This window comes from Salminus brasiliensis, chromosome 8 (genome assembly GCF_030463535.1).
Source record: "Salminus brasiliensis chromosome 8, fSalBra1.hap2, whole genome shotgun sequence".
Taxonomy (NCBI): domain Eukaryota; kingdom Metazoa; phylum Chordata; class Actinopteri; order Characiformes; family Bryconidae; genus Salminus; species Salminus brasiliensis.
The window spans coordinates 6,826,525-6,889,578 of NC_132885.1; the positions used below are offsets into that span (position 1 = coordinate 6,826,525).

The 63,054-nt window shown below is 42.0% G+C and overlaps 1 protein-coding gene across 4 annotated transcripts; it reads left to right on the plus strand.

Annotated features, from left to right (window-relative positions):
- The first annotated feature begins 689 nt into the window (after positions 1–689).
- Positions 690–60,293, plus strand: vwc2l (von Willebrand factor C domain containing 2 like). Of its 4 annotated transcripts, XM_072685451.1 has the most exons (6): positions 690–1,198; positions 1,295–1,628; positions 4,103–4,500; positions 15,250–15,351; positions 29,560–29,689; positions 52,891–60,293. In XM_072685451.1, the coding sequence occupies exons 3-6, from the start codon at positions 4,120–4,122 to the stop codon at positions 53,040–53,042; spliced, it is 765 nt and encodes a 254-aa protein (XP_072541552.1). In that variant the 5' UTR covers positions 690–1,198; positions 1,295–1,628; positions 4,103–4,119; the 3' UTR covers positions 53,043–60,293. The 4 variants fall into 4 exon arrangements, with proteins under 4 accessions (XP_072541552.1, XP_072541554.1, XP_072541555.1 ...); XM_072685453.1 differs by having other exon boundaries at positions 690–1,628; positions 15,265–15,351; XM_072685452.1 differs by lacking the exons at positions 690–1,198; positions 1,295–1,628 and adding an exon at positions 2,409–2,455.
- Positions 60,294–63,054: the final 2,761 nt, after the last annotated feature.

A 63,054-nucleotide genomic window follows, 5' to 3' on the forward strand; every position in this document is an offset into this window, starting at 1 on the left:
GTCTTCAGTGCAGCATCTATATACTAACTTGTGGTGCTGATATTTGAATTTGTACACCAAATATTTCATATACAATTTAGTTTAGACTGACAAATGGACAGCTGGGGTATTTACAACGCCCCTGTCCATAGTACTGAAAAAACAGACCTACAATGTTGGTGGGGCTGAATCTATCCACATAATATTTAATATACGTTGAGTATTTACGCTTTTACATGCAAAAATGACTGCATTATCAGACCAATCACCTAACAGCTATAATTCTGTGTTGCTGAATTTAGACACGGAACATTTAGTTAGTGTATCAGACACTACACAACCAGACAACTGCAGTGTTGAAAAGGCTTTGATGTTGAAAGCATCCTTCTCTGTGATGCTGAATTTCTAAACAAAAACTGAGGCTACATTGTGTCTGAGATTAGACTGTCCGCTGACCAGCTACAGCTACAACGCTGCATATTGTTATACATGACATTAAAGATGTCAATGCTAGTACAATGCTGAAAGTGCTCCTGTCCATGGTGCTACATTCACACACACCCAACATGTGCAGTCATTACAGCTCCAGCTGTTGATGTTGATGGTTTCTGAACTAAAAGCATTAAACGTTAAAACGCCACTGCCTCGGTGCTGGAGCAGCCCTGTAGTCAACGCTGTAGTTTCCATCACAGCTGCTGCGTCTGCCGCTGTCCGCGGTGCTGAATCAACACGCCGCGTCGTTGGGTCTGCCTGGCGGACAGCTCCGGTTCTGAACCCGCCGCTGTTCGCGGTGCTGAATTCACGCCCTGCTGCTTCCCCCCCTCTTCCTCCTCCTCCTCCTCCTCCCTTCTCTCCACTTATCAGCTCCGTCTCTGACGCTGCTCTTTTCTTCTCCACCAAGTGAATGTGAGTGTGTGTGTATGTGTGTGTGTGTGTATGTCTGTATGTGTGTGCGAGTGAGTGAGTGTGTGTGTGTGCGCGTGCACGCGTGTGTGGGGCGCCGAGCATCTCCGGCTCCGTAGCTCAACTTCTCTTCGCATTACAAGCTGGAAAACGTAATGACTTTGGCTCGAGCGTCGTGCGCTTTTGCAGCTCGTGCGTTGGGGATCTTTAATCTCGCTTCTCAGATGGTTGGATATAAGACCTAATGGCGTTTCCTCGCGCACCTTGCAGCATTTGGAAGTTGATTGAAATTCCACTCATCGCCGCGGATGACTAGGTAATCAGCCAGCACCAGAGGGGGAAGTATAATCATTTCTCTCTTCTTTTTCTTGGATCTTTTTATGCTTTTATTTTTTTGTCCCTTTTTGCACAGCTGCACGAGCGGTCACTTAACTCAGATGACCGGGAAAGGATAAATATGTTTACGTCCAACACATTTCTGGATATTTCATCGCCCAAGTCGTTTTCAGAACACCGAGGCAGGGGCATGACGAGAGATCCTTTTCTAAACATCTAAAAATTGAATCCAGACGCTGGGATTATTGCTGCTGCTGGAGTAAGCTGGTCCTTTTTTCTCCTTTAAACCTGCTGTTAGAATTGGAGTTGTGATTATTTTTATTTTCCCTTCATTCATCACACCAAGGTGCTCTGAGCTCGTTTTTTTGTGCCTCTCCTTGCAACAAAGTGGAAGCAGACGTTTCATCACGGTGAGTTAAATGCTCTGTATTCAGTTTTACATCAAAAACAAAAAGTTAGCACCTCACCCTCTACTCTAACTAGTAAAGCTCAGCTCGAAAACCCATGCATGGGTAAATCCATGTCTGCTGTAGGCTTCTAGACCTCATTTATAACCCCTATTTCATGTTTGGCCATCTCGTGCCTAATTCCTCGCAGCCTCACGAGCGAAGGAGCATTTGGAGCAGATCCCACAGCGCTCCCTTCAATGACTCAGAAAAAAAAAAAAACGTGGCCTTTTCCCACGTCTTATTTCACTCCAAGCTGTCAGGAGTTTGCTGGAGTTGATGGCTCGACCATTGCAGACCTGCTCTCGCTGCTCTCCGGGATTGGAGACGAACTACAGAGCGACGTGTTGCGCACTGGAGTCCAATCGCCCCCAGACGTGAGGCGCCTTCCTTTAGTGTGCTATCTGTGCTGTTCCAGCTGTTGCCGCTGTTTTTGGAGGGCCGTTTGGGTTCTGCGTTTGTTTAGAGTCTCGCCCTCCATGAATAGGGGGATTAAAACAGACTGGATAAGGCATACACACGCGCATGCACGCACGCACGCACCCCCCTCTACCTTTCTTCAAAAACAGCACACGCCTTCTCTACAGGCACGCGCTTTATTCTGCCCATATCTAGCAGTATCATAACGATGCATACTGACGCTATAACACTCTATAACTGAGGACACACGGAACTGATGCAGGGTGTTCAGATAGGAAGAGCTGATATGCGTTTTTGGAAAGAACAGAAGCTCTGACAGCCCACCCTCAGCACTCAGCACCCACACGAAGCTCAATCACTTCTGATCAGAGGTGGGTAGAAGAGTCAGAATGCCTCCTCCAGTGAAAGTCAGAGTTCAAGGAGATGATTTGGTTTGATTTGAGTGGAAGAAGAAAAGTAGCTGCCAAAAACCAACCCTGAATGCTTCATGACCAAAAACTCTAACACTAAATCGCTGCAGTGGAAGTTCTGAAGTACTGAGAATATCCAGCACCTATTGATAAAAACACAGGTGCTTTAAATGCCATAGAAGAACCGCTTTTGGATGATTTGAAGGTTCTCCACACACTGAAGCGTCTGAAGCACCTTTATTTTTAAGAGTGTAAAGGAACCAACATTTTTAGACTTTATATTTTAGTAGAATTAATGATTCCATACAGAACCATGACAACTACATTAAAGCTTCTCATGAACCTAATAATGAGAATATGATTCTGCTTGTATGTGGTTCTTTAAAAAACCTTGAATTAATGAAATTGTTATAAATTGTAAATATTGTTAAAAGTCAGAGACCCGTTTTTGGTACCATATTCGAAGAGGTGTATAAGTGTTGTCATGCAAAAGCCTTGTATTTTCATTTTTTCCTCTCCTTTTTTTGACATACTGGAAATCAGGCAGTTGTTATTTACATTGTATCACGATTCCATGATGAATAGACCAATTAAAATGCTTCATAATGACCTGGAATCAAATATTTTTACATTGCCTTCCATTGACTGTAAGAAGGATTGTTCTCTCTCCCCTGAAGTTGCTTTGGAGATACAATGTTTTTTTTCATGGCAGTGATTATAATAGAGGGTACTTGTACACATGGAACCATTGGTGTTGAACCTGTTGCTGCTAACCTCTGAGCACTTCTGCGTTTATGGTTATTTGGAATTGGTCCAATGATCTCAGCCATTCACGTCACGTTCACCATCTGGAGGTAAAACCACCCCTGTGCTCTCAGCTGCACAGCAGAACCAAACCTCTGAACTGATGCTTTGGAGTCTCCATAATCAACAAATTAACATTTCCATATTTACAAACTGTTGAATTTTTTCAAGTTCTTTTCCCAAGCTTAACGTACCTAGAACTCTGAAATTTAGGACATTGGTACTATTAGTGTAGTGTGTTCTGCACTCTTAATAATAAAGGCTTCTAAATGGTTCTTGGTTTGGACATTCAGTACAGTTCTAGGAAACACATTGAATTCCAAGCTTTACAATACAATCTTTAAAATAAAGGTTCTACAAAGGCTTTCTTGTGCAATGCAATAGAAGAATCATTTTTGATTCCACAAAGAACAATGTTTAAATTGGTAAAGAACCATTACATGGGCGTATGTAATATGTGAAAGGTTCTTCACAGATATACTTCACTTGAAAATGGTTCTTAATGGAACCCAAAATGGTTCTTCTAATGCATCGTTTGAAGTACCCTTGGAAAAGAAAGTATATGAAGGTTCTGTAAACTTTAAATGTTCTTCTCACTCATCTCTCAGATAAAAAAATATATTTAATAAAGATTCCTTCACTGGAATATTCTTGAAGTAACCAAACTAGGTTGTACTTTGGCATCATTCCAAAGAAACCTTTTTTAGACCCATTACTCAAGCAGTGTTCTTGATTACTGTCCATCCATCATTAATGCCTTGTTTGTTTTGTAATTGATTTCTGAAAAATAACACTAATAAACAGGACAGCCACGGCGAAGGATGGGCCCTCTCTTCCCTGCTGCCTGTATCGTGCTGCTGGCCGTGAATGCCGCTGTGTTGCAGGCCGAGGACTACCCTGCGGACGAGGCCGAGGCTGAGCGGGGGGCCAGCAACGACGTGCTCTTCGACGATTACAGGGGGAAGGGCTGCGTGGACGACAGTGGCTTTGTCTACAAGCTCGGCGAACGTTTCTTCCCGGGACACTCGAACTGCCCGTGCGTGTGCACGGAGGACGGGCCAGTGTGCGAGCAGCCTGAGTGCCCCAAAATACACCCCAAGTGCACCAAGGTGGAGCACAATGGCTGCTGCCCGGAGTGCAAGGAGGTCAAGAACTTTTGTGAATACAGAGGGAAGACGTACAAAATCCTGGAGGAGTTCAAGGTAAGACACTCTCTGTGCATTAATGACTCCCCAGTGATGAATGAACTCCAAGCCAATGTGATTCATTAAACATGATACAGTGAAACTGGTTACAGAGCATTTTTTGAGTTAACTCAGGTTAGTCAAATGTCCTCCTAACTCACATTTTTTACTTCTGCATCTCAGTTTGATCAACAATACACACTGAGTCGAGCTTCAAAAGCATTAGTAAATGAGCTGCAGCTGAAACTGATTAAATACTGTGTGAGATGTTTAGTCTGTGGCTCCTCCCCTTCAATCTGTTTACTGTTTATTCCTGCCGGCAGGTAAGAACTCTTTCCTATCACATGACATCCCCAGACTGGGAGGCTTTTGACAGTGGCGCGTTAAACCCTTGCTGGGATTTGAACTTATGACTTAAGTACTTCATACTTAGCAGCAGTTAGACTGTAGGGCCGGTCTAGAGCTGTGAAATTACACTACATACAGACAGAAGTCTGAAGTCTGAGAATAAGAAGATTTCCCTTACACAGTATTTAATGAGTTTCAGCTGCAGAGCATTTACTAATGTTTTTGAGGCTCAACTTGCATTGTTGACCAAACTGAGATGCAGACATAAAAATATGATTTCTGAGAATTAATACTTCTCATATTCTGAGAAGCTCAGCTAAGTTCAGTTAAGTCAAAAAACGCTCTTCAATCAGTTACTGCATGTTAAATTGATCTGACTGTAGTTTTTTATAGTGTATGGGGCATTTATTACTGTATATCATGTTAAATAAGTCATTAATGCAGCATCTGGGATTATGGCATTGATTTAATTAATGACACCAGATTGACAAAATATTTAAGTGCTATTATTGGAAGACTCTCAATGTCTTCAATGAAAATTGCTTTACTGATTGATTGATGGCAGAGTTAAGGTTTTACTATTTACTCTATATATGACCCTTCTTTGCAATTAGCTTAGGGATTAAAAAAAAACAGTTCACCTGCACTGAGTTCCATCAGCTAATGATGAAGCCCTTTTGGAGCTGAATTAGGTGTATTAGAGTAGTATACACAAAATGTGTGCTGTACAGGTGGGATGCAGAATGACAGGTAGCTGATTTAATATCTCTAAAGCTGGTTATATCTAGGCAAAAAGTATGATTTCAGCATTGCAAGTTGATGTTGTTCTACATCAGACAGATAGAAAACAGAGATAGAGATCAGGACATGTGCCCTAGCTGCACTCTACAATATCATCATTTACTGCCTCAAAAAATTCTATCTAACCATGCAAGCACAACGAAAATAAAAATAATCATCAACCTCATCAAATACAATAAAGTATTTATGCATGCTTTCAATAGAATTTCAAGTTGTTATGTGCAGTAAAGCCAATAAGCCCTTTTGTAAATGAAAAACCCAATTACTATTGAAGGTTAGCCCATAATTAGGCTCAATATGGGTTGCAAAAACCGCTTAAAGGGTCCAGCCCACCAGATTAAACTGGTACGAGTAGGACAGCATGGAGTCTGTAGCATGGGGTTTGGGCAACGACCACATAGTAAAAACGTAGCAGGGATAAAAGAGCTCCTACAGAGTTCGCTCAAGCATAGTGTGCTTATATGGATTGGTAGGAGTGTATGTACCACAGATGGAGCTCTTTTAATGCTGCCGGGGTTCCTGTGCTGCTTCCATGCCAAGAACAGAATTGTTTTGGCGAAGCCAAAGAAGAATAATTATTAGGTCCATATAAGGAGTAAAAGAGTGGTAAGGAACCTTTAGATCCACTTCTTTAAACCTTTAAACCTTAAGGTTCTTCCCACAAACATCTATTTGGCTAAACTAGAAAAATAGTTCCTTCCATGGTGTTGTAGCACCTTTATTTTTTAAGAGTGTATACTGGGAAGTCATGGCAGTACCACAATTACGACAAGATGTTACACTAGCACTGAAATGCGTGTAATATTTGATACACAAGCACAAACGTCTCTATTTCTTTAGAGCTATCTGTCAAAACAAACAGCAGCTCAGCAGCTCTATCTATGTCCATGTCACATGAAACAATTCACCTGACAATGCAATCCGTTTGATTCCTGAGTGCATCAGTGAGCATTCTTCTCCTTGCTTTAAATTTAGGTTATTTATATTGATCTCAGAGAGATGGCAAGCCAATCAATCATACCGGCAGAGTGCAAAGAAAAAAACAACAACTCAGCTATCTAAAGAGACTTGTCAAGCTCAAACAGACACATCAGTATTCAGCATGTCTGCTTTAAGAGCTGTTTTCCTACCTGCTACAAACTCTTCAGAGGCCCGAGTTCATTCATTAACGCCTCGTGCAAGGATTGACAAACCAGCCGCACAGCCGATGGCACTATTTTTCTTAGATTTTTAGTTTGATGAATACCAGCTAGAGTTATCCAACTCTAAGCCAATCAGAATATTGGAATTGGCAGAATTACATACATATGTACATACATATATGTGTGTGTGTTCACAGACAGCTTCTTTAAGTTGCACCCATTGCTGACACAGATCTATACACAGCTAGTCCCTGCAAAGAAATATTGCCAACAAAATAGGACTCTCTGTCCTATTGGCACCGTGCCTAATGCCAGACATGGGCTACAGAGGTGTATAAAACCCCCAAGCATTGAGCTGTGCAGCAGTGGAGCTGTATTCTCTGGAAGGATGGTTGATGCTCTTAAAAATAAAGGTTCTACAAAGGGTTCTTTAAGTGATGTCTTTGAAGAAACCACACAGTAGCAGCTGTGGCCTAAAAGCAGTTGATGCCAAATTCACAGCCATAACATTAAAACCACCTGCCAAATATTGTGAAGGTCCCCATTGTGCCACCAAAACAGCTCTTACTCGTCGAGGCATGAACTCAACAAGAACCTTTCCAGTGGGGTCTGGCATCAAGACATTAGCAGTAGATCTTTTAAGTCCTGTAAGTTGTTAGACTGTGCTTTCATGAATTGCATCAATACAACTTGTGTATCCATGAGCCTGCACTGGTTTACTGGTTGTCCTTCCTTGTACCACTTTTGGAAGTTACTGACCACTGCATACCAGAAAACCCCACAAGACCTGCTGGATTTTTGGAGATGCTCTGACCCAGACATCTAGCCATCATAATATGACTCCTGTTAAAGTGACTCTTATTCTTATGCCTGCATATTGTTTCTGCTCTTAACACACTACCTTCACAAACAGACTGTTCAACTGCTGTGTAATATAGCCAACCTTTGTCATGAGCCATTGGAACCAGATCATTACTGTTATTCACTTCACCTGCCAGTGGTTTTAATATTATGGCTTATTAGTGTACTTTACTGACCTACCTCACTGATATATATGCATTGCAGACCTATCTATCAGCTGCCCTCATCATTGGTCATTGTTGTCCAGATTTTATCTGGATGGGAGAGTGAGGTGCATCATTGTTGCTGGAATGTTTACATATGCCAGCATCACTACTAGGTTGAAAGTGGACCATTACCCCATAATATCCAGCCAAGAGCAGATATGTGATCAGAAATTGACCAACAAGTAATGGCTAGATGATGGATTGCACAAACTCTAACCCATCAAGATGAAGCTACAATCTATTCGTCCTAATAAACTGAGTGTAGAGCATTTTCGTAAATAGAAATTTGTGCCTCTGAATATATTTCAGTACAGCTATGAAAACAATATCCTCTGAGGGAAGCTAAAGAGAAGCCCAGACTTGTGCTATCGACAATTACTACCCACCTACCTTTACTCGATCAGGTAAATGACCACTTTAAGGCCTTGAATGTGACTCTTTGGCCCTGAAGCACAGATTTGTTCTCTGGGGCAGATCACCAGAGTTCCATTTCCCCTCAATGACCAGTCAGTGATGTAACTGTGCCTGAGTAAAAAATAATTTATTGTTTAGTTTCTAGGAGAACTAAATGGTAGCTCTTGTTATAAAATGGATGCATGTAAGCTAGTGGTCTAACAATACACCATCATGTTGTATTGTATCATTATTTCATGACTGGTGTGTTAGTTTATGGCTAGCACATTAGCTTGGGGCTAATTTATTACCTCTTGGATAGTGTGTTAGTTCAGGGCACTATTAAGCACAGCTTTTGTTTTACCACTGCCAATGAATCAAGTAAAACCCCAACACTGTTCAGAAATATTGTACATATATAGTAGAATGCTTTACTAAACTGAAGCATTAGTGCCATAGAAAGCACCGATTGAATATTTTAAATGTTTGATGTGTAAATAATAAGTAAGAGAAAAATGCTCACATACAATTTTACAAGCCATGTTATTTTGCTTCTGACACACTGATTTTCCTTTTATGGTGGGCTCCTGAATAATTTGATGAGCTTTATGCTCTGCTGGCTGGTTTACAACACTGTGACATTTAACAAGAGCCTCATAGCATAGCATACAACATACGTCTGAATGTTTGTGGTCACCCCTTCTAACTAATGCATTCAGCTACTTTGAGTTGCACTCATTGCTGACGAAGATGTGCAAATGCACCCAGACACACAGATTGTCTAGTTCCTGTAGAGAAGTACTGCCAATAGTATAGGACTCTCTAGAGCAGATAAACATGAACCTGTTGGCACCATGCTTAATGCCTGGCATTGGCTGGAGATGGTGCTTTTTCCAAAACTTTTAGGAAGAGTTAGGAATTGATGAGGTGAGGTGTTCTTGATGCGGTGGGATGGTGGTCATTCAAGATCCTGATTTCACTAATGCTATTGTCCCTGAATGCAATCAAATACTCATAGCAATGCTCCAAAATCTGATGGAAGGTCTTTCCTAGACAGTAAAGTCAGTTACTCCAGTAAAGGAGGCTCAACCCTTTATTTAATACTCGTAATGTTAGAAGAAACAATGAATGAGCAGGTGTCCCAATACTTTTGTCCATGTAGTGTAGAACGAGTCGAGACTGTTATGTAACAGTTTTAGAATTGGCCTGTTTTGGTTCTGCTGGATTGTCTTTTGAAGGAAGTACAACAGTTTTTGAGGTTCAGGGTTTGTCATTTCTATGTACTGATCTCTCATTATTCATCTATACTCATCATTGTACTACTTAGTGCATTAAGCCATAATTTAGGGTGGCCATATTTCATTTTTTTTAAAGAGGACTCTAGGGACACACAATTATCTTAATTATCTCTAGAATCATGCAACTATGTTAATGAACATTAATACATAAACATTTACTCATTTACCAAAACTAATAAATAGCACTAATGGTTTACATAATAAATAACAAATAACCTCCTTTTACATCAACTTCAGTGTACTTGTCACTTTAAGAGTCTATAAGCTCCAATTTGAACTACTGTTTATACTTGCACTGACCATACCCAGATTTATAATCTGCTGCATATGCCACTTTATGTTTTTATGGCATTTCAAGGACTTCCATACATATACTGTATTTATACACTTCATAAATACATTGCTGCATATGACACTTTACTTCTGATGTCAATGTCAGGGACCTCAATCTATTTATTTATACAGACACTTATATACCTACATTCCTACAAATGAGTATAATATAATTTCTTGCTTCATGTAATTTAATGTTTAATGTTTATTTAAATGTTTGATGTTTATTGTTGCACCATGGGTCTGAGAATAACAGATTTTCAATCCTGTCTATGTCCTATACATATGGCAGTTTTGACAATAAAGCTGAGTTTGACTTTGACTTGAAAAAAAAAGGAAAAATTAAATATGGTCACCCTAAATTATGGCGTAATGACACTAAGCAGTACAATGATAACACTGTCATATTGATATGTGTGATTGGATCAATAGTTGCAGGACAGCAGTGGTGACCAATGGTTTATGTAGATGCAAGTACCTGTAGGCCAATAGTGGTGGTGAGAAGGCAGAATTTAAACAGTTTGACCAATGGTTTATGTAGATGCAAGTACATGTAGACCAATAGTGGTGGTGAAAAGGCAGGATTTAACCAGTTTGACCAATGGTAGATGGCTGATATACCCACATCTACATCAATAAAACAAACAAAAGACAGCAGAACTGCTTTTGGTCATAACACATATAATACAGAAGTAATACAATCAATTCCTCCCAGTAAACAATCGTCTTCAAACAACCACCTGAAACTGTCCTGAAAATACAGCATGATTAGGATATTATCTTACAGTAGATTCCTGGGCAGCTGTGTTAAAGTGAGTCTGTTAAATGACCTTGCTACTACAGAACAGCATTTCCGCATATGAAGATAAACTAGCCCACTCTCACAGGCTTTAGATTATCAAAGTTCTATAGAGTTAAGATTGCTTTAGCCTTTTCAAAGCTGTTACACTTCATTGTGAAGGCAGCTGATGCTACACTTTTCTGATGGCCTTGTCATCTCCACGTTTTATCCACACAGCTATAATTGGACAATCATATGCCTTTTCATCAAACCTAACCTTCACTATATACAGTTTCTGATATCTGCAAGGACAGCTAAAGTAAATAAGCCATGAATATACATTTGGACTATACTGCTCTTTACTGGCACTTGTGTACCGCTCAGATTGCTTTTGGTATCGTTGGATTTAGCCTTCAGCGAATCTTACAAATATAAATAACCTTGAATCTGCAAATAAACAGAATTCTGGGCTTTCTACATCCAGTAATATAAATACATTAGATCAGCAAATCTATGGAACAACTTGATAAGGAACTGGAGCTAGGGATGCATGATGATATCAGAATTGTACTGATATCTGCAGGTAATGCTTTAGAAACGTATTCGCATTGGATGGATGTTGAGATTTGATGTATTTATTGAACTACAGAAGAGCTGAATGCTTAAACGATGCTAATGTCCAGTGTCCTCTTGCTGCGGTGTGCTGAAAAGCTGAAATGACAAGCAAGTTGACTGGGTTAGCTTTTAGCCTAGCATCTGCTTGATTCATCGGCTCCCCCAAGGCATGAGATGGTCCTTGGCCTTTCTCTGGTCACTGCTTCTTCCTTCCCTGGTTGGCTTAGCATTAGCTTTTATCCTTTTTACCTGCACCCCCAGCTTCCCCATGCTAATACCCACATAGTTGACTAGCGACAACTCTTCGCCTTTTTAGTCTCCCGTCCATATTTGTGCCTGACAGCTGTTTCTTTTAGCCTCAAAAGGCTTTAGCTAGTAGGCTGGGTGTATGTAAAAATATATAATGAGTCAAGACTATGATGTAACAGTTTTGGGGGTTTGGAATAGACCCAATTTACAGCTCTGTTTTGGTTCTGCTGGATTAATGTACCAGTACCAACAGATGCGTGTGCATGAAAAATATCAGACTTTGCCACTGGTGCATAATTTCAATGTCAATGCATCCCTAATTGGAACACAGGCATTTGGCATGAAATTGACATGACATTATAAAGGCTACAACCTAATAAGTCTAGTTGCATTAGTTTTACAGGCCTCAGAAATGCCAAGCTCATATATCACATTGCACAGGCTATGCTGTACTACTAACTGATTTTATTTCTGTAGCTTTAGGAGGTTAAACAACATGGAATCTGAACCTACATTATATCTGTCTAAAACCAAAAAAGCTGTCATTCGCATATTTCCCAGATTCTACAATATTCATTGTATCTATAGCAAGTTTAAAAACTGCACAGAGGCTGGTAGCACATAAAAACTGCTAGTGTCCTGCCTGTTATGTATTCAGGATCCAGACAGTTGGATACTACAGTGAAGCAAAGCCTGGGGAAAGATAGAAATGGAGTTTTATTAGAGAAGCCATTTGGGCCACACACAACTACACAGTACACAGTCCCTGCACCATCCAAAGGAAGGTGTGACGCCTGCCAGATTACTGCTTATCAGTCTTAAACTCAACTAATTCAACGAGGCATGAGCCTGTCCCAGCTCAGCTAATCAGCAACTTGGCAAACCCGCACATTCTTTTAAGTGCCTTTTCCACCAATTACCTCCCAGCAACCCTTGTTTCTTTTAAAGTGGCTCTGGCTTACCTCCGTTGAGCACTGCTAATTTGGCAGATGTTGATTTCATTGAGACTGTGATAGAAATTAGGGACTGAAGGGTAAAGTTGGCAACCATTACTTCTTCACCACATTACCGGCCTGTGTAGTTCCCAGCAATGTTTAATCAACACGTGTGCCCAGCTAAGTAGATGCTATCCACTCTGCGATTGGGGTTTATGCCCCCCTGTAATAGTCTCAAATCAAAACCAAGCTTACGGATAGCAGACGCCATGCCAGGCATATACAAAGGACTGATCAGGTGCTGCATTTAGCTTGATATTTGACAAGGCTTTTAGCTGCCAAACAAGACGTCTACATTAGGTAATTAGTATTGAGGGAGAGTGGCAAAGTAAAGCACTGTATTGTTAATTAGGGGCCCTGGGATCAACTTCTTAAGTCTAATACTTAATCCATCCCAGGTAGAGAGTGGCTGATGGGGAAGTGCAAGGCTGATTATCTTTGTCTTCTGATGCACGCCCATGTTTTCCAGCAGGCTGTATTTGCTCACATAAGCCTTATGGTTTTCATGAGGAAGATCGGACATAATCAATAGCTTCCCATCCTTGCATGCCTGATGGTCTTCAGCAATGTCTACTGACCAGGACAGGACATCTCCCATCAGTCTTCAACTGTGTTTATCTGGCCTAATTGATTTCTTGCCCCAAAAGTGAGCGGGAAGAGCCCAGTGGATTCTTAGAGCATTTTCACTAATGCACTTTTTAGTCTGATTAAATCTGACTCTGGTTATTTTCACCCTTGGTGTGATTCATTTGGACAGGTGCGAATACAGTATTCACACTCAGTTGTAGACCAAAATAAGTGCAATGGAGCAAGACCCTTGAGAAGAGGTGGTCTCTGTCCGGTTCCAAACTAACTCTGGAGCCAGAACGTGATCCAAACTCAAACCATTCCAACTATCAGGTGTACTCAGTAAGTTTGAGCTAAACAGCTCCAGTAGCATATGAACAGATGCTGTGTCTGCTGTTGCTCCATGTTAAACTACACTGAAATCTGCACTAGTCTGGAACACAGGGCCTTCTTTCTGTATTTACTTTCTTGCTCCCACCCCAGACAGGTCCAATATGATGAGAGAACATTCTCATCTGGTTTGTTGTGAGCTTGAATTTTTCCCTGTGTGTAAACAGACCAAACCAAGCACTCTCCAAGTTCACAAACCGTTTACTAATTTGGGTGAGAGCAAACCAACTATAAGTCTGAAATTCCCCTAGAAATTCCCTTAAAGGTGCTTCTGATGGTTCTTTGAGTGGTGCCACTGAAAAGCAACTTTTAATTCCAGAAAGAAGCTTGTTTGTAATAGAGATTTGTGAGTGTGAGGACCTTAGACCTTTAGATCTTTGGACCTTTGAAAGGATCTTCACACGCATGTTTCTCGATTACAAATAAATAATTATCATTTTTCTATAGCATTTCTCAAAGAACCATCTGAATCACCCTGATTATTAAGAGTATGGAGCAAAGTGGAGATATGCAATTAATGAACACGTGGACAAACATATGCATATTTCAGATCAGGTCGTGGAGGTCAGCTTGCTGCAGGTGTTTAGGTAGGAGAGGGATATCATCTTCCTGTTTTGGTCCAGCGAGAATTCCAGTCCATCTCTTTGAATTACACAGAGAACGCTGAAGCCCAGCTGAGAACGGCAAGCAAAAGGGTGTTACAGCTCCTAATAGCAGCTCCAATTAAGAGAAGCCGACAGGGTAACCTTTGGTGTGGGCCACGCTGGCATTTCCTTAGGCTTCGGCATGGCGCTCCATCTGCAGAAGCCTGCATTTACTTGGCACGGCGGACAGACCAGAGCCCCGCAGAGATGTGACTCTTCCAAGCCCACGGAGGGCTCTCCGCTGAGGACAGGAGACGACTGCAGGCTTCTGATGTGTTAGTAATTACTGCACATTACCGTGGCGGAGAGAAAACTCCACATAAAAACTCAAAGTGCAACATCAGCGCGTCACTTCCCAGCAAACGCATCTCTCTGATAGCTGTATTTGTATCCATGGGATTCAAATATAACTGAATATACAATATCAATTTACACCATGACAGTAGTTTGTCCAATGTAGAGCATAATAAATCTGCCATGCCACAGAAAATGGAGCAACGCAACAGCAGAAGCACTTTCACTGTCACTTTTGATTCTCTTTTCAATGAGAACTTTTCAATGAAGGGTTCTTTGAAAGGAATACTGCAGCATCTTTCCACCAATGTGCTTTATATTTAAGCTTACATCAGTATTTTTGTTTTGTACATGGTCACCTTGTGTTTTTTCTAATAACATAGGATTACATATAATAAACTGAAAGAACCGCCATCCCGCCCAGCACTACATATTACTGAAATTGGATTGAATGGATTTAAAATAACGTGTTTAGATGCCTGAAACGTCTGCATAGCAGTGTATATTTTTAATCAACAGGCTTTCTATTATTTTCTATGGGCAACATATCTATTGCCAACGGTAGGTGTCGATTTGACAAAAAAATACTGGATTTTTCTTTAATGAAACATCCCCAGATAGACTCTTATGGAACCAGTAGTGGCTATTCAATGGTTCTGCTCCAAAGAGTCTTTTGGCACCTTTAAGAGTGTATACTTAGAATAGTACTATCTATCTATCTACTAACTATGCTGTTGTAGGGAATGAATGCAGTGTTGGGGCTGGTAGGCATGGGGACTCTGGGGGTTGGTGGTTCCTTTTCTGCTGTTGTGTTGTGTTCTTTAAGCGCTGTGCCACTCACCCTCGGTAGGTGTTTCACCTACAGGGTTCCCCAGCAGCCGAGGAAGGGAGCCACTCAACCACCGCGGTCCTAGCCCCTGCCCAGCTGCAAGCAAGCGCCCGGAGCTATAGGGTGAGTTCAGATCCCAGGCAGCCAGGCTAGGGCTGGGATGTGAGCTCCGAACGATCCCGTCCGCGCTCCTGGGATCAGGAAGGGAGAATACCAGAGGGAGAGGGCGAGAGGAGAAAGGAGAGGCCATGCTTTAAAAAGTATGAGTAAATGCATCTCTCATAGTCATCTCATAGATGGACTGTCACCATTACTCAATTAAACTTAATTAAACAATAATGACAGAAAGTCAGCGATTACATTGTACCTTCTTGATGAATGGGCTATGCCTGGAAGGTAATTTGCATGGTGATAATGCATATCCTGATGGACACACACATTTATAGACACTTTAAACTGTAGGCCAAACTATACAGGCTGAGTGTACTGGAAAATGCCTTACTTAGCATAAATTAGCATATTACTAATTAACTTTAACTCCTTAAACCTGCAATTAAGCCAACTCTTTAGTTCTTCACCCTCATAACTGCATTACTCTCATAATTTTCAATTTCATTGACTCTATAATTAAACCCTGTGGGACTCAAAATATGCTGAACTGTTACCAAGTAACCCATGGTAGTTTCTGCATTAAGAAGAATAGCAACATAATAGTAAATAGGGCTCATAGGGTTCAAAAGGTTAAGTAAGCTATAATTCTTACATTAATAAATACATCAATTCTGAAATCTAGGATCAAATTAATTTACAAATTCACACATTTTGCGAGTTCTTTTCCATTTCTGAAAACTAACTTTACAATTTGTAATAAAGTATGCTGTTTTCAGCTTAGGGCTGGTTTGTGTCAAAAATTAAGCCTAAAAAGTGGATCAGATTAAGTAATAAATGTACACATTTTGCAGGTTAGGTCTTTTTCTTTTAAATAATTGGCTTAACAATGTGTAGGAAGGTGTGTTCTTTTTATTAACAGTATAAGGCTGGTTTCTCACATAGAGTTTAGAAGCCTAAGCCTAAACAACAAGGCTTTTAAATTAACTGGCTTGGCAATTAGCCTACAAACAGTGCTCAATCCATGCCTGGCCAACCAACTCATGATGTATTTACCCAGATATCAAATCCTTTTACTCTAATTACTTAATTAATCATCAAAATCAGTAGATGATGTATACTAATTTGGTCAATACTAACAAAACAGAATCAAAACAGACAGATCTTCTCACATAGGACCATAACTAAGGGACCTGCCGAGGCTTTAAGTGTGTGCAGAAAACAATTCTTTGAGAATAAATCAGATAACTCCTGCCATTCTCAAGGCGTTGAATTGCCTTGTCAGGAATATTGGCCAATTTTCTGACTAAAAAGCTGCGCACGGCTGCAGTTCAGTCTCCCAGCACAGAGAGCTCTGTTTTGCTAGGATGATTTTTCAATCAAGCGACGTCTGCGTAAACACAGCCAGGACAGCACGGCTCTCGTCATTGTTAGAAGACTGCAACTCTGTGAGACAGAACAATAGAAAATCCAATTTAGGTCAGAAAACTGCAGGAATTATGCTTAAATGACGTGACAGACAAATTATATCCAAGCGAAGTGATAGATCGCTCCATGCTTTGTCTAAATGCCAATGGGGTACACACAGTTCACATAGACATGGCATGTGCATCGTCATAAACTCTTAAAAAAAGGTGGGTGCTTCAAATGCTCCTTTAAGCGATTCCATAGAAGAGCCATTTTTGGCTCCATAAGGATTCACATTTGTTATAGAGTGTAAGGATCCTTTCAGGTCTAGACAGGTCTAAAGAACCTTCTGTATTTCAAACATGATTATGTATTAAATGAAAAGTGGTTCTTCTATGGCATCGCTCATATAGCCACTTAAAGAACCTTTATTTTTTTAATAGAGTGTACAGAAGCGCATACATACAGTCCTCCACTTTCTACATCTCACTTGTACATGCACACACTCTCCAACATCCTCCCTCAATCTCTCCTGCTTGTACACACACCGACACACACAGGCTTCTCACCCCCACACGTCACGTTGTGTTGGAGAGTTTGAGAGTCACTAATTACTGCTCAGACACCTACAAATGAAATGACTATAAAAAGTACCTGAAATTAATCGCTCCAAATGATGTTCCAATCCACTTGCCTGGAGAAACACACCGTTTTAATTTAGTAGGCTCCACTGATGGAGAAAAAAACAAGTAGGCCAGTGAACTGGAGCTATGAACTGGTTCCAGCAAGTTAAATCCCCCAAACTAAATAAGCATCAGAGACTAAATGAGATGGCTTGTCTCTCTTTAATCTCCCATCACCCTCTCTTCAGGTTGTATTTCTCTGTTTTTGTTTCTGGTTGACTGAATGCTGACTTGCTAATTTGCTGCCCCCTCCCCAGCTAACATGTCAATGTGGGGATTGTATGGGTAGCCCAACTGGGAACCAGAACGTTTTGTCCTTGGCTTCCATGTTGACCCCATATATGGATGCTCATCTGGGTCCCAATCAGGGTTGTACACTGCATACAGGGGCCTAGATGGGACCTATGTGAGATTATGGTGGGCTGTAACAAGGGGGCTCATTTGAAAAGCCTAACTGGGTTCGAGTAAAAATGCATGTACAAACCCACTCAGAGCCCATGCTCACCTGGAACCCACCAAAACAGGTTCTACCCATGTGAACCCCACATGAACATGTTGGCTGGGAAATTTCCTTCTCCCTCTTCCCCTTCCCACCTTTACCATGACCCCCTCTAATCACCCACATGTCTAAAAGCACATTTGCCCTAAAATACTCCGTGTTTGTTTGCTCATCATGTGCCCAGTAAGTATAACGTATCGTTGCTGTAACATAAAAACCTTGCATTTTGTAACATTCAATGGTGGTCAATCAAAAAATATCTTATTCCAAGTCATTTTGGAGGATTCCTATTGGTCCGTTCATCATGAAATTTTGGCAAAATGTAAAGAGCATCCACCAGATTAAAAAAATGGAGATACAGGGCTTTGTGTAACAGCGACAATATGCATTTCAACTTCAGCACTGATTGCGCAATCAGTCAAATAACATTTGACTAAACCAACCCGAAACATACAAACACATCCTCATTTTATGGCAGAGCTTGTAAATGTAAACCGCACTTCAGCTTTTACTGCTGGAGTGGCAGCACGCCATCTCACTGCTCTGCTGCGGAGGCCCGCATTGACAACATCTGGCAGCACGGAGCACTTTGATGAACGCGTTCAAGTGTCCACTGCAGCATTTCAGCAATTGTCAGCTTTGATACTCCATCTCCAACCAAGAATCCCACCCCCTTACATTTCTTGCCGACACAGCGGCTCAAAGAGCAGATCAATTAGAGCAGAGTCCCTCAGCCGTGCCACCCTGTTGTTCTGTCATTTGCTCGAGATGAAAAAAGGGGGAAGAAGTGGATGGAGATGCAAAGTGATTGTAAATTAACCCACTCTGACAGAATACATCACGAGCTGAGTGTGTAGCTAGAAGGGCTGGAAAGAGCACTGCTGCTGTATGGATAAATCACTGGAATAGTAAGTAAAAGTACTAAACTGCATGCTGCTGGTGTATTAAAGCCACCATTAAATTTGAATAACCCTCTATAGGTTATCTACAGTGTTTAACCCCCTAAGCCTATGTCACGTCGACGGGCCAAAGGTGTTATTACAAACCTCTATTACCAGAGAAGAGCCCCACTAGTTTGTACAGAAGTCCCTGTAGTTACTGAGTAATACACCTTAATGTGTAATAAGCTCTGGAGTGATTCTGAAACTCTCAACAGCATTAAGGTTAAGTTTAGTTAAACTAACAGGGATAGGTTCAGGACCAGGACCAGAATCAGGATGCTTATATCTACATTTTGGGTTAAAGTTTGTCCCCAGATTGCATCACCACCAGTCTTTTAATGCTGGGTATCAACCAATACCGATCCGATCTTTGTGTGTGTATGAATAATGCAGCCCCAGAGTTTAGATCAGATGAGCTGCTGATTAATCAGTTCAGTAAAATCCCTTTATTTTTAATATCAGTTTCTATAATGAGAGATTATGGAATGATTAGTTTACAGACTGGAGCCTAGAGTTGTTCCCACCCAAATCATTGTTTGTGAAGAGCTTGACATGTTCTCTAGGTACTATGGTTGCCCTTAGGTAAACTAGCCATGGTAAATTGCCCCTAGGTAAACTGGCCATGCTAAATTGCCCTTAGGTAAACTGACCATGCTAAATTGGCCCTAGGTAAACTAGCCATGGTATATTGCCCCTAGGTAAACTAGCCATGGTATATTGCCCCTAGGTGAACTAGCCATGCTAAATTGCCCCTAGGTAAACTAGCCATGCTAAATTGTCCCTAGGTAAACTAGCCATGCTAAATTGCCCCTAGGTAAACTAGCCATGCTAAATTGCCCCTAGGTAAACTAGCCATGGTAAATTGCCCCTAGGTAAACTAGCCATGGTATATTGCCCCTAGGTGAACTAGCCATGCTAAATTGCCCCTAGGTAAACTAGCCATGCTAAATTGTCCCTAGGTAAACTAGCCATGCTAAATTGCCCCTAGGTAAACTAGCCATGCTAAATTGTCCCTAGGTAAACTAGCCATGCTAAATTGCCCCTAGGTAAACTAGCCATGGTAAATTGCCCCTAGGTAAACTAGCCACGGTAAATTGCCCCTAGGTTAACTAGCCATGTTATATTGCTCCTATGTAAACTAGCCATGGTATATTGCCCCTAGGTAAACTAGCCATGGTATATTGCCCCTAGGTAAACTAGCCATGCTAAATTGCCCCTAGGTAAACTGACCATGCTAAATTGCCCCTAGGTAAACTAGCCATGGTATATTGCTCCTATGTAAACTAGCCATGGTATATTGCCCCTAGGTAAACTAGCCATGGTATATTGCCCCTAGGTAAACTAGCCATGCTAAATTGCCCCTAGGTAAACTAGCCATGCTAAATTGCCCCTAGGTAAACTAGCCATGCTAAATTGCCCCTAGGTAAACTAGCCATGGTATATTGCCCCTAGGTGAACTTGCCATGCTAAATTGCCCCTAGGTAAACTAGCCATGGTATATTGCCCCTAGGTAAACTAGCCATGGTATATTGCCCCTAGGTAAACTAGCCATGCTAAATTGCTCCTATGTAAACTAGCCATGGTATATTGCCCCTAGGTAAACTAGCCATGCTAAATTGCCCCTAGGTAAACTAGCCATGGTATATTGCCTCTAGGTAAACTAGCCATGGTATATTGGCCCTAGGTAAACTAGCCATGGTATATTGGCCCTAGGTAAACTAGCCATGCTAAATTGCTCCTATGTAAACTAGCCATGGTATATTGCCCCTAGGTGAACTTGCCATGCTAAATTGCCCCTAGGTAAACTAGCCATGGTATATTGCCCCTAGGTAAACTAGCCATGGTATATTGCCCCTAGGTAAACTAGCCATGCTAAATTGCTCCTATGTAAACTAGCCATGGTATATTGCCCCTAGGTAAACTAACCATGCTAAATTGCTCCTATGTAAACTAGCCATGGTATATTGCCTCTAGGTAAACTAGCCATGGTATATTGGCCCTAGGTAAACTAGCCATGGTATATTGGCCCTAGGTAAACTAGCCATGCTAAATTGCTCCTATGTAAACTAACCATGCTAAATTGCCCCTATGTAAACTAGCCAAGGTAAATCCCCCCTAGGTAAACTGGCCATGGTAAATTTCCCCTGAGAAAATATGTTCTACCTATAGGGTTTTCCAGTTGTCCATGATAAGGGCCCATATCATTGAAAACTTTTGGATTTTTCCTTTATTTTTTGGTATGTAGTATGTAAACATTTCCTAAGTTTCAACACATAATGTTCCCAGTCCATACATGGAAACCATGCTGCAAAAACAGCCCATTTTGAACACTTGTAGATGAACATGTGCCTGTACAGTCTACAGCAGTTTATCCCCGCCCTCCAACACTGAATTTTGAATTAAGCATAATACCAGACAGACGATTTGAATAGAGGTTAAATTATTGATGTTAAATTCTTTACATTTAGTCAAAATTATAAAAATTATTAAAAGCCTCAACAAAAAACAGCCTGTTTAATTCTGAGGGATAAAGAGCGGTATGGTCATGTGGAGATGGATTAGGACTGCTTTTGGTACATAAAACCACACCAGTGTTATAAGTGAACCTCATGGATACAAATAAAATACAAGACAAGCACAGGGTCTGGGCCCTTTAAATAAACAACAGCACAGTTCCACACAATGGCAGAAAATAAGCCAAGCAAATAAGTTTGCATTTGTTTTCAATTAAAGTCCTTTTTGATGTAGTTATCCTCAAAAATACTTTTTTGTAATGCATTACTTCCCACCTCTTATTGCTGGTTACCTTCGCCTGCTTGTGAGTGTCTTCCCAGCATTTACCTGCCAAACACAGAAGCCCCCTGGTTTATGGAATTAGTTTCCACATAAGGGATTAGAGCAGGGCAACCCGTTGCCCCTCCATGTCCTAGCTGAATCTGAGCCATTCTGCATTATTGAGTCCATTCTGCTTACAGCACATCTGAGCCAAGTAATCAAGGGCTTGATGATTACTTGACAAATTGAATCGGGAGTGGCCCGAAATGAAAAATGAAATATGAGGGACTCCTGGAAGCTGTTTTCCTCTGGATTTTAAATGGGGCCAGAATGACTTATTGCATGCAGGCATATTATGGGCTACTGTAATTCTAGGTCTGCCATTTACCAGCAACAGCATTTACTGATTCTTTATGATTTTATATTTACTGTAAATACGACTACAACATTCGTCTGAGCTATAGGCCGACATTTTGCGTGATCGGGTGATCAGGGAACCATTTTTCACAAACGCAAGCACCAATGACAGAAATACAGTTATTGCCTGGCTTCCTAAAGCGGTGGGTCTGTAAATGTAAATGCGAATCTTTCATCTGTGAGAAGGCGTCTGTCGCTATCAAGGTTTCGCTGATGCTTTGTGATAAACATAGTTACTCTCTTACTGTACAAAACTCCAACCCTGTCGGTGCTAAGCAACTGCCTGACTAGATCACTGTTCATCATGCGGATGAAATGACATAAGCTGCAGTACTGCCTGAGGTCTGACACTGAATCAATGTAAGATAAGCTATGGTGCGTTGCAGGTGTTTATTGAGCCTAAGGGTAAGATGAGAGGACAGCAGGCTTGTCTAGAAATATGTTCATAAAGGATCCATGTCCTACTTTTCCCCAGTATTTTTATTACCCTGAGGTCCATGTACAGTGTTTTTTGTGGGTTTCACATTTACATGATCATTTCCAACCTCTTCCCCAATTAAAATTAAACAGGCTGTTTCTATAACTGTCTTTTAGGCTCAAAAAAATTGGGACACCTGCCCATTCATTGTTTCTTCTGAAATCAAGAGTATTGAAAAATGATTCTGCAAAATGATCCCCAAAAGTATTGGATGGAGAACCAACCATCATTCCAGACTACACAGTTCCACTGCTCCACAGCTCAATAAGGAAGAGTTTATACCCCTCTAGACCACACCTGACATTAGGCAGCATGGTGCCAATAGTTTGAGTCCTAATCTATTGCCAGTACTTCTCTACAATGACTAGACAAGCTGGGTGCACCTTAAAGTAGCTGAATGCATTGCATTAGAAGAGGTTTGGACATATAGTGTAATGTAAATGATCTCTTTTCTGACTGATGGTCCTGTATCATGCCTCATTTAGCAAGCAGTTGAGGGCTTCTGAATGAGGTACAATCTTATATAATCTCTATAACTTCAGCATTAGCATGCATAGCTAAACTGCTGTAAGCTAAATAAATGTGCGACATAAAGCCATGGATTCAGAATGGGCTATTTGTGTGACCTAATATTTAGATATACGTAGACTGTCTGGTATATTTGACATTGGCATGCAGGTCGCATTTCAGGTCACAATTTCTGTTACTGTGAATAGCTAAGTGAGTAGAGGATGCGTCTTGGGGCTCTGGCTTGTTTATAATCATTGTTAAAAACAGGCCAAGTGATGCAAAATCTAAAGTATTATTATAAATAACTATGACTCCTCAAACCTTGTCCCAATAATTAGCAGCCATGGGGTCTTCTAAGCAGCTGTATAGCACTCTGAAAATTTAAAACAGCCCATTAAAAAAACACATAAAGCAGGAGAAGGCTATAAGAAGGTAGCAAAGCTTTTTCAGCTAGTCCTTTCATCGGTTCAAAATATCATTCAGAAATGGCATTTAACAGAGATGGTGGAAGGTCAAGTTGAGGTCTGGAAAAGCAAGGAATTTTCAGAGAACTGCTCATATTATTTCCATAAAGGCAAAGCAACCCCCTTTCTTAAGTGTAAAAGACCTGCAGGAAGACTTAGCAGACTCTGGAGTACCAGAGAACTTGTAGAGAGGAGAATTACTACTCGAGAATGCCTTCCGGGTTTGTCAGACACTAGAGGGCGCTCTCAAACGAGTCCAGAATGCATGATTTTTTTAAACATTAAAAAATGCCCTCATTTCCTCAACAGAATCACATTTCAGCACCGCAGACATATTTTTAAAGCTCATTTGTAATGATGATGTCAGCGAGTGCAAATCGCTTTCATGGCAGCCACTATGAGCAGACAGGGGAGTAACAGTGAATAATAAATCTGTACTCTTTATTGTAATAATGTCCATGTTTAACATTGCAAGGGTAGTCATATGAAACAGTGTAGCATTAGCTGACATACAAATTTCCAAAATTAAAGGAAGATCCTGGACAAGTGGTTAGATACTATTTTAACCTTTTTAAAAGTTGTTAGCCGATATCTCCAATCACCCCTATTCATTTACATTTACAGTTAAGGCATGTAGCAGGCACTCTTATCCAGAGCGACTTGTGCGAAAAGTGCTTTACTGTTTACTCAGAAAATGCCCTTAGCTAGTTTGTATAGACTAGGATCCAGAAGATCCCTCTGAGCTTAGATGGAGACCACAGTACACAGTACGACCCTACACTTTGCCCAAGTACTCTTGGAAGAGATGGGTCTTCAGTTGGCATTTAAAGACATCTCCCTCATGCATTTTTTCATTTTTTAATAAGTCAAGGAAAATAGGAAGTAGCCAGGCTCTCCATAAATTGACTCTAGCGGTACACTCTTCTACTGTACAGCAAGACCTGCATGATTACAATTTAAAAGCATTAAGAAGAAAGCCTTTTCTGGTTCATCACCGCAAAATTCAGCATTAGACGTTTTCGAAAGAACATCTAAACAAGCCTGATCCACTTTGAAAACAAGTTATGCAGACTGATAAAGTTCAAATCTAACATTTCGTCTGCAATGATCAAAGGTATGTTTGGAAAAAAGGGTGCAAAATTTCATGAAAAGAACACTCTCCAACTGTGAAGCACAAGAGTGATTGATCATGTTGTGGGTTTGTGTTGCAGCCAGTGGCACAGGGAACATTCCACTGTTAGAGGGAAGAATAGATTCAGTTAAATACTGGTAGATTAGAGCTAGAGGCCTTTTGCAAGGAAAAACATGTGAAAGTATCCCAAACAAAAACTTGAACAACAAAAGCTGGCTACAAGCTGTGATATTTGCTAATGAGGATACTGATCATGCAGGGTGTTGCTTCAGGCATTGCTTCAGGCATTTTTCCTTTTTTTGGTATTTTGAGAGGTGGATTTAAAATAAATTACATTTAATTTAATACACCTTTATTGTCAGGATACTAATACAGAGTTATACAGTGCAACGAAACACTGCCAGGCTAAGCCTCTGATGCAGAATAAGTAAGGATGTGGTACAATGGGGCAAGGACAATAGACAAAACACAAGACAAGGTGCATAGACAACAATTACAAAGACAATACATACATGTGTGCATGATGGCTGGGTGATTAATGTGTAAGCTAAGTTACTATACTAATAAATAGAGAAATAACGTAGTATGTAGTCCAGCTCTGTTCGTTCAAGTGTTGTAAACAGCACTGCATATGTAACAAAGTGTGCAGTGCAGTAAGCTTAAAAAAGTACAAAGTAATCTTGCTTAAAATATTAAAAGTTAAATTAAAAATGTAACCTTTAGTCCCTTTTGTAAATTTGATCATTGTCCACTTGCCTATACCTGTATATCACTGCTGTCCAATGATAAACTGTATCTCCAGTGGCGTTTTCAGTTTTGTCCATGGTTTGACCCTGTTGCTGCGCTGAACACTGTGTAAATAATTCTGGATGAATGGACCAATAGAAATGCTCTAAATTACATACAATTAACTCTTTTCACTGACTTCCATTCAAAGTTAAGACTTAAGTTAAGACATTTTTGCCTTCACCATTCTGAACAAGTTTTTCATTGGACAGCGACAATTTACTATATTAGACTTTTCAATAATATATAATATTATTATAATATATATATAATATATATATATATAGTAGCCAGGCTCTTCAAAAATTGACTGTGGTGGTACACTCTTCTACTGTACAGCAAGACCTGCATGATTACAAATTAAAAGCATTAAGAAGAAAGCCTTTCCTGGCTTGTCATGGCAAAATTCAGCATTAGACGTTTTCGAAGGAACAAGCCTGATGCACTTTGAAAACAAGTTATGCAGACTGATAAGGTTAAAATCTAACATTTCAGCTGCAATGATCAAAGGTATGTTTGGAAAAAGGGGTGCATAATTTGTGAGAAATGCATAACAGTGAGAAATGTGGTTATATCTTCGATGTAGGCCACTTAATATTATGTCAAATGACACATCAGTCATGACAATGCAGTACAAGTTACAGCATCTAACATAATCGTCATTAATGGTAAAGTAATCCCAGCAGCGCTGCTCTCACTCCTCCTAAATGACTAACAGGACTAATGAATGCAGGTTTAACAGTGTGCTCTTAGTAATGTCAGAGCTCGAACGTTGGCTCTCAAAAGATCTGGCAGCAGATCAAGTACAGTCACTCATACAATTCACACATTAATAACATTTTTGGAATTCACACTGAATCAAAGCATGACAACCATGACAAATGCTTGATTACACGGGTGCCATGAGAGCACAAAGACAGAGGGAAACATCTCTTCACTACACAATTAAACTAATTGCCAGCCGTCTGGAAAACAAGATATAATTACACTGCATGGAGTTGTGACACCGACACTCTTTCTTTTACAAATCGCTCACTGGACCGAGACATCTGAGTGTGCGGGACCATACTTAAGTCTAGCGTCAGTCTAGTGATACTGAGCTGAAAGCAGCTGGAGAGAAAGTCTGAGTGTTAAAAAGCAGCATATTACACAATCTCTCTGTCCTTGGTTTTTGGCTCAGTTCTTCAATAGCCTTAAAAAAAAGCCTGCCATCTGATTTGCTTAAGTCTTTGGCGGAGGGAGGGGGAAGAAACGCCCCCGGGGAGAAGTAAAGCTTATGAGAATGATCCAGGTTCTGTTTGAGAGACTTCCCGGTAGCAGATAATGTTCACCTCTTGGCCCAGCTGAATGAAGACCCTGCCTACTGAGGGAACACTTATAATGATTGATTATCAGAATTTCTGTACCTACTGTCTGCCTCTTTATTCCTTTCATTTCTCTGATAGCACTGCCCTTCCGTGACTATTTTACTTCAGCGACCTTTCCCAAAGTGGAAGGTTTAAGCATTTCTTCCATCCTTTGGCAGGCAGGCTTCCCATCATAACCGTTCGTGTTGAAAGTAAAAACAGCCATCCTGTTCTCTGCCACAAACCGGCGTGGCTCTCTTTAGCCTTGCTTTGCCTTTGCGAGGAGCCTGGTACAATTAAAGCCGATTTCCATGGGCGAGTTCACAAGCCCCCGTCCCGCTGGACTGCGTGCCCTTATCGACGGTGAACAGAGGATTATTAGTGCCCAGGCTTCGCACTGTGCCAATTACACAGTGTGGGGAGATTAAAGGCCATGACCACTGGTGGACCGGCGGCCCAAGCTTTCAGATCCGCCAACCTGGCCCCATAGGCCCCGTATCCCCTTCAGTCCAGTCCTGTGACCTTCAGACCCACTCCCTCGTTTTCCTGCAGATGGAAAACTGCCAAGGCCACTGAGCATAAACACAGGGCCACAGTGAGTGCCACTCGCAATAATTGGCACGCCGCAGATACTCACAGATGCGCAGCTGAAGCTGGAAAGGTCATCAGATAGTGGCCGCGTTTAACCTTACCGAATCAGCAGAGATGCTTAATTACTTCTGTGCTACTTTGCATGGCTTTGAGTATGTACAGATCTATAACTAAGCACTGTAGTTTTTCATGCAATAATTCAACAGCATGCGCAAGTCTTTTCTGCCTGTTGAACGCCGTCGTTCCTTGGGACAGCAGGCCTGGATCTGAATGAGCAATTACTGCGTATACGCAGCCGACTGGCAAGAATGAGCACGGCTGAGGGCTTCTGAATCTCGGTGTGAAAATAAAAATGCATTTTACATCATAATGTAATCAATACGCTACATGACCAGCAAACAGCACAATTTGCAAATTTTACATTGTCACAGCCTCTGCAATAGAGGACTGGTTGTATCAGGAGGCAGATAAGGGAAGATATTATCGCAGCAATAAGTAAACAGGCTCTGAAACCCAATGAGGATCATGTTTGTCCAAGATTTTAATAGCATCCTGGCCAAACACAATTTCTCTTTTTGGGCAGATTAGATGGCTCTGATTTTTCAGTCCCAACACAAGCTCAACATAGAGTAGTAGAGTAATACTGTATAGAGTATACTAGTGGTTTGACATTTACATGTAATAATGGTAAAGACTGCAATGCAGAAGGTTGTACACAAGTATTCACATCATGTCAGACACCATGACCTCATTTTATTTGTTAGAACAAGGGAGTCCAATCTTAATCTGCATGTTTTCATTCCAAATAAATTGGGGCACACCTGATTCCACTTGTTTAATCAAATGGTCTCAGTCCAAACAACTGATCATGCTAGCTCCTCAGTTTAGTCAATATTCTCTTTTTTACATTTGCATCTCAATTTGGCCAACAAAACATGTTGATCTGAGCCTCAAAAACATTAGTAAATGAGGTGGAACTGAAACTGATTAAATACTGTGTAAAATGCTTAGACTCTGGCTCCGCCCCCCTCAATTTGTTTACTGTTTATTCCCATCTGCAGGCTCGAACTCTCCCTATCACATGTGGGGAGGCCTTCCTATTCTCATATTCCTGACCATGGAGGACTGTGAAGTTGATGGAATTCAAACTTATGATCTCCTCAGTCTCTTAAAAAGCAGACAGTTAGACAGTTGCTCCACTCTAGAGCTGTGGAAACATGCATTTAGTGTATTTTCACAGCTCTAGACCAACCCTACGGTCTAACTGCTGTTCATTTAGTGTGAGGAGATCATAAGATCAAATCCCAGAGAGGACTCAGCACTCCACTGTCAAAAGTTTCCCAGTCTGAGGACATTATGCGATAGGGGACGTTCCAACCTACAGATGGGAATAAAAAGAAAACAAATTAATTGGAGGAATACAGACTAAATATCTTTAAGTTGTCTTTAATCTATTTTAAGTTGGCCTGTCCCTTTATGGATGGAATATTAGACACCCAGGCATTTGAATAAAATGAAAAAAAAAAAAATTTATATATATAAAATATTTTCAAATCAGTTTTTTTTTTTTTTTTTTTGAGCCAAAGTACATTAAGCTGCAGTGTTACTACCCTACTTTTGGTGTAGTGAGCTCTGGGATCAATAACATGTGGCATAAAAAGTTGGAGCTAATGAAGGCAGGGGAAAGATCTGAAAAACAGGCATAAAAAAGGTTTTATTCATTTTCAGTTTATTAAAACTACACATCATACATACAGTAGAACTGCTGAGTTAGCTAGTACCACACTCAGAGACTCTAACCGCGAACAACACCAGAACAGAACAACCACACGTTCCTACTGTGAGAGCTTTAGCTCCCAAAATCTTTATCTCCTTCCACAATTCACCAGCTAGGCTCTGACGGCTCAGACGGCTCCGATGGCTAGTATGAGAGTAACAAACCATATGCAAACCTACACAGCAGACAAACCCTAGCTAAGCAACCCTTTGACATTCAGCTATATCACTACACTTTAAACATCACTCTTCATGGGCTACACTCCTCCTCTTCAATCAAAGCATGTAAACATGAGTGTGCTGCAGCTGCTAAATGTGGTTCTGCCATTCTGAACCTGTATACTCAACAGCCTCCAACTTCCTCACACTGTATTTTCTTTGTGTGTGTGTGTGTGTGTGTGTGTGTGTTTGTTTCCAGCCTTCGCCCTGTGAGTGGTGTCGCTGTGAGCCCAACAGTGAGGTGCACTGTGTGGTGGCCGACTGTGCAGTCCCGGAGTGCGTCAACCCCGTGTATGAGCCAGAACAGTGCTGTCCCATATGTAAAAACGGTAAGACCAGCTTCATTTTACACAATCTCCCAGAAATGATTTGTTTCACACAGTCCAAGAGCAAAGATGCAAAAATGTGTGGCTCGGATTCCAACTGCTTCATCCTCACAGGGCCCCACGAAATAATGTGCATTCACACTTGGTTAAATCCAATTTGAACAAATATGTGACCAAACAGTTTTGGAAATCCCCAAAGCCAGAGCATCCCAGCTGAGATGATAAAGTATGGGCCAGTCACACAGCCTCGCATCCCGTCTCCACTGCGCATCATCTGGCTCCACTGTACCTGTACTGTGCAAGCAGCTTCTGTTTCAGCCATCTTTTGGCTTGAAAACGGCAAAACGGGAGTGAATGGGGACCTCCTGTCCACTCTTATATACAGTCTATGGTTGGGAGCTGTAACTGAGAACTATACTGTGGTATGCTTTACCAAGCGGGGAATAAAACCACAATCTGGCATGAGGAGGGCAGCAGCATAACCCAATAGAACATCTTTGGTCAAAAGGGTGTATACTGAACAGCCACACAGCTGTATGCCACCCAGGGTGAATACCACACAGCAGACACGGCAGGGTTTGAATTCCAACCCAGACACGTTTTGTACACAATGTGCTGATAACTGTTGACCCAGAACACCAATCAGCCATAACTTTGAACCCACCTGCCTCATGTTGCCACCAAAACAGCTCTGACCCGTCCAGACATGGACTCCACAAGACCTCTGAATGCATCCTGTGGTATCTGGTACCAAGATTTTAGCACTCAAGTCAAGTCAATTTTTTTTGTATAGCTTTTTACAACTGTTGTCATCACAAAGCAGCTTTACATAATTAGTAATTAATAAAAGACAGAGACAAAAAAAATGAAATAACATAAGACATGAAGGATCAAAGACCCCCAGTGAGCAGCCAGTGACGACAGTGGCAAGGAGAACCTCCCTCAGAGCTGAAGGAAGAAACCTTAGGAGGAACCAAGACTCACAAGGGGGACCAGACCCATCCTCCTCTGATCAGAACTATTTAAACATTATTAATAAAAATGACCAAACCAGATACAGCAGATAGTTAATAGTGATGATATTAATAGTAGCAGATAGTTACCATTTAGGTTCTAACATGGTCACTAAACAGGTAGCAGTGGTAGGCGGGTGAGCCGCTGGTCTGGTATGGGTGGTGGTGGGTGGGGGGCCTGATGGTCGGACTAGTAGGTGGCAGCTGGTCTGACACAGGTAGAGGGGACCTCAGCGGGCAATCTTCCAGCAGGTCGGGCTGGGTGGCTCTGAGAAGGTAAAAAGAGAGAGTTAGTACTGAGAGGATTTCATGGAGAGCTGAGAATGTTGTTGCGTCTGCCGACTCCGGCAGGTCTGACTATTACAGCCTAATTAAAAGGAGAGAGCCAGAAGGTAACACAGACATGGGGGCACCCTGAAATGCTAGCGTCCATCTGCTCCACCGTCCACAAACCTGAGTGATCGCGTGCTTGAGGCGAGACGACAGCTCCAGCATCTCAGTGTCCTACAATTCCCTGGGTCTGCGAACCCCTGGACCTGCAACCTTTATCTAAGAAACATTAATTACCAAAAGCTAAACTAAACAGATGAGTTTTCAGCTTAGATTTAAAGATTGAGACTGTGCCTGAGTCCCGAACATTATCTGGAAGGTTATTCCAGAGTTGGGGGGTTTTATAAGAACAGGCTCTTCCCCCCGCTGAGGTTTTCTGAATTTTGGGAACTACTAAGAAGCAGCTCCCTGAGATCTAAGTAATCAGATCCTCCAAGTCCTGTAAGTTGTGAGGTGGGGCCTTTACGGCTTGCAGTGAGCCATGGGTGATCATGTTCCTGTTCCCAGGTCACCAAAAAAATCTTTTCTTGAAGCACTTTAGGTTGGCTCAGATAAGTGGCTCAGATACTAATACTAGCATTTTTTTCCTTCCAACATGTCGACTCTAAGAACTGACTGTTCACTGGCTGCCTAATATATCCTCCACTTTGACAGGTGCTGTTATAATAAGATAATATATGTTATTTACTTTACCTGTCAGTGGTTTTAGTGTTATGGCTGTCAAGTGTGGTTTTTGTTAGAAGTCAACCCTTTTTGCTTAGCTTGTACCAATGCTGTATGCTATACTATGCTATATACACAACATAATAAATAAACCATGGCTGGATCTCAGGAGACTTGTGTAATGATGTTGTCATTAAGGCAATGGGACACAAGCAAGTATTAGAAAAGAAATGATGCTTACAACAATTTTTCTTGCCTGGTAAGGCAGTTATTTAACATTGTTCTGTGGGTCTGTGTCAGTCAGGAGCAGTAAAAATCCCAATTGGTACCCAAGGTTCAAATATGGGTTGTATAATGTTACAATAAAATAAATGAACATGTTTAAAAGTCTTATACTTTGTCGCTGGAATGCTGTAATGAGTTTTGATAAAGCTCTTGCAAAGTCAGAAAATATCCCTTGCTAGTGTGAATATAGTACAGTCCCAAGTTTACCTTCAAGCTTAAATACAACCCAAAACAAAAGTCAGTGAAGATACCTGGATACAAAATATGCATAATAATCAACAGCTACATACACTTAATACATAATGTGCATAAACACTGACTGTGAAATTGTGTGGCCAATATTCAATGTCAGGACAATGTCTACTGTCAACTGTCAACTGGAAACAGGATAGTGACCACAGCTGAAGTTGATATTTTGTTGGTTGTGGTGTTTAGTAACCAAATTTCAACCTCTTTCAAATGTTACATGCAAATGTCATATTGACATAAAATACCAGCATTGTGAGGTATGATGAGCAAAATAATAAGATGTTGATTTAAAAAAAAATAAGATGTTGATTTTAAGTCATGGTGTTAAGTAACCAAAATGTAACGTCTGTATAACTCACTGTATTGAACCCACTGTTGGTTTTGGAATTTAGGTCCTCTTGAAAGAGATGGCTCTTCAGTCAGTGTTTAAACACAGCGAGCGATTCTGCTGTTCGGACACCCAGGGGAAGTTCATTCCCCCACCTTGGTGCCAGAATAGAGAAAGGTCTATATGCTCATCTTCCAAACATTCTAAGGGTTAATGGGTCAAACCGAGGCGTACTTACTTAGCTTGAGGGTCTTCTGTTATGGACTGGGTTTTGGCCATTGACATAAGGTAGGGAGGGGCTGGTCCACTTGTGACTTTGTACACCAGAGTCAGGGTTGACAACTGAAGACAAGTTATGCTGCTGCTTCCTGGATCAGTTGCAAGGACCTGATAGTATATGTGGATAGACCAGCCAGGAGGAAGTGGCTATAGTCAAGTCTTTAAATGGCAAGGGACCGAAAAGGCACCTGGGTGGCCTCTCTAGAGAGAAAGGGCTGAATTCTCTGGGTGTTGTAGAGGACAAATCTGCATGACTGAGTCAGAAATGTAGCCCACATCCTTCTGGTGCTCACATTTGTCTTTTCACTACTAGTAAGGAAAAAAGGGGTGAGTAGGGTTGTCAGTGCACTCAGCTGTCAGAGCACTCTGGCATGTCAATGTGATAAAAAGAATGACTGAAGATCGCACTTTTCCTCATGATCTTGTCACACCTGTCATCACTGGCACTTACCAATGTTTAATGATGGATCTTAATTCTAAGTGTAAATTGTAAATGTGGGAGAAAAATGGCTATAGATGCCTGTTAACAACCCTGTTATTCCGACTCCGAATGAACACTACCTGGTAAGATTCAGGAATATCTGAATATTTACAAATACACACACACATATATATATACAGTCATGCCCGAAAGTATTCATACCCCTGTCAAAGTTTGACTTAAATTTACTTTTATTTAACCAGAAATTATATTTTTGCCTGGAAATGACACAGGCATCTCCCAGGAGATAACACGATGATGTACAAGAGGCATCATTGTGGGAAAAAGTATTTCTCAGCTTTTATACACATTTGAACAAAAAGTGGCATGTCCAAAATTATTCATACCCTTCTCAATAATTAATAGAAAAGCCTTTATTGGCTATTACAGCAATCAAACGCTTCCTGTAATTGCTGACCAGTTTTTTGCATGTCTCCACTGGTATTTTTGCCCATTCATCTTTAGTGATGAGCTCCAACTCTTTGAGGTTCGAGGGTCTCCTTGCCATCACCCTGATCTTTAGCTCCCTCCACAGATTCTCAATTGGATTCAAGTCAGGACTCTGGCTGGGCCACTGCAAAACATTAATGTTTTTGTCTGCTAACCATTTCTTCACCACTTTGGCTGTGTGTTTTGGGTCGTTGTCGTGCTGAAATGTCCACCGGTTCCCAAGGCCAAGTTTCTCTGCAGACTGCCTGATGTTGTTGTTGAGAATCTTGATGTATTGCTCTTTTTTCATGGTGCCATTTACTGCGATCAAGTTCCCTGGTCCATTGGCTGAAAAACACCCCCAAATCATTAGGTTCCCACCACCATGTTTGACAGTGGGGATGGTGTTCTTAGGGTTGAAGGCTTCTCCTTTTTTACGCCAAATGGTGCACACATCATTGTGGCCAAACAATTAAATTTTTGTTTCATCTGACCATAAAACAGAACACCAGAAGTCTTCTTCTTTGTCCAGATGAGCATTTGCAAAGGTCAAGCGGGCTTTTGTGTGCCTTTTCTGGAGAAGTGGTGTCCTCCTTGGCCTGCGTCCGTGGAACCCAGCAGTGTGCAGTGTCCGTTGAACTGTCTGCCTTGAGATGTCGCCACCAGCAGAGTCCAGATTCACCAGGATGGCCTTGGTGGTGATCCTTGGATTTTTCTTCACCTCTCTCACTATTCTCCTGGCCAGCACAGGTGTCACTTTTGGCTTCCGACCACATCTTCTGAGATTTTCCACAGTGCGGAACTTCTTGTATTTTTTAATAATACTTTGCACTGTAGCCACTGGAACTTGAAAACATTTTGATATGGCTTTATAGCCCTTTCCTGACTTGTGAGCGGCCACAGTGCACAGCCGCAGGTCCTTAGTGAGCTCCTTTGTCTTAGCCATGACTGTCCACAAACCAACTGCAGAGAGCTGCTGTTTTTCTCCTGTTGAGTTGATTAAAACAGCTGTTCCCAATGAATCAGGGTAATTAGGATGCTTTAAAACAGCTTGGACTATTTGGAATGGTATAAAACTTTGGATTTTCCCATATACTGTGATAGTTTTCAAAGGGTATGAATAATTTTGGACATGCCACTTTTTGTTCAAATGTGTATAAAAGCTGAGAAATACTTTTTCCCACAATGATGCCTCTTGTACATCATCGTGTTATCTCCTGGGAGATGCCTGTGTCCTTCCAAGGCAAAAATATGACTTCTGGTTAAATAAAAGTAAAGTCAAACTTTGCCAGGGGTATGAATACTTTCGGGCATGACTGTATATATATATATACATACATACATACATACATACATACACACACACACACACACACACACACACACACAGAGCAGTGGGCAGCCAACTCCAGCACCCAGGGAGCAGAGAGGGTAAAGGGCCTTGCTCAAGGGCCCAACAGTGGCAGCTTGCCAAGCCCGGGAATCGAACCCACAACCTTGTTATCAATAGTCCAGTGCTTTAACCGCTGAGCCACCACCGATGCTAGCTAGCACCCTGTCAGTCTACCTCTATGTTAGCTTGTAGGAGCATCCAAAAGTACTGAGATCAGGACAAAATAGTGCATCAGCCATGCAGTAGAAATGCAAGTGTTCAGCACTAATAAAACTGAGCACTGACAAAACAAACAAAATGTGACCTTCTAGTATTTCATGCATTCATCTCACATCATTGGCAATTACAAAACTAGAAGTCCTCTCAGCACTGTGTGGTTAGCTGGTTGAGGAAGTTGTAGCTGGTTAGCATTAGCCTAGTACCCTACTTTCCTAGCACCCAGTCAGTCTGACGTTTTGATAGCTTTTAGCTAATCCCAAAAGTGGTGGGATTAAATCTTGAACTAAAGCATGTGATGAAAAAAGTTTTATGTGGTTTTACAGGCCTTTTTACAACCCTGTTATTTTGCCTCAATGAAACACTGATTAAACACACTGCTTTTTCATTTATGGTGGGCTCACAGAAAATAATGATAATCTCTGCATTTACTGGCTGGATTATGGCACCAAGACAGCTCAAGGTAGCCATGTAGCATAGCCTAGCTTAGCACTGTAACAAGAACAAATGATTTATTGTAATTATTTCCAAGTTGCTGTCTAATCGGCAGGGTGTGCACCTAGATGGCCAAAAAAGTTGTAGCAGACTATTATTGCTGTCCTCTTGGCGCGATGTGAGGTTAGCTACCTGAAGATGTTGTAGCCAATTGACTGAGTTTGTTTTTTGGCCTAGCATTTACCTATCATTCTTACGTTAGCTGCTAGCCGTTCTCCTGGCTCTTCCACTAGGAGGGTAAGGACTTAACACACGTCTCCACACGTCCCCAGCTTCACCACATCAGCGAACAGACGCCTGTCACAGCCAACACTGCTTTAAGGCATCGGCCCAACTGGAAAGAGCACAGGCAATTGTGCTCTCTCTGACTCTGGCTGCTGATGGCAAAACAGCATGGTTGGGATTCGGGATTGCGACCCCTAAGCTATAGGGGTAGTGCATTAGACCACTGAGCCATTCAGAGCCTATAACCCACTCACTTTGAAGGATTACTATATAATAATAGGATGTATAATGCTGTAGACTGATATTATAAAAATAGAATCATGACAACTAATTTTAAAGTGATCAATTCTCATCAATCATGCATTTAAATATAAAGCAATTAAGCAAAACATTTTCACATTAAATTAAATTAAATTAAATCCTACATTTTAACCATAATGGGTGTCCCAGTGAGCGATGAAGGGCTCTTTGGTCCTGGCAAACTTTTAAAGAAAATAAAAAAAGTTGTAGCAGTCTGGAATCCAATCGGTCAGTCAAGCAAAACAAATGATGTAATGTGACCTTCTAGCATTTTATGCATTCATGACTTCCCAAACATCTTGCATCACTGGCACTACTACTAGTCCTTTTAGGATAGTGTGCGGTTATACATTGTAGCTCATTGGCATCAGCCTAGCACCCGCTCTCCTAACACTGTGTTGATCTGGCATTACGCTAGCTTTTAGCTAATCCCAAATGTGATGGGAAGAAGTATTTATTGTAGTGAAGTAACCATGCAGAAAGCAGGTGTTCAGCACTGATGAAACAACAAGTTGTGTGACCTCCTAGCATTTCACGCATTGATGACTTCCCAAACATCACGCATCATTGGCATTTACAGAGGTAATTTTCCAGTGTTGGATCTTAATAAGTATAAATAGTAAGTATGTAACAAAAACTGATTCTCACAAAAACATAGAAATGTGGGTCATGGACAATGATGATTATCTCTGCCTTCACTGGCTTACTCAAGGTAGCCATGGAGCATAGGACAGGCTATAATAGCTTAGCATAGCACCAAGAACAAAACGTTTTTTGTAATTATAACAGAGTCTTCCCGAATAATGTTGCTCTCCTCTCGGCATGGTGGCATCCACCTGAGACTCGCTCTCCTAGCACCCTCTTGGTTTGTCATTCGCACTTACAGATCTAGTTGGAATATTAGATCGTAATATGTGTCCCATGCTGACAAGCTGCAAGATCTGGTGGGCAAAGAATTATCAAGATGAGCTTGAACAGACAGGTTATATTCCCAAAGTGTGTGCTGCTAACCGCAAGCCACTGGAAAGAACAGATGGCAAGTTCAGTCTGAACTTAATATATGTTGAATTATGGCAAGAATCATTGCTCAATTGATTGAGGCCATCCTGAGTGGGATTAATTAGCCTGGAGGGAGTGCTCCATCTCTGATGTCCTTGTCAGCAAGACCCAAACCTAAAATTAGAATTATAGGATTCCAATGGCTTTCTTCACTGTAAGGGCAAGAGATAGCCCTGAGTCAGCCCAATGTTTAGGGCACGCTTCTCTTAGCTAAAGCACATTATCTGTGCCCTGGGAATCAGTGGGACAAATCAAAGGGTAACTGGTTATAGACAAAGCAAAGCACCTTGGGGCTGCTGCTTTAACCAAGCATTACATTATGGATTAGAGACTAGGGTGGCAACCAGCAGGACACTATCTAAGGGAGTAGGACAGTGTAGAATGGCCTGGGTACCAACAGATTAGAGTTTAAGGTGTCATAGGATGCATTTAATTGTTTAATGTAAAAATATTCCGTATTTGTTAGTATACTTTGGTTGGGGGTGAAGAATATTCTGTGTGGTTTTATAAGCCTATTTACCACCCTGTTATTTTGCCTCAGAATGAAACATGCAGATTTACCTTTTACGGACGACTCCTCCCTTTTCTGGCTCCCTTTTCTTTTTGAACAACATAAGCTCTACTTTTATTGGCTGGTTTAAGGCACTGTAACAGATCACAATAACCACATAGCATAGCCTAGCAAAGCTTAGCACTGTAACAGGAACAATAAAAAAAGTGGAGTATTGCTATCCTCTTGGCGCGATGTAAGGTTAGCTACCTGACGATGTTGTAGCCAATTGATTGAGTTTGTTTTTTGGCCTAGCATTCACCTGTCATCCTTACGTTAGCTGCTAGCCATTCTCCTGGCTCTTCCACTAGGAGGGTAAGGACTTAACACACGTCTCCACACGTCCCCAGCTTCACCACATCAGCGAACAGACGCCTGTCACAGCCAACACTGCTTTAAGGCATCGGCCCAACTGGAAAGAGCACAGGCAATTGTGCTCTCTCTGACTCTGGCTGCTGGTGGCAAAACAGCATGGTTGGGATTCGGGATTGCGACCCCTAAGCTATAGGGGTAGTGCATTAGACCACTGAGCCATTCAGAGCCTATTAACCTCACTTTGAAGGATTACTATATAATAATAGGATGTATAATGCTGTAGACTGATATTATAAAAAATAGAATCATGACAACTCATTTTAAAGTGATCGATTCTCATCAATCATGCATTTAAATATAAAGCAATTAAATATATATGAAATGTACACATTAAATTAAATAAAATTAAATTAAATCCTTTAAACTACATTTTAACCACCATGGGTGTCCCAGTGAGCGATGAAGGGCTCTTTGGTGCTGGCAAACTTTTAAAGAAAATAAAAAGAATCATAAAAAATCTGAGGCAAAAATATTGAATCCAATCTGAGCTCTGTAGCGGTCGACACAGACATCAAGGTTTCAAGGCTTTATTAACATAGAAAAGGTATTCAGTTCTAAAACTAGGCTTTTCATTACATTTTTCAACAGACACATCACAGCAGCAACTTATTATGCAGATATACGGCAAACCATCTCCACTGCACTTCACTTTTTGTTTATTTTTGATGGTTTCTGAGAGGAAGATGGAAGAACATTCTGTAAGCAAAATGCAAAAAAGTGCTTTAGCAGGGGGAAAGTCAAAACACATTTCACGAGAACGCCAATTAAATTTACCATCTTCTATGGAATCTGGGACATGACGGGTATAATGGAAGGGAGACTACAGCAGATTTCTTTGTGAGAGGTTTGCAGTCCACGGTTTTTCTTTCCCTCGCTCTAAAGAAGAGCTGTTATTCCTCCCTTGGCCTCAGGAGATGCGTCTTGAAAATAGACATGTGAGGAGCGCTCGTGTACCGTCTTCTAATTGTAACTTTAAGATCTATCAGATTTTGCCCTTGAGCGCACATTGACCTATATACCCCTAGTTCCCCATTACAATCATAAGAGTGGTGTAGGGTGCTGAAGCTGAACAAGCCCGTGTTGCCTGTCTTAGGCCTTACTCACACCCACATATCCCCACACATACATACACACACAGACTCCGCTTGAAGCCAGATGAGGGAGCTAATGCAGGCAGACAGGACACAGCGACATGCTCTTGGTGGTGGCATTTCAGGGAGGCTATGGCGGAGCTGGAGCCTGAGGGAGCCAGCAAGTCCAGTCTGAGCACAGATCCTTACAACAGACCTGAAGAGCTAAACAGACCTAAAGCCTGACTCTAATAAGACTCGAACTCTGCAATGTATTCCACTGCACCAGCAAGCCTTTAAAAGCCTTATATCACAAATAATTCAAATTTCTACACATAAATAATAGAGTTGGTTTGGTTTAAGCTTCAAACGTTCTCTTTGCCCCTCATGATTAAATTAATGTAAAATAGCATCTCCCCAATTACATGTTGTAACCAGTGCTGGGAGGGTGTGGGCTACCATGTAGTTCCTCCAACACATCTTTTTAAACTGTTTCTAATTCAGCGCCACAGGAAAACTCAATGCACTTAAAGCAGGAATGCTAACCACCAGCTCTGTTGTATTAGCTAACAGACTTCTATGCTCATAATGATTGAACAGGGGTGAACTCAAGGTGAAGTAAATGTTAGCTAGTTAACAAGTGCAAACAGGACAAATGTTAATAGTCTTAGAAGTAAAGTCTGTGAGGTGGGATGTGGGATGTTGGGTGAGCAGTGGCTCATTATCATTTAAAGGAACAGGCACTTAAAAACAGCCATTCTTAATGTTACTGTTTTAACCTCTTTACACTCCAGCTCCTTTTTTTATTATTTTCTGCCTGAAATTACACACCCATGAAGTAATATTATTAACAAGCCTTCAAATGTGTAATAGAAAACAGAGAGATAGATATTGACATTAATCTGCAATGGTCAAAATATGAAGAAAACAACAAACAAATGTCAGCATTTTCCTGAATTTCATTTTAAATTTTAAAATTGTGACTGTATTAGTGACTATGGACCTATGGTAGTCTAACCAATGCATGTCACAGACATTTCATTAGACCTCAGGGATCTGCGTTAACCTGTGGAAAAGTGATATAATGCTACCTTTAATTTATTTCCCTTTAAAAGTTTTATTTGTACTTTCACATTTTTCATTTTACCGTAAAAAAAAATAAAATAAAATAATCGTACTTTTGACTTCACTACTGTCTGCATGAATTTTTTACTCATTACTCTGAAGTAGGACAAAACTGGAGTATCCAAAAGGAACATATGATACACTTTCAATTTAAAATAAACCAAACATACCACTCTTTTCTCTAAACTCCACCCCAAATACTCTATTTTCAATCACGGCTGTAACAGCTGATTAATTCCGCTATTCCGAGATGCCAGTTTAATGCACAAGAAAGGCTTTATAACATCTGCAGCACACAGATATTTACTAGAAATCCAACCTTATATAACAGTGGCGCAGCAGGTAGTGTGAGTGCTGCACAGCTCCAGAGGCCTGGGGTTATAGGTTTGATCTTTACTCTGCTCTCTGTGTGTGTCTGTCTGTGAGGAGTTTGGTGTGTTCTCTATGTATCTGTGTGGGTTCCCTCTGGGTGCTCAGGTTTCTTTCCATCTTCCAAAAAGGTGAATTGGCTATATAGCTTTCATTACACCTGGACACCTTTCATTATACCTGTCCAGTGGTATTCCTGTCTTGCATCCATTGATTCCAGGTAGGGTCCAGACCCACTGCAATCCTGACCAGGGAGAAGATGAATAAATGGATGACTAACAATAATGAAAAAAGGGGCAATTTCGCTTACTGGCTGAGTGACTGAATGACTGACGGACTTTGCTGGAGCATGCTTGTGCAAGGACTGCTTAGCAGAGACATTTTCTGGTACTGACAGTCTGAGGACATTTTGCCACAAAGCTAATAAGTATATGTGCTACCGAGGAGACATGTAAGCTTAGGTCAGCTTTAGCAGCGCCCTGTCTGTTGGCCTGGTCCAGCAATGCTACCACAATGTTAGGAACCCTATTATGGCGGCCACACTAGCGGTGCTACTGTGGCGTTAGCATCTGTATGGCATCATTATCATCAACTACTGCAATGGAAGTATTGCTATCACAACGTTAGCATCTTTATCATGTTGTTAGCATTACTATGTCAGCATTAGAATCACTCCCACGGTGTTGGCATTGCTACTGCGACAGCCCCCAGCATTGTTACCACAATGTCAGCCTCACCCAGCAGCACTACAGCTGTGTTAGCATGTCTATCAATGAGTTAGCTACCACATTGGCTGCCGGCATTGCCAGAAAATACTACCGTACCGTGAGTCACAAGCAATGTTCGTGAGGTTCTGGGCCCTTCAGATCTAAAACTAGTAGATATGTGGTCTACATCTTAAGACTCTGAGGGCAAAGCTTGCGTCCTTTACCAGGCATGGTCACATAAAATGGTACAGGAAACATAAAAGAGGTCATTGTATTTTACAATGAAGAGCAGATTTATCTTGTTTTAATGATAATTAAGTGTAGTTAAGAGCAAGTGCTCTAGTACTTCTACTCAAGTAGAAATAAACCTTAACACCAGACATACTATACCAAGCATTGATCTCTACGTTCATACTCACAGGCTTGGCTCGTTCATAGTTTTGCACGAGAAGAAAGCATTAAATTTACCTGTACTCCATACATCCTGAGACTGCTAGAGAAATACTACTACTCAAGCTTTACTGGAAGCCTGTCTTTTAATCTCCAGCAGATTGTGTTCTATGGAGGAATTGAGACAGTAAATGTCAAGAGACGCTCATCCCAGCATTGGGAGAGCTGACAGAAGATCAACACTGACACAGAGAATGCCAAGGCTCAGTCAATCAAAGTATTCAGACATGGCAGCATCTTTTTTTTTTATATAGCTAAACTACCATCTCCCACTGTGTATCACTCTGTCTGCCAGCCAGACTCACACACATACACACACACATCCACCCATCCACCCACAAGAGACTTCTTGGCATGTCGTAACATGTCCTGTGGGCCTGAACGGAGGGAAAAGTAGCATTTTTGAAAAACGCTCCTGCTAAACTGTTGAATTATGCGCAAGTGCACCTGGACAGCTGCTTACATATTCTAGCCCAAGGCGTCGCCAAGGCCTTGAGCTGCTTACAGAACGAGCGTGGAGGGGCCGATGATGGAACGGCAGCCAGAGCCACTCACGTACAGCAGGTTTCCACGGCTGTAAGGCCGACACAGTCTGTTAGCACGCAGCATTTGGTCTTTGTCCACCGGCCAAGGTGACGGGCTGCGGAAGCATTGTCCTTGTTCCAGTGACACCCATATTCAGTGGCCGATGAGTAATCGCACTTGGCAGTGCCAGTGGTCACACATCCTCACGCGCACTTCCATCGCCTGAGTGCCGGCCTCCTGCTCTCTGCCAAATAACTTTAAAAGATCTATGGTAGGTATCGATAGGCGAAGGAATTTGCACATGTAAGCAATGTTCTGGAGTCCCTGGTGAATAAGAGGTATTTATGCTTGTGGGTAATGTGTATACAGTTAGCGCTGCAGCTAACTGTGAGCATATTTGTGGTGTTGTAGCGAAGGGTACACAGTATCTTAGCAGAAAGTATATTTTCACTGCTAAACAGCAAAGTGTCATTTTTATTACTGGTCATGAACTGCAATTACAGCTGCAGCTAATTAAAAAATTAACATTGGATTTGCACTGACACTGCTATTCTAATGGGAGCTCCTGAGTGAGGCAACATGTGTGTTTACCATGGTATTACCATGTTCAACCAATATTAAAGCAAGATTACATAGCAGTTTACCTTTTACAGGTACAATTTAACAAATGCACCAGTAGTGGCTCAGTGGGCTAAAGCGCTAACACTGTGGCCTGGGGGTCAAGAGTTTAAATTTCTCTCCAGGAGGGTAGATGACACTCCCCTCTTATCAATCTTAAGCAATGCTGGTCGGCTGAGCTGGGACCCAGAGCTTTCCTCAGAGCGATGCAGCATCGGCAGCAGTTCTAAAAGATGTGGTAGCCTTAATAGACCCAATCATCTCTCAACTTAGGCCTACTTGAAACCCCCCAGCCATGACTTCCCCACTACGTCAGATACCCGTGTGTCCCCAGTGTCCTCTTTTTTTAAACAAAAATTTGGTCAGCCTAGCATTTGGATCAAATAATGTTAAGATAATGATCAGCACACATTCAACCAGGTGTGTCTAATCTAGTCTGAAATATGGAAGCAAGATAGAGGAGCCCACTGGGCAGCTTATATAATCGTTCATTAATTGCAGTTGAGATTAATGAACTGTCGTGTCAATTAATCGTGATATCAATTTGAGATCAACCCTAGTGTCATACAAAACTTTAGGCACCCCTGGTCAATTTCTGTTCCTGTGAGTAGAAGAAGAACTGATCTCCAAGAGGCATAAAGTTAAAGATGTAAACATTAAAGTGTAAAAAAGAAAAAGAGCACCATGTAAACTTTCACCTCAGGCCACCTTAAGATTTTGAGCTTTTTGATAACATTTACCAAGGTCTCCGATACAGATCTCTACTACTTAAACACGATACCCAGGAGCTTTCATCAGAACTGCATTTATGCTTTTTTTAAAAAGGCAAAAGACAACTTTATACCTTTTGGAAATCAGGTCACTCCAGGTGGGTAGATGGCGCTCTCACCTCATCACTCTTAAGCGATGTTGGTCGGCATGGGCGTCTGTTAGCTGGTGTGGTGGAGATGGTGGCTGGCTTTATATGTTTCGGAGGAGACATGTGTTAAGTCCTTACCCTCCTAGTGTCGAGACATTGCTAGTGCTAGGGGGCGCTATAAACAGGTGGGTGGATTTGGATATCAGGTCTTTGTTTTTGTTTGGGCCTTTTATTGGCTTAACTAGTCATAGTAGCAAATGTTTGACTTGCGGTGCCCAAACTCTGGCATGTGAAGTCCTTGGCCCTGGTCCTTGCACAAATACACATGTATCAAAGTTATAGCCAGTTCATTTTACACTTCATTTTAGGCTCTGAAACTATAACATTTTCTGACCCCTAAACGACCCCTCCAGTTACTTTTACAGGCCCAGTCTGGAGATTGAACTTCAGAAAAGATCACCATGCCATAAGATACTCATTTCTTTTTAAAGAGCTATTGTCTTCAAGTGGAGTTCTAAATGTTCCTTGAAATTTTAATGCCATAAATATTGCATTTTTATGAGGCTGCAAGTACAGCGATGGCACTCCAGACCTTTGCGAATTCACTGGCTCTAACAGTAGGATGTGCTTCTGTGAGCAATATGAGAAACAGAAGTATTTCAATTTATCATGTTTTCCTAAAATGTGCTCGCCTTCCCGGAAACAAATTACCGGGCAAGGTGACAGCAACTTTCAGGTGAATGAAAAAAAAAAGTTCACAAATGGAACTACATTAAAAACATCTGCAGTGCGTTGTTCTGCGGTGGCCGTACATCAGGCGTACAGGTACACTAGTGGACAAGTGTCACATGATTTCAGTCATTTCTACGGCAGATATGTGGAGTCACCGATTGACAGTATAATACAAGTAGCACAGCAGAGCCTGCAGAGAGTATGATGAAATGGAGGGGAACAAAACATATATACGTTCACATTACATGTCCAAATGTTTGTGGACACTGCTTCTAATGCATACATTCCGCTACTTTATGTTGCACCCATTGCTGACACAGATGTGCAAATGCACACACAAACACAGCTTGTCTAGTCCCTGTAGAGAAGTACTGCCTGTAGAATAGGACTCTCTGGAGCAGATCAACATGAACCTATTGGCTTCATGCCTAATACCAGGCTAGAGGGGTATAAAGCCCTCCAGCATTGAGCTATGGTGCAGATGATGATGCTAATGATGATGATGGATGGTGGTGCTCCATCCAATACTTCTGGGAAGAGTTGGGGAGTTGGGGGTGAGGTGGGATGGTGATCATCCAACATCCTGATGTCCTCATTACAGTTCTTGTTGCTGAATGAAATTAAATCCTCACAGCAATGCTCCTCCAAAATCTAGCAGAAAGCCTTCCCTGGACAGTAGAGACAGTTACCTCAAGAAAAGTAGGATCATCTCTTTTTTAATATCTATGAAATCAGAAGAAACAATAAGTGAGCAGGTGTCCCAATACTTTGGTCCATATAGTGTGTATGTGTATATTCAATATACACATAACTTATAATTTAAATAGGTTAATGTAAACAACTCAGTTCTGCTTCTTAAACAGGCTACTGTAGCCTGTATGATAGAAAAGACATCCTCAGAACCATCGATCATGTTAGGCAGGTCATGAATTTTTCATGAATTCAACACAAACACAAACACTGCTTTCTTCGTCCTCCCACATGCTTCTGGTGATCAGCAAACCTTGATTCTGATGGACCTGAAATTATTTAGTTCGGTGTGAAGTCTGCTTTACAAGGTTAAAGCCCACGTAGCTGTGGTCACCAACCCTCCTCCAGTCTTCTTGTAGAGATTGATATCATTGATATTGTTGATCCAGCTGATCAATCTCCTCATTAAGGTCCTCCCCGTGAGGACTGGATTAGTTAGACCAGGTGTTTTAGCTCCAGGTTGGAACTTTCCTCAGCAGTATGGTAGATCTTCCAGAGGATTGATGATATATGCTGCTATATGGCATATGTTCATGCATTCACAGTGTATCACAAAACTGAGTACACCCCTCACATTTCTGCAGATATTTAAGTATATCTTTTCATGGGACAACACGGACAAAATGACACTGTGTGCAGCTTCCAGTGTCCAAATATTTATTCCTTAATATATAATAACTCAATATACAGCCATTAATGTCTAAACCACCGGCAAGTGAGTACACCCCTTAGTGAAAGTTCCTGAAGTGTCAATATTTTGTGTGGTCACCATTATTTTCCAGAACTGCCTTAACTCTCCTGGGCATGGAGTTTACCTGAGCTTCACAGGTTGCCACTGGAATGCTTTTTCACTCCTCCATGACGACATCATGGAGCTGGCGGATATTTGAGGCTTTGCGCTCCTCCACCTTCCTCTTGAGGATGCCCCAAAGATGTTCTATTGGATTTAGGTCTGGAGACATGCTTGGCCAGTCCATCACCTTTACCCTCAGCCTCTTAAAATAAAGCAGTGGTCGTCTCAGAGGTCTCATGCTGGAACACTGTCCTGCGACCCAGTTTCCAGAGAGAGGGGATAATGCTCTGCTTCAGTATTTCACAGTACACATAGGAGTTCATGTGTCACTCAATGAAATGTAACTCCCCAACACCTGCTGCACTCATGCAGCCCCAGACCATGGCATTCCCACCACCATGCTTGTCTGTAGGCATGACACACTTATCTTTGTACTCCTCACCTAATTGCTGCCACACATGCTTGAGACCATCTGAACCAAACAAATTAATCTTGGTCTCATCAGACCATAGGACATGGTTCCAGTAATCCATGTCCTTTGTTGACATGTCTCTGCAGCAATGCTGACAGCACTTCTGCGCCTATCTTTCAAAGACAGCATTTGGATGTGACGCTGAGCACGTGCACTTAATTTCTTTGGACAACCAAAGTGACATCTGTTCTGAGTGGACCCTGCTCTTTTGTTGGGTGTTGGCAATCTTCTTGTAGCCTTGGCCATTTTCATGTAGCGCAACAATTCGTCTTTTAAGATCCTCAGAGAGTTCTTTGCCATGAGGTGCCATGTTGGAACTTTCAGTGACCAGTATGAATGTGAGAGCTGTACTACAAAATTTAACACACCTGCTCCCTATGCACACCTGAGACCTAGTAACACAAATGAGTCACATGACATTTTGGAGGGAAAATGACAAGCAGTGCTCAATTTGGACATTTAGGGGTGTAGTCTCTTAGGGGTGTACTCACTTTCATTGCCGGTGGTTTAGACATTAATGGCTGTATATTGAGTTATTTTGAGGGAAGAATAAATTTACACTGTTATATAAGCTGCACACAGGCTACTTTTCATTGTGTCAAAGCATCATTTTGTCCGTGTTGTCCCATGAAAAGATATACTTAAATATCTGCAGAAATATGAGGGGTGTACTCACTTTTGTGATGCACTGTATATGCTGAAAAGTGTGGCAACTGCAAACTTCCAAGTAAAACATGTCTTAAAGTATGTCATATGCGATTATATATACTTATGCATGTGACCTCTCTCTAAGAGTTATCTGTGGTCTGTGGCTGGTGTGTGCTCCTGTTTGATTGGAATGAAAGTATGTAGCCACACCAACCTATAGTGTATAAAACTGGACATCTCCGCCCTCAATACAAGCCTACAGTTTTTTACAGCACACACCAGACGATGAGAAGATGAGAAGTAGAATAACAGTGTTAGTGATGAAGATGAGGAGCAGGAGTACAGTGTATTAGTGATGAAGATGAGGAGCAGGAGTGCAGTGTGTTAGTGATGAAGGATGAAGATGAGGAGCAGGAGTGCAGTGTGTTAGTGATGAAGATGAGGATCCGAAGTGTCTATCTGCCACTATTAATATCACCACTATTAACTATCTGTTGTATCTGGTTTGGTCATTTTTATCATCAATGTTTAAATAGTTCTGACCAGAGGAGGACGGGTCGGGTCCCCCTTATGAGTCTTGGTTCCTCCTAAGGTTTCTTCCTCCAGCTCTGAGGAAGTTTTTCCTTGCTACTGTCGCCTTTGGCTGCTCACTAGGGGTCTTTGATCCATCATGTCTTACGTTATTTTCTTCTTTTCTTCTTAGTATTTATGTAAAGCTGCTTTGTGACGACAACAGTTGTAAAAAGCTATATAAATAAATCTGACTTGACTTGTAGTGTGTTAGTGATGAAGATGAGGAGCAGGAGTGCAGTGTGTTAGTAATGAAGATGAGGTCCTGAGACCAAGACCAGACTTCAGTACTACGGCACTGACTCCTGCTCCTCATCTCCCTCGCCACTAAAGAACTCTGCTTATCCTATAATCTCCCAATCCCGAACTCTTTCAGTCTCCGCCTGCAGGCTACATTACCCTCCTGAAAATAAAGGTGCTACAGAAGGTTTGGTTCCGTTGAGAACCGCTGTTGTGAAAGAGATGTGAGGAGTATGTGTGAGGAACCGTTTATAGGTTGGAAGAAGTCAATATGAAAGTTTTTACTAGGTTACAGGTTCTTCACACTCACATCTCTTTCACAAAAACGGATCTTTCTAGAACCAGAAGCGGTTCTCCTATGGCATCGGTCAAATTTTAAGCATGTAGTGCATGTAGAGGAACTGTCAGGGTAGAGCTCTGAATTTCTTCCATTTACATTTACATTTAAGGCATTTAGCTGACGCTCTTCTCCAGAGTGACTTACAAAAGTGCTTTGCTATTTACCCAAGAAAACCTCAGCTAGTTTAACTAGGCTAATAATTCAAGTTTAGACTCTACTAAACACAAGTCAGTAAGGAGACCACTCTGCTATTCACCCAAGTACTCTCAGAAGAGGAGGGTCTTCAGTCTGGGTTTGAAGACAGCGAGCGTTGGACTCTGCTGTTCGGACACCCAGGGGAAGTTCATTCCACCACTTCGGTGCAGGACAGAAAAAAGCCTGGACGCTCGTCTTCTGTGGATCTTAAAGGATGGCGAGTCGAGCTGAGCCATACTTGAAGCTGGAAGGGTTCTTGGTGCGGATCGGATTTTGACCATTGCCATCAAGTACAGAGGGGCTGGCTGGTCCATTCTTGGCTTTCTAGGCCAGCGTCAGGGTTCTGAATCTGATGAGTGCAGCAGCTACAGGAAGCCAGTGAAGAGAGAACGCAGCAGTGGAGAGACATGGCTGAATTTAGGAACGTTGAAGACGACCCGTGCCGCTGCATTCTGGATAAGGTGCAGGGACCTGATGCTGCCCTTAGTTAATATCTATTTCAGTCCTGAAATGTAAGAGAGTATCAGGCACATTTCTTACCAACTTCAACTGCAGACTACTGTGGTTATAAATTCATCGAAATTAAATGCCAACTGGATGTAAACAAGAGCGTTTAGATTCTGACAGCATTATTAGTGCATGACTAGTGGTTAATAAGCTGCCGTGAAACCTTATTTTGCTAGATGGCAGGCTATTATACCCCAAATCTGTTTCTTTTTGCTTTTCATTTGCTCTTTTATGATTGAAACTGTATTTTGACACATTCCACTTTGTAAAAGAAAACATTCCCAATCAGAGCTGGAATCAAATCTGACTGGACTGGCCATCTAATGCAGCTTTAAACCATAAGCTGTCAGGCCTCAGGGTTTCTGTGTTTTCTAACAGGGCTGAGTGCCTTCATTCAACATGGCCTTTTAATACAATTCCAGCTTCTCCCGTTTTATCCTCCCTTGTGTATCGACTGATCTATTGACACTCATTTTGATGGTCAGTGATCAGTGAGGTTTCTCACCCCCTGAACGCAGACACCAACACACTCAACCTGCAAGCCTAAAAATGGCATGACTGAATGAATATTTCATACACAACTGAGTTTACTGCTCTACTTAATTCAGATTTATGCAGAGCAAACCACAAGTTTCATCAGGATCGGGTCTGTTCTTCAGAGCAGAGCAATAATGAATTGCATTGTGCGTGTACAGGCATGCTGAGAGTGCTGTGTTTGAAATCCCATTTCTAGGAAACCAGATAAATAAATTTGCATTGCAGTGCCAGACTTTTTAAACATGAAGGTAAAGATGCACATACTTGTCACTGCACAGCGAAATGTGTCCTCCGCATTTGACCCATCTGTGGTAGTGTAACACACACACTAGTGCACTAGGGGCAGTGAGCACACACACACACCCAGTGTACAGTGGACGGCCAAATCCAGCGCCCCAGGAGCAGAGAGGGTGAAGGGCCTTGCTCAAGAACCCAACAGTGGCAGCTTGCCAAGCCCGGGTATCGAACCCACAACCCTGTCATCAATAGCCCTGAGCCTTAACTGCTGGGCCTTACAGTACAAAAAAATCTTCTCTTTGCTTTTCCCAGCTTAGAAAGCAGGGGTCAGGCTCAGGGTCAGCCAGGCTACAGCACCCCTGGAGCAGAGCGAGTTAGGGACCTTGCTCTATGGCCCAATAGCGGCATGGGTATTGAACCCACAACCTTGTGAGCAATAAACCAGCACTTTAATTACTTAGCCATCACTGCCCCATTTACGGCTACCTAAAATAATAATAATAATAATAATAATAATAATAATAACAACAACAACAATAATGTGTACAATAGGGCTGCAACAAATGGCTATTTTATATAGTTGAATAATCTATTGATTATGGAAATGAATAATCAATTATTTGGATTATGAATCGCTCAATTCTCAAATAACTAATGTATGATCAGCTTTTAAATTTTCATTTTGAGGTTATTTAATGCTAACTTACAAAAAAGGCATATAGTTAAATTAGTTATTCAGAAATGCTCTGTTTTAATGAACCAGTGAATATTAAAGATTAATATTCTATTAAACCATGGACGTGAAAATAGCAGCAATAAAATATAACAAAACTAAACAAAACAAAACAAATTTTTTCCTTAATCAATTTTCCCCACAAAACAAAATAGGGAGACAAAAGTGAGACAGTAATTTTAGCTTTTTTTGTATTTTGTGTTTCTCCATCATTTTTATTTTGACATGGTCAGGTTCGAAGCCACAGTATTGCCCTGCTTCACTCGCGGCGTAAACAAGCAAACAAGCAAGCTGATTGTCTCTTTTAATCAAAGGGCGGGACTTTATCCATAACCTACAAACCGATTGTCTCTTTTAATTGAAGGGCGGGACTTTATCTGTAACCAGCAAGCTAATTGGCTCCTTTTGTTGAGACGTAACCAGTAACCGCTTTCCTCATTAGGGACGTCTCCAGGTTTACCAAGTTGAAGACCTCCCTACACTCAGCCCGTGTCCACATGAGACCGCCAGGCCTCACACTTACAGAACTCCACCTTCCACTCACACACTAGAGTGATGGCGCTGTAGATGGCTGTGTGGTCACGTTGCTTTCTGGCTCTGTACCAGTTTTATCTTTATATTTTTCACTGCAGCTCTGCATCCAGATTGAGGGAACAGTAAAAGCGGCAGCAAAACTGTATTCCACACTGTAATGGTTTAACTTTAGCTTTTTAATTTGGGGTTCACGTGCCTCCTGAACCAGTCCTACTCAGCACGAGAAACATGCATGATGACATCACCAAGTAATCGCCTATTTAATTAGTTGCCAACTCATATGGTCCTTGATTTTAGGGGACTAAATCGATTAGTCGTTGGAGCTTTATTGTACAAATAAACGGTCAAAAAGTAGAATATAATTAAAATTTGCTTTTAAAATAAACAAGTAAGGTAAGGTCCTCCTCTTACCCCTCTAACCCAACTCTGACTCTGCTTTGTCTTTTTAATAGAAGAACAAAAAAGAGAAAGAGTAACAGAAGAAAGAAAAAAAATGAAAGACTGACAAAGAAGAAGTTAAAAGCCAAAGTGGAAGAGAGAGAGAGAGAGAGAGAGAGAGGCAGACAGACACAGAGAGCGGCGAAAATGAGCTCTTTTGGCATGGTGAAAAGACCCAGCGAGACTCCAGTGGATGGGACAGAGAGCAGAGACAGTGCTCAGAGCAGAAATGTGTGTGTGTGTGTGTGTGTGTGTGTGCATGCGTGTGTGTGTGTGGGTCTGCGTGTTGCCAGCAAGGCTGCCTGCCAGCCTCCTGAGCTTAGGGCACATTAGAATGCAAAGCATTTCTGTACAGAGAGAGAGAGGGGGGGGGGTAAAGAGGGAGAGAGAGGAAAAGAAAAAGAGAGACGAGAGAGAGAGAGTTACAGGGGAGAGAAAATAAGAGAGAGAGAGAGAGAGTAAAGGGGAGAAAAATGAGAGAGAGAGCTAGAGAGAGAGAGAGAGAGAGAGGGAGTACAGGGGAGAGAAGAGAGAGAGAGCTAGAGAAAGAGAGAGCAAGAGAGAGTACAGGAGAGAGAGAAGAGAGAGAGAGCAAGAGAGAGAGCGAGAGTACAGGGAAGAGAAGAGAGAGAGAGAGAGAGAGAGAGAGAGCGCAAGAGAGAGTACAGGGGAGAGAAAGGAGAGAGAGCTAGAGAAAGAGAGCAAGAGAGAGTACAGGGAAGAGAAGAGAGAGAGCAAGAGAGAGAGCGAGAGTACAGAGAAGAGAGAGAGAGAGAGAGAGAGAGAGAGAGAGAGCAAGAGAGAGTACAGGGGAGAGGTAGGGAGAGAGAGAGAGAGAGAGAGAGAGAGAGAGAGGGAGAGAGAGAGGGGGGGGGGTGGAGAAAAAGAGCTTTAATGTTGTAGAAACAAGCCCATCGGTGCGTGCCCGTGAAAGAGATGTGTGCGTCTGTTCTGGCTTCAGAACTCCCCCGGGTGTCTCGAGCCGCTCCGCCGTCCCCTCCAAAAGATCCTCTCGAGAGCTCCCTCTCATTACTATCTCTCTAACTCTAACTCTCTCCCCTCCCTCGCTCTGTCCCATGCGGCAGGTCCGAACTGCTACGCCGGAACGACGATCATTCCAGCCGGCATCGAAGTGAAGGTGGACGACTGCACCATCTGCCGCTGCCACAACGGAGACTGGTGGAAGCCGGCACAGTGCTTGCGGCGAGAGTGCCTCAACGGCCAGCCGTCGTCATAGAAACCCCCTCCGGAGAGGAGGAGGAGGAGGGGCACGCAAGTGACAGGGCCGTCCGGCACCGGGACGGCTCACCTTGGGACACAGGGGGACGAACTGGCAGGAGCACAATACGTCTGGCAAAACTGAGGCTGCTGAGCAAGCTGAGACACACACTGAGGAACACACACACACACACACACATGGACACACACACATGCGGACACAGACAATACAAACACACTCTAGACCTTGGCAGTGTCAAAGGAAAGGAAACATCTGAAGACACTGTTTGTTTGTTTTTGTTTGATTCTATAATGGTTTCATCCGGCTTTGATTTCTTGCTTACGCTGCAGAAACATGTGAGTTTCTGCACTTCATGACTGCGCGAGAGCTGCTGATAAGTTGTTTGTCAGATCATCTGTGTATTGTTGCCGGTTTACAGCTGCATTCACAAACCTGGGAGGCTTCTCATGTAGGGATTTACATCCCAGGGGTAGCTCACACTATTACATCCAGGATGTTCGCTGAAAGAACGGATGAGCTACGATGTGCGCTTCTGGTTTTTGAGGGGGCAGGATTTCTTCAGATGAAGCTCTTTGGTAGACCAAACACTATTTAGGCCTACGGCCTAGAACAGCACAGCTCCTAGAGAGCAACTACATCTCCAAACATGAAGTAGTCTGATGATATCCTGGGTTTGAATATTTCTGAGATTTTTTTTTAAGCATTATTATGATGCTTTAATCAAAAACAATGGAATCCCATGCTGGGAGTTGGTAATACGCTTCTCCATTCATTGGGTCCATTCAACAGTTGATTGAACATCAACTGTTACAATTTCTGCAGAATTCAGAAGATCAGATGTAAGGAAAGTCGTTCAGAGTGGGGTTTTCAACCAGCTCTGGTTTCTCTGGTTTTGGTGAATGGAACCAAGCGTCTCAATGTTTACAGTGCAATTTGAATATACATAAATACAGCACCTTACCTGTACACTATATGGACAAAAGTATTGGGACACTTGCTCATTCATTTTTTTTCTTCCGAATTCAAGTGTACTATAAAAAAAAAGTTTATCCTGCTTTTATTAAGAGTAACTGTCTCAACTGTCCATTGAAGAAGGCTTTCTAGTAGATTTTGGAGGAACACTGGATGATCACCAGCCCACCTCATCATTATCCCCAACTCATCCCAAAAGTATTGGATGGAGCACCACCATCATCCCAGAAAACACAGTGCTTAGGGGCTTTATAATCCTCTAGCCCAGGCCTGGCAGCATAATGCAAGTAGGTTTATGATGTGTTATGATCTACTTCAGAAAGTCCTATTCTATTGGCAATGCTTGATTAAGGTTGTATGTATCTGTGCATTTGCACATTTGTTATAACTTAAAGTAGCTGAATGCATTCATCTGATGGGGTGTCCACAAACATTTGGACATATAGTGTGCTTCTCAGTCAGGAATAGGTTAAAACAGACGTTTGAGGCCATATTCCTTTTTAAACCTGGTGTGAAAATGATGTCTCGTGCATCAGGCAGGGTACTGGTGGTTGGTGGAGTCTGTGAGGGAGCTTTCAGGGGCTTCAACTCTTCAGACGTCTGGTTTCATTCACCGCCACTCGTATACCCCGTTTACACCTGCTAACTTCCTGCCTCTGGAGGCTCGGGATTAAATCAAATCTGCATTATATCTGGATAGACACATTTGACTCACTTGTTTTAACACATTACTATCTTCCAGATGCATTCCACAACCAAAGCCCCTCCCATTATAACCCAAACACCAGTAATAATGGCCTTGCAATGAGCCGATCTGGATCTGATCAAGATACAATCCAGAGACTGGTCACATGAAGTCAGCAGGTGTTAACAGGGTCTTAGTTTCTCTGGAATTGAGCATTTCACGCTGAACCACTCGGAATGAATTTGTTCACATCTGTACTATTTAATTTGGTGAAGATCTATGAAAAATCTTGGGAATTTCTCTTCAACTCCTGCTGATTTAGATTTAATAGTACAAGAAAGGCCAAAAGGTCAAGGAAGAGTGGTGGAAGTGTTTCTGAAAGCAAAGAATTTTTAGGTAAGAAGCAGGATACAGGACTGGTGCTGACCCAAGACTTCCTCAATTTTAAACTGAGGAACCTTGCTTGGAGGAACCTTGCTTGAAGGAACCTTGCTTGGAGGAAACTTGCTTGGAGGAACCTTGCTTGGAGGAACCTTGCTTGGAGGAACCTTGCAGGAACCATTTTCTTCTTGAAGCTTCCTCAAAGCACATTAAGAGGTTCCTTCACAGTCTCAAATTGAGGAACATCCTCAAGGATCTTATACTTTTAACAGTGTAGACTGGACTTTGATTCCCTGGCTGGGAAAGCAGACCATGCTCCACCAATTAAGAGTCTTTGGGCTCCTTACTCTACATTCTCCTACCTGTGTAGCATGATTCAACTGTAAGTCACTCTGGACCAGAGCATCAGCCAAATCCCATAAATGTAAATGTAAAAGTAATTATACCTTAATGACAGCATCCTGAGTGGGGCGTCACATCATCAGACTGTTACACTGCTTAAAAGCCTAATTACTGAGTGGTGCTAGGCTTTCACAGACTCCAAAAGCTTCTCACGGTTTTGTTTCCAGGCCTTGGAAGCCAACAAGACAAAACACGGCAGCATTAATTCAGATTACCCCCTGCCTGCTTGAGATGTCCTTGTTTTTCTCCCTCCCCCCCTCCAGCCCAAACAAGCAAAAGTCCTCCTAAAGGCCAACAGCTTGAACTTATCTCAGCAATTAGCAAGCCCAAAGCAGGCTGCTTTAATTTTCCTTAATCAGGCAATATTCGCTGATAAATTACCCGGCAGACATGCGGCGCAGCGGGCAGGGAGCTGAAGCAAAGGCGGCAATCTACACACAGCCTACTGCTTCAAAGCCACATCCTTGAACGCTTCCTCTCATCCTCGACACGCCGCAGTCCCGGCCTCGTGGCGATTTAGTATTTTCCGCAGCTTTTGAGCGACCACATGTTGATCCACCGAAGCACTTCACCCACTGAAGAACTCCTCTAGAAGCACTTAAACCAATAAGAAGCCTCAGAGTAGTCTCTGAGGCTAATACAACAGATTCTCCCCGCTGCAAAAAGCCTACGAATTATCTGCATCGAGCCCCCGCGCCACAGAGCCCTGGCCTGAGCCTTCGTTTAGAATCAGAAAATGCATCACTTATAGATTCTTTGGTTCAGCTCGAGCGGACCGACCAACCTGCCTGAACAGAGCCTCCGCCTGCTTGCCTTCTTTTTCCCCCAGATGATAAATACCGGTCATTAATTCAAAGGCGAATTCCACCAAGCCCACACGATTTATCAGAGGTATTTGCTACCAAAAGAGAATTCATCCCAGTTAACCTTTTAGACCCTGCTGCCCAGCAGTGATGGATGAGCTACTTAATAACAGATCCATGGCTTTAATAATGAGGTGAAAATGAATGCAATAGCATGACCTCTTCAGAAGGGACTAGAAGTGTCTGTAATTTCACTCAACACCATCTCACCCCACCACTTCTGCCAATAAGCATACCTGCAACGGCATTTTTAATTTGAGGTCATACTACTACAGTTTGTATCTTTGAGGCCTTTTTGTATCGTTATGGGTCAGCTACCAGTTTTCCACCAGTGCAGAACTCTTCAGTGCCAGTGGTGGAGAAGAAAGCTTAGTCTCCACCAGAAAGAAATCCCACTGATGAGAAATATTTTAAAATGTAACCATTACTTTTGAAAAATTATACACTTTTCTGTTGCATTACCTCTTAAAGATTGTTCCCCTAGTAAACCAAAATACACATTCCCAGCACTACCTACATTTACATTTACATTTATGGCGTTTAGCTGACGTTCTTATCCAGAACGACTTACAAGGTTACTCATATTACAGAGGTGGGCCAATGTAGTGTAAGGAGTCTTGCCCAAGGACTCTTATTGGTGTAGCACAGCATAGTCACCCACTATCTCTAGTCACCCAGTCTCCCACTGGGGTTCAATTCCTCCAGTCTCCCAGTCTCCCAGTGTCCCACGTGTTGTGGTAGCTCAGTGGTAGGTAGTGGTGTTATCTGTTGCACCACACCAACCACTCAGCCATGTTGCTTGTGTTTGGAGTGGCAGGAGGAAGATCTGTCACATGACCCCAAATTTCTCTATACATGCACTGTTTTTGGCTGAAACGGCAACAATCAATCAACACTCAGTTCCACATGTTAACGAGAGTCTTCATTTCCATATTCTACCTCTACAAACGTTTTAAAGCTTTTAAACGTTTTAAAAGTCCTTTGGATTGAAATGTTGTCAACGCCTAACCCTAGCTCCATAAGCCTAATTGTGAATCTCTAATTAAAAATGAAAGTAGCAAACTACAGATGCACTCTTTAAAATAAAGGTCAAGGGCAAGGGTGAAGAACCTTTAGATTCCTAAAGAAACTTTGCATCAAGTGAAGGTTCCTTAGACCCTTAAAAGTAATTCTTCTATGGCGTCATTCAAAGAACCCTCTACAGCACCTTTATTTTTATGAGTTAATCTGAAGTTTAGTGCATCTGCTACTTTAATTTTGGACTGGTGATTCAAGGCCTACAGAGCTAGGGTTTGGGTTAGCTACATTCCAGCCAAAGGACTTTAGTGAAAACGCTTAAACGCTTTAAAAAGTTCATAAAGGCAGGTGTGGAAGCGGAAACCGTGGCTAATAAAAATCATTTTCTAAATTATTCAGATAATGACAAATAAATATTCAGATTTAGAGAACAGTTTATTGATTCGCAAATTTGTTGCAAGTTTTTGGAAACACTAGGGTCATGTGACAGATTTCCCTCCTGCCTCTTATAGCAAACACAAACAACATGGTGGAGAGGTAGAGCTGGGCTGAGGAGCAGAAGAAGGAGCAAAGTTTATAAAAAATAACGCTGACACTGACAAAAATGTTTAGCTCTTCCAGAAAGGCTACAGCTAACAGCAGAGAAACAGCAGAGCTATTTATGAGCCATCAGTAGATTTTTTGGGGAGTCAGAAAAGCTAAAGGTACATGAGCTGCAACATACATGTTCCATTATAGACAGAAAATATTAATAACAGGATTATGAAAATAAGTCTGTACTTTTGTAGGAGTATTACTAGGCAAAGCGCTATCACTACATATCAGTTAGATGGAAACAGATACTGTATAAAAATGTGATTTTACTGTAAACCACTCCTTTAGGAAGATACACTATATGGACAAAAGTAATGGGACACCTTCTCATTCATTCCTTTTTCTGAAATCAAGGGTATTAAAAAAAGAGTTGATCCTGCTTTTGCTGGAGTAACTGTCTCTACTGTCCAGCAAAGCCTTCTATTAGATTTGGGAGGAGCATTGCTGTGAAGATTTGATTACATTCAGCCACAAGAGGGTTATCGAGGTCAGGATGTCGGATGATTACCACCCCACCTTATCATCCCCAACTTCCCATTTCATCCCAAAAGGATTGGCTGGAGCAGAATCCATCATTCCAGAGAACACAATTCCACTGCTTTATAGGAAGTCCTGTAGTTTACCGGGACTAGATGAATGCATGCATTAGAAGGGGTGTCCACAAACATTTGAACATATAGTGTATGCTCATGAGAACAACATCCAAAACTATTATTATTATTATTATTATTGTTATATTTGCTCAAAATACCTGTAGGAGAAAAGGACAGCCTTCAAAGTACTACTGGAGTAAAGCACGGTCCTCATACTAAAAAGACTCCATTTGTTTATGTATTTTTGCAAATCCCTCAGTAGCAAATTCAGCCAAAGCTCTCCAGTCACTCAGATCGTGGTCTTCATGTGTTTTTTCAGTAAGACTATTCCTCTGGGCATGGAGCTCAAACATGGCTAAAATCAGGTGGAAGAGTTCTGAGCTAATCCGGCCTCTGTGCAGGCTTTAGAGGGATATGGGGCTCGCCAAACCACTCGGTCTTTGGCTCCATGTTTAAAGGAACCTTCAAAGCCCAGGAAGGATCCTTTACCTGGGCCTTTATCAAATGAAAATTTACCCCCCCTCCCTCTCCAATTGCCCCAATTATGAGCTCCTGATACACAGCCCTTTGCTGAAGAAGTCCCAGTCATTACCACTGATCAAAGTCTCAGCCTCACGCCTGGATGTAACCAGCTTGTACGTTCACGTCGTGTTCTGTTTGTAACGAAGCGAGTGCCAAAATGCAGTGTGGACGTCTTTTCTTGCGACGTAAAGCTACCTTCAATGCCATTAAACGCTGTCTGACATTCTTGGAATAGTGCACATTGGTTTACACCGAGACGACAACCTTGAGATGTGAGATGTGTGTGAATGGCATCATTAATTAGTGTTCGTTCGTGACTTCTGTTGCTGTCCTGTAACCTGGCTGATGGGTGCACTGCTGAGAAGAAGAACAAGGAGAAGGAGAAGCAGAGTGTCTCGTCTGTTCATTTATGACAATCATGAAGGAAAACGAACTTCACTGGCTAGGCCCGTGAGATGGACCCTGTTACCGTTATCCTAATTTTTTGCTGTGTGGTCAAACATCTCCGCTTTGCAGCCAGGGATCCCAACAGGAGGGGGAGGAACTAGAGGATTTTTCAAGAGAAGCATCTGTGGAACTGTTCACCAAACTGTCTGTAGAGATGTTGTGCACATGGTGTCTGTCTATTCCAGTCTGAAGCACTCTCTCATTCACGGTCCGTTTTGTAAAAGTGAACCACAGCCCTTTTTTGAGACACCGACTAACTGTAGCTGGAAGCTATGAAAGATTGTTCTCTTTTTTTCTAAACAAAAACTGTTACATAAATTTGTGCCTGAAAAACAAACTGTATCTATTAAGAAAACATACTGTTAAACAATCAAGCTTTTACTACGGGCACTAAAGGGTCATTCTTAAAGCAAACTGTCATTTCCTATAGCCACCGTTTAATATAGTAATGTTTATTATTCAAGGTAAATATTGTTATTACACTATATCAACTCAGAACCAGATGAATATATTTAAGAGAAGCTTAAAAACAAAAAGAAAATAAGAAAAAAATGATGAAGAGCAGAAGTGTTTCTCTGGATCTGCGTCAGGAATCGCTGAATAACGTCGATCATAAAAACACTTGTGTTCTTCATCCAGTGTTTAAACCAATCCAAGGTGCCCTTCATTCTGTACAGACATGTAAATATCCAAGCATACAGTGTGTATTCTCAATCCAGAGGTTAAAAGAGGGGACAAAAATGTGTATTATTTATGAAGACAAAAACTATTTTGTTAAATAGACTGAAAAAGTGGTATTCAGCAAAAAAAAAAAAAAAAAAAAAAAAAAAAGTGTGTGTGTGTGTTGATTTATTCTTGGTGCTGTTCCTCATGTAAGAACATCACACCTGCTGGCCCCCCCAGATACTTGCACACAGTCTGTGGGGCTGAGGGGCTGTGCTCTGATCACTGATAATGCAGACGCAGTGTTCTTCAGCGCTGGCGTCAGCACTGCTCCCCATCCACACATCCAGGTACGCTGAAAACCATCAGAGCGGCAGGCAGAGTGCGCAGAGGTTCTGCAGAAGTCAGGAAAACAAAAGACTCCTGACTTAGATAAGGGGACAGATAATAGGTGGTCTTTAAATGGTGACAATTATTTTGAGTGGTCTTTTTTTGTAGATGATTATGAATGCCTAACAGTGTCAGTATCAACAGAATCAACAGCATTTCAGTGCAGTAGCAGCAGTGAAGAATCTGAATATCCAGAGGTAAACCTCTTGAAGATCTGTGGATGATTACTGATTACTGACAGATAACTAACGTAGGGTGATAAGTTACTTTCATGAAGCAAAACCTATCCCTGACCCTAACCCTGATCCTAAACCAGCCTTACCCAAAACCCAACCCTGATCCTAACCCAGTCTTACCCAAAACCTAACCCTGATCTTAACCCAGCCTTACCCAAAACCTAACCCTGATCCTAAACCAGCCTTACCCAAAACCCAACCCTGATCCTAACCCAGTCTTACCCAAAACCTAACCCTGATCTTAACCCAGCCTTACCCAAAACCCAACCCTGATCCTAACCCAGTCTTACCCAAAACCTAACCCTGATCCTAAACCAGCCTTACCCAAAACCCAACCCTGATCCTAACCCAGTCTTACCCAAAACCTAACCCTGATCTTAACCCAGCCTTACCCAAAACCTAACCCTGATCCCAACCCAGTCTTACCCAAAACCTAACCCTGATCCCAACCCAGTCTTACCCAAAACCCTAACCCTGATCTTAACCCAGTCTTACCCAAAACCTAACCCTGATCCCAACCCAGCCTTACCCAAAACCCTAACCTTGATACCCAAACCAGCCTTACCCAAAACCCTAACCCTGATTCCAACCCAGTCTTACCCAAAACCTAACCCTGATCCCAACCCAGCCTTACCCAAAACCCTAACCTTGATACCCAACCCAGCCTTACCCAAAACCCTAACCTTGATACCCAAACCAGCCTTACCCAAAACCCTAACCCTGATTCCAACCCAGTCTTACCCAAAATCTAACCCTGATCTTAACCCAGCCTTACCCAAAACCCTAACCCTGATCTTAACCCAGCCTTACCCAAAACCTAACCCTGATCCCAACCCAGCCTCACCCAAAACCTAACCCTGATTCCCAAACCAGCCTTACCCAAAACCCTAACCTTGATACCCAAACCAGCCTTACCCAAAACCCTAACCCTGATTCCAACCCAGTCTTACCCAAAATCTAACCCTGATCTTAACCCAGCCTTACCCAAAATCTAACCCTGATCTTAACCGAGCCTTACCCAAAACCCTAACCCTGATCTTAACCCAGCCTTACCCAAAACCCTAACCCTGATCTTAACCCAGCCTTACCCAAAATCTAACCCTGATCCCAACCCAGCCAGTCCCAAAACCCAACCCTCATCTTAACCCAGTCTTACCGAAAACCCAACCCTGATCCTAACCCAGTCGGTCCCAAAACCTAACCCTGATCCTAACCCAGCCGGTCCCAAAACCTAACCCTGATCTTAACCCAGTCTTACCCAAAACCCAACCCTCATCTTAACCCAGTCTTACCCAAAACCTAACCCTGATCCGAACCCAGCCGATCCCAAAACCTAACCCTGATCCCAACCCAGCCTTACCCAAAACCTAACCCTAACCCTCATCCTGACTCTTATCCTAATCCTAAAACCTATTCCTAATCCACACACCCTGGCCCAAATCATAATCTTAATTTCAATCCAAAACCTAACCCTCAACCTAATCTCCAGTTCCAGATTGGTCTCAGCAGCAGTTCTACAGCAGCTGGTTGAGGATGTTGAGATGGTCAGTATTAGAGCTGTTAGATGATCAGTGATTTCTCAGGTGAACATCTACAGATCTGAACCTGGACTCTCCACCTAAAAGTGAAGAACAGCTGGATTCAGTAGAAGTCTTCAGTAACATCTTGATGATCTACTGAATGTTCAGATGCTGCTACATCACTGAGATGTGGCTGAAATGTCAGAGTCTGAAGAGTAATTATTCAATTTAAAAAGGACCACTGCAAAAGTGTCACCCAACACCACCCCCACTACTACTACTACGACCACTACCACCATCACTACCACCCCCACTACTACTACTACGACCACTACCACCACCACCCCGACTACTACTACTACGACCACTAACACCACCACTACCACCCCACTACTACTACTACGACCACTACCACTACCACCCCCACTACTACTACTACGACCACTACCACCACCACTACCACTACTACCACCACTACCACCACCACTACCACCCCCACTACTACTCCCACTACTACTACTACGACCACTACCACCACCACTACCACCCCGACTACTACTGCTACTACCCCCACTACTACTACTACGACCACTACCACCACCACTACCACCCCCACTACTACTATTACGACCACTACCACTACCAACAGCAGCGAAAACAACAGTAGTGTAGCTGGAATAGAAAATGCATCAAGCCTGAGCAGAAACAGCATCTGTAGTCTGTT

Bases quoted from the DNA above. Each gene is read 5' to 3' on its own strand.
- vwc2l (XM_072685451.1), top strand. From the start codon at position 4,120: ATGGGCCCTCTCTTCCCTGCTGCCTGTATCGTGCTGCTGGCCGTGAAT. The intron at 4,501-15,249 runs GTAAGACACTCT...CACCCTCGGTAG, and splicing joins AAATCCTGGAGGAGTTCAAG to GTGTTTCACCTACAGGGTTC. The intron at 15,352-29,559 runs GTGAGTTCAGAT...GTTTGTTTCCAG, and splicing joins CAAGCGCCCGGAGCTATAGG to CCTTCGCCCTGTGAGTGGTG.